This window comes from Salmo salar, chromosome 26, assembly GCF_965601325.2.
Source record: "Salmo salar chromosome 26, fSalSal1, whole genome shotgun sequence".
NCBI lineage: Eukaryota > Metazoa > Chordata > Actinopteri > Salmoniformes > Salmonidae > Salmo > Salmo salar.
Window position 1 is genome coordinate 3,312,385 of NC_138316.1, and position 72,089 is coordinate 3,384,473.

Consider the following 72,089-nt stretch of genomic DNA (forward strand, 5'->3'; position numbering starts at 1 on the left):
GGAAAGGTTCATTCAGTTATTCTTAATATCATTGTTCGAAATCAAAATAAAACATTAAAACCACGTAAAAATTGATTTGACTACATTGTAAAATTGATCGAAATAAGGTAGCCTATTTTTTAGCTAAAATGAATGCACATAAACGTACTAATAATCTCTTGCGTCATTCTTGAGGTTTCCTTTAGTACGTTTTCTAACTTCCTCGGGTGTCGCTAAATAGTTTTGAGGTTGTTTGGTTATCATTGTTCGCTTCAAGAGATAGTTCTACTGCTGACCTGCACCTTAGGCATATTTCACCTGCCCTATCTGAGCAAGTGACCATTGAGATGAAAGCCACCTCAGCACCAATAAGGTAGCAGAGGCTACAATATCCAATGGAATATGGTAGCCTATCTTGGGTCAAAGTCGATCATCTTTTTAGGTCATTATCTAAGTTCAAACTATGTGATACAAAATAATGTTTGCATCAGTGTGGCTTTCATACTGTATCACACCTGCCCCATGAAAGTATTTTGGCCAAATTTAAAATGCATAAGATCGTTTTATAGCTGACCCAACACAATATGCCTAATAAGTAGGCCTAGACTACCGTGATATTTGCTTACTGAACTGAGATGGAAGACAAAGTCCCTTCAACTAGTGTGTATTGTGTAAACCTACAGTAGATGGCAGGCTGACCCATTGTACTTTGAAATACAAATAACCCTCTGTATAGTTTCGTATTGGCATTATGTTGATGTGCATACAAATCATACAGAAGACTTCCAGTTTTGATAATCTCGCCATTTAGCACATACAAACATGTGGAGGAAAGGGATGATCCTCTCAGAAACGTAGCATGATGTTACAGGTTTTCTTATGTTAGATGTAAAACATCAAACAGACACGCTGAAAAAGGTCAAATAACATACCGTTACAACACCAACCCAGGGGTAGGCGGACAGGCAAGGGTTAAGATAAGATATCATCTTATCTTAGTTAAGATATTTCTCCATTGAAGAGATAGGAGGTTGCAATTCAAAGATTGCTCGTATGGGCTTCTGCATAAGTGATCTTACAACGGAACTAAAACCACTGAGTCTTGCCCCATATTTGTTATAAGTTAGTAAGTGATTGACCACTCATAGGCAGCATTGGAAATGTTAACAGGTTCATGTACACCTGGTCCCAGACAAAGGCATTTTGAAGATGTTAACTTCAATGATTTACTGGCATTTCATTAATATAGTTATCAATGTTTAGGAAAGGACTACAGTGACAACCAACATAATTATAAATTAGAATAATTGTTTTAAATGGAATGGAGTAAAGCCTTTTCACTTCACTCTAAGTAATAAATACAAAAAGCTAAGTGATATCAAACCCAATATCTGTCATTGTGCAAAAGCAGTTTATACATCAATTCAGTCAATTGTGGTTTCCTCTGTACAGTAATGTTAGAACAGCCATATCTACATACAGTCAATATTGAATCAGTACTTAAAATCCCTGCTATAGGGACAACAGGGGTGACTATTGACAGGTATTGTTTTGTTAGGCATCCCTGGATACTTCCCTATTTGAGCGGTGAATCTAATGGTTTGCTAGCTGTTGACTGTTGAGCTTTATTCTAGAGCGTGATGGGCTTAAAGAGAAGAAAAATATCTATAGTTTATAAGTGGTTTGACACAGTTGCTTGGATGCGAGGCTTGGCAGACAGAGGGGAATTCTTGTCAAGTGGTTGGCCGGGCAATATGGTAGACTCAATATGACAATTCCATGAGGCACACTAGGGAGAGGTCAAACCCTTTTTTCTGTAGAATACTCATTTGGCCATGTTGGTAGCTAATAAGCTATAAGTCAATGTATAGAAATCTCACAAACAGAATTCTTTGCATGTCAGTGTCAACAGTGTGAAATCATATGTGTTACAATTGTAGCGGCCCTATCACAACCCCCAGTGTCCTTGTCAAGAGGTTAGGACCTCTTGATGTAATGGCTAAGGTGTTTGACTGACAGTTGCAGGACACCCAGTTTCAAGTCCCAGTCAGGATACCCCCCCAAATACGCTTACCCAGGCAAACCCAGGCTTATGGGGGGAGATATTGAGCAATAATCTTCCACTTTTATTCACTATTAGTTCACATTTCTTATTCAGGGGATAGGGAACAATAGCAAAGCATGGCAAAGGTCTGCCAGAAGGCACAGAGCCCAACTAGCAACTTAGACTGAACGACACAGGTGTATTGCATCGATCTTTATGAATTATGAGCAGGTTTGAGACCCAATCGGGCTATGGCAGGATACATTGAGCAATTTTGCACAACAGGAGGTGTCCTCATAACCCCTATGGGGTATATTACACCACAATACCTTTGGTTGTTTTTTTAAATATTCTATAATCATTAAATGAGATATACTGTAGGTCTACACTGAACCGAAGGTAGCCTACTGACAATTTATACAGGATAGAAGGCATCTGACTATGACTTCCTTTTGTGAAGTCAGGGGGTATCACCGTTTTTCTGTCATAATTCAAGTCAGTCAATTTCACAATAGAATAGACTGTTAACCAGCTAGGCTGACACGCAGCCTACTACTCCCGTCAGTGACTGCGGTTGGCAATTTGAGAATTGACTTGAATGCTGATTTGAGGAGAGATCGACAAAGACAGGAGATTAGTGGATTTTTTAAAGGAAAAAATGGGACTATGACGGATTGTGAGGAGCTGTCCAATTGTTCAAACGCACCTGCTTTATCAGACAGACTAACAATTCCCTCCGTTCAAATCCAGGGACACTTCAGCAAGGAATCGAGGAAATATAGATTCAAAAGAAGCAAAACTTCTAAGGGTTTTGAGCCGTCGGTTCTCGCACTGTGTGGTATCGCTGAGAGGACGCCCCATAGAGGCATTTGAAATGAATTCAGCACTGGGCCAGGCGGTCAGCAACCCAAAGTCGAGTGATGTAACCGTTTCATGCGCCAAAGGCAAAGAGGAAAAAAAGGGAAAAAATCTAATCAGAGGCTGGAAAAGGGAGAGGGATGCTTTCAGGAGGAGGAAAGAGAAACATGATGGTCAAAGAAGTCCCGTCTTAAATTCTGTACCTGACCATTTGTGCACCCTCGGAAGCAAAGCGAATCCGTGTCATTGTGCAGGGGGCAGAATGGAAGACATTACCCAAAACGGTTTGGATTGTGGAATAACGGGCAGCGCTATTGTTGTGAGGAAGAATGACGACACTGTCACAACGGCAAAGAAACTGAGAACAGAAAAGGTAAGCTTAATGCACGTTTTAAAACATGCAGGCTACCAATCATTATCTTATTAGCTTAATTGCCGTGGAATATTTTTTTCATAAGAAATGTAGCCTAACAGGATTACTTGGCAGATGTTTTATGCATGAGTAAGGTAGCAGCCTAATAGAGATACAGTTCTATCATGGTAATCCTTTATGTGCACAGAATACACACAGCTGTTCAAGAATGCAGTTCCAAGGGCCCAGGCCAGAACATCCCCCCCAAAATATAGGCTAAGAATGACAAACGAATATATAATGTACAGTGATGTGGCTACAAAACACTACCACACTATTATTTACAATATATGATGTTATTTACAATATGGACAATGATTGAATAATTATTATAATGACAAGGTAGCCTAAGCACACAAGCAAGCATGCAAGCAGAGAGGTTTTGCATAGCTGTGACATATGAAAGGCTATAACCAGATGTAAACCAGGGGAATCACCATAATCTCAGACCCATCAGTTGTATCCTAACCTGATTAGTTTATCTTATTAGCATGTCCTCTATTTTGTTTATAATATAACTGAAACTCCACAGCAAAAGGAAGGGAAGTTTTTTCAGGTACTAATTTCTTATGCTTATCCTTTTACAGTTTCTGTAATTTATGGTTAATGTTAATGCTATTGGAGGCTGTTGCCCACCATTTATTGTTCTCAGGGAACAGTCCCACACTCTCCTAACATTTTACCTGAGTCTTTTGATTTTATTTATTTTAAATAGCTTAGTAGGGACACCACAAAGTCCCAACCTACATAGGCAGTTGTTTTTTTATAATGATTTAATCTAATTTGTTACAAGAGAAGACGCCTATCTTTCTTCATGACAGATGCCATCAGTAATCAGTGTTTTTCACTCAGCAGCAGGGGAAGTGGAGTGTGTGAACGGTAGCCATCTTTTCTCCCTGCTCTTGGCTATCAGCTCCTCACCGTGCTGCATATTAAAATCACACATAGCCTGTAACAATGAACGCTTGTGTTGCTTTTATGGTTACAAGACAAGGCATTTGTGATGTAGACAAGCCCTAGGTTTTTGACTCATCATTGTGGTCAATGTTTGAGACGTTTGCTGAGTGATTCTGTCTGAGGGAGGGAGGGAGGGAGGGAGGGTACAGGACTGTGGCATTGCATCTTGCAATCAAAGCAGGGGAGCATGCATCAGTCTTTGTTTTTGTCCCTTTATAGGTATCTGATCAGACATAAACAACCCTGTAGGAATGACTTCTCTTTCAAATGATGTTATATGCATACATTAACATTTAAAAATGACAACACATTTAGTCAGAAGTACAAACATGTTCAGCACTGCATACAAACCTAAATAGCAAAAACACATGAATGACAATCTTTTTGCAGTTACAACACAGAGCAATAGTATTGCTTGTTGTTCTTTTTATTTGTTTTTCAGGTCATGCACAAATGCTATTTTCACAGAATATTTCATTAAACTGCTGAAATGTCTACATCACTGTTATTCAAAGATACATATATTTTTTTGAAGATGAATTGTCAATAGCTGCTTGTATTTTATGAAATTACCAATAGGCTTTGGAAAACAACACTTTGTTTATTACCATCCATATGATGAAAATAGATATGAAATTATTTATGAATTAAAGGTCAGGATGCTTAAAAGCCCAGTGCAATCAACATTTAAAAAAAATCTGCATTTTGTATCATACTGTGCCTTGCAAAAGTATTCATCCCCCTTGGCGTTTTTCCTATTTTGTTGCATTACAACCTGTAATTTAAATGGATTTTTATTTGGATTTCATGTAATGGACACACATTTTAATAGGCCAAATTGGTGAAGTGAAATGAGAAAAATAACATAAAATAAAAAACGGAAAAGTGGTGCGTGCCCCCCCTTTGCTATGAAGCCCATAAATAAGATCTGGTGCAACCAATTACCTTCAGAAGTCACATAATTAGTTAAATAATGTTCACCTGTGTGAAATCTAAGTGTCACATGATCTGTCACATGATCTCGGTATATATACACCTGTTCTGAAAGGCCCCAGAGTCTGCAACACCACTACCACTACCAAGCAAGCGACACCATGAAGACCAAGGAGCTCTCCAAACAGGTCAGGGACAAAGTTGTGGAGAATTCCAGATCTTTCCATCAAAAACTGGAAAGAATATGGCACCACAACCTACCTGCCAAGAGAGAGTTGCCCACCAAATCTCATAGACCAGGCAAGGAGGGCATTAATCAGAGGGGTAACAAAGAGACTAAAGATAACCCTGAAGGAGTTGCAAAGCTCCACAGCAGAGATTGGAGTATCTGTCTATAGGACCACTTTAAGCCGTACACTCCACAGAGCTGGGCTTTATGGAAGAGTGGCCAGAAAAAAAGCAATTTCTTAAAGAACAAAATAAGCAAACACGTTTGGTGTTTGCCAAAAGGCATGTGGGAGACTCCCCAAACATATGGAAGAAGGCACTCTGGTCAGATGAGACTATAATTGAGCTTTTTCGCCATCAAGGAAAACACTATGTCTGGCGCAAACCCAACACCTCTCATCACCCCGAGAAAGAACATCATCCCCACAGTGAAGCATGGTGGTGGCAGCATCATGCTGTGGGGATGTTTTTCCATCGGCAGGGACTGGGAAACTTGTCAGAATTGAAGGAATGATGGATGGCGCTAAATACAGGGAAATTCTTGAGGGAAACCTGTTTCAGTCTTCCAGAGATTTGAGACTGGGACGGAGGTTCACCTTCCAGCAGGACATTGACCCTAAGCATACTGCTAAAGCAACACTCGAGTGGTTTAAGGGGAAACATTTAAATGTCTTGGAATGGCCTAGTCAAAGCCCAGACCTCAATCTAATTGAGAATCTGTGGTATGACTTAAAGATTGCTGTAAACCAGCGGGAACCCATCCAATTTGAAGGAGAAGGAGCCGTTTTGCCTTGAAGAATGGCCAAAAATCCCAGTGGCTAGATGTGCCAAGCCTATAGAGACATACCCCAAGAGACTTGAAGCTGTAATTGCTGCAAAAGGTGGCTCTACAAAGTATTGACTTTGGGGGGGTGAATAGTTATGCATGCTCAAGTTCATTTTAAATTTTCTTATTTCTTGTTTGTTTCACAACCAAAAATATTTAGCATCTTCAAAGTGGTAGGCATGTTGTGTAAATCAAATGATACAACCCCCCCCCCCCCCAAAAAAATCAATTTTAATTCCAGGTTGTAAGGCAACAAAGCTCTCTCCTAATAACAGCTAGTTTTAAGTCTGTCCGTCTCCCCCCACCCACCCCCCACTCAAACCACTCCAAGACACAGTCCTAGTAAAAATCTTGCTTGAGAAAATAGTTTTTTTGCTATTAAGCTATATAATTCTTATTGATTTTATTGATGGAAAACTATTACAGTAAGATACTTAATACACAGAAATGATTTGATATTGATATAAAAACGGCTGCTTTGGGCCTTTAAGTTGAAAAGTCAGAGGTGATATTTGACTCCTCCTCCTCCTCCTTTCCGTAGGTGGAGTCAATGTTTACAGTGCCTGCACCCCCGCCACCCGGCCCTCAAAGCCCAATGTCCAATGCCCTCTTCTCTTCACCCATCTCAAAGCAACTTCTGGTGAGGACCAGATCCATAGGAACCAACACACAAGATGGAGGGCCAGACATCGATTCATGTCGCCCTGGCCCTTGTCAGCCAGGCACCAGTGTCAACCTGGAGGGCATTGTGTGGCATGAGACTGAGGAAGGTGAGGATTCCATTCCTCCAGCTCTCCTACAATTTCAGCATTCCACCATGTGGTTCAGCATGTACATGATTGACCATGAATGAAAGGCTGTACAGTCGATTATATCAGTGGGCATAAAACAGTTTATTCCACGGTAATATTATTAACGGTTAGCCAGTATTAATAATTATCATCTGATCAAAGGTAGGCCTTAGCCATGCGGAGATGTAAACATAACAGTATTTACAGCAGCCCAAAACCGAGAGGCTTGATTTAATCTACTTCACTGAAGAAAGCAACATTGCTGGCTCACTTGAGGACTAGTGTCACTTATAAAACTGAATTTGGTCTTTGCACACGGCCAACAAAGTGATTTGTGAGCTAGAAGATGCATTTGTATTCAAGGCTGGTTTTAATTAAAGGATCTCTGCTGATGTAACAGTGTAACAGACCATGAGAGAATTCATCAGATGTGTGTTCTGTTTTTAAGAGGCCTATTATTCCTGTAAAACTCAGATTTGAAGAGAAAGGCTGTTGCCGTCTTATTAGGAAGCTCTGCCATGGGACCTCCCTAGTAAGACACCTTAGCGTTCGAGAGCTGCAGAGATGCCGAGTGCATATTGATTAGGCAAATGCTAATTGCAGACCACCATCTTAATGTCCCCGACTGTGAGCTAGATTTTGATGTATGCATATCAAAATGCAATTGAGGGGTTTGATTTTATTTTCAGCAATGTTGGTAAATGTATATTAATTGAAAAACACATGTTGTGAAAGAGAGCTATTTTGGGGGGGCTAGTGAAAAGACGGACATGATTTTGTTTGAAATACTGAACATTGCAAGGTCATTTTATTTTAGAGACAAATAATATATATCCACTCCAAACAACAGAACTCCAGTAGAAAAAGTATCCCGATTGGGTTTTAAACGGTTACATGTAATAAAGTATCAATCCATAAATAAATCCATATTAAAATAATCCTTTGTTTCAACTATATTGTACAAATATAACATTAGTGATTTATTGTATCCAGAGGATGAACAGTGTATATACAATGTGTGTTTTCTTTTTGGAAAAAGCAACTTTTGGAAAAATTGTATGGGGGTTTTACAGGTTTTTTTCATTAGGATAAATCAATCTTTTTGAATTGTATTCTATATACATTTTAGGGAAGGATTTAAGGACATTGAAAGTCGTTTGCAATTAAGTTGCCAATTAAGGATGGATGGATGGATTCTTATTGTCTGAGTTACACAGCCCGCCAGGGGTTAGCCTACATTATTTTATTTAACAAGGCAAGTCAGTTAAAAACACATTTTTATTTACAATGACGGCCTACCCCAGCCAAACCCTAACCCAGACGACGCTGGGCCAATTGTGAGCCGCCCTATGGGACCCCCAATCATGGCTGGTTGTGATACAGCCTGGAATCAAACCAAGGTCTGTAATGACGCCTCTAGCACTGAGATGCAGTGCCTTAGACTGCTGCACCACTCGGGAGCCCCCTAACCCTAATTGAATACGATTACATTCCTAAGTGTGGAAAAAATATTTAGAGAAACGTAACTTATGATTGGACAGACAAATATCATGGAAATGATTCACAAAATGACTCACTTTTGCACCAGCTGCGAAAACCATATGGAACGTTCCATCCACCTGGACAATGGATATAGCGCATCTTGGGGAAAAAAACGAGTGTGCTGGATATTGCATTTAGCAATAAAATACATTTTAAAGCACACCTAAAGTAAATGTTTGAAAGTTTGATAACAGCCATAATTCATGCACATGGAAAGGGACCCATGAGCATTCATTTCAGATTAAAAAAAATGCACATCTGAAAAATTGGCATTTATCGTGTTTTGGAAATAAACCCTTCAATTGTAGAGCTCATTAAAATTGTCACAGCAACAAGACATTTCAGTTTGCAGTTCACAGATTTTAGTGTTTACTTTCAAGAAAATTAGACTAGAATCCAAACTAGTTTATATGGCCATTTGCCAAGGAAAGATAAAGGTGTAATATGTTTTCATACAAAATCACTTCTGTAAAAGCATTTGAATATACTCGGTACAGTGAAATAATAATGTGCAATATCTATTTGATTCTCGATTATCTTGATTCTCGACTCTTGGTTGTCTTGGAGAAATCACAGAGGGCGATTGGGTTTTAAAATGTTATTCATTCTTTGTGTAAAAAAATAGTAAACTACATAATTCAACCTTATTGATGCTGTGGTAAGAACAAGGCTATATCCAACATTGTACTCTATTCCCTATATATAGTGTACTACATGGGCCCTGGTCAAAATAATTGCACAATATAGGGAATAGGGTGCCATTTGGGATGCCGACCAAGCCTCCATAAAAGCCACAAAAAGAGGATCCCATCTATCAGTGTGATGTCATTTCATCTGATAAAAAGTTATCACAATGCCATCATGGTAGTCAACTGGACCTCCATCCATGCCACAGTTCAAAGCACACCATTATAAAATGTCTTTAATGTAACATGCTCCTTTTTGCTTTTTGAATTGTAGGTGTCCTTGTAGTCAATGTAACATGGAGAAAAAGAACCTATGTGGGGACTCTTTTGGACTGTACCAAGCATGACTGGGCACCACCCAGGTAATAATAAATATTCATATTTTGTTGTATAGTATTGAAAGATAGTATATGAGTAGCCTATTTTGTTTTAGCCTTTTCTGTTGCCAAGAAAGCTGTCAGTGACTGTATTTGTTGCATGTCATTACCATTGTAAAAGTATTCAGTAATGAGTACTTATGTAATTTTTGATGGATTTGATTGATTGATTTTATTTCCGTGTCATACACCAATTTTGTATAGATTTTTTTGTATGGTTTACTATATATACACTAACGTTCAAAAGTTTGGGGTCACTTAGAAATGTCCTTGTTTTTGAAAGAAAAGCAATTTCTTTGTCCATTAAAATAATATCAAGTTTATCAGAAATACAGTGTAGACATGTTAATGTTGTAATTTACTATTACTATATGTGGATTCGATTACAGGCTCAAAATAGCCAGAAACAACAAACTTTCTTCTGAAACTCGTCAGTCTATTCTTGTTCTGAGATATGAAGGCTATTCCATGTGAGAAATTGCCAAGAACAGCGCAAACTGTCTCTGACCAGAATAGAAAGAGGAGTGGGAGGCCCCGGTGCACAACTGAACAAGAGGACAAGTACATTAGAGTGTCTAGTTTGAGAAACAGACGCCTCACAGGTCCTCAACTGGCAGCTTCATTAAATAGTACCCACAGAACACCAGTCTCAACGTCAACAGTGAAGAGGCGACTCTGGGATGCTGGCCTTCTAGGCAGAGTTCCTCTGTCCAGTGTCTGTGTTCTTTTGCCCATCTTAATATTTTCTTTTTATTGGTCAGTCTGAGATATGGCTTTTTCTTTGCAACTCTGCCTGGAAGGCCAGCATCCCAGAGTTGCCTCTTCACTGTTGACGTTAAGACAGGTGTTTTGCGGAACTATTTAATGAAGCTGCCAGTTGAGGGCTTGTGAGGGGTCTGTTTGATTCTGGTTAGAGACAGTTTGTGCTGTTCTGTGAAGGGAGTAGTACACAGCGTTGTACGAGATCTTCAGTTTATTGGCGATTTCTCGCATGGAATAGCTTTAATTTCTCAGAACAAATTCTTGTTCTGACGACTGACGAGTTTCAGAAGAAAGTTCTTTGTTTCTGGCTATTTTGAGCCCGTAATCGAACCCACAAATGCTGATGCTCCAGATACTCAACTAGTCTAAAGAAGTTTTATTGCTTCTTTAATCAGTACAACAGTTTTCAACTGTGCTAAAATAATTGCAAAAGGGTTTTATAATTATCAGTTAGCCTTTTTAAAATGATCAACTTGGATTAGCTAACACAACGTGCCATTGGAACACAGGAGTGATGGTTGCTGATAATGGGCCTCTGTACGCCTATGTAGATATTCCATTAAAAATCAACTGTTTCCAGCTACAATAGTCATTTACAACATTAACAATGTCTACACTGTATTTCTGATCAATTTGAAGTTATTTTAATGGACAAAAATGTTGCTTTTCTTTCAAAAACAAGGACATTTCTAAGTGACCCCAATCTTTTGAACGGTAGTGTATATATATATATATATATATATATATTTTCTTCTTCTAGATTTTGTGAGTCACCATCCAGTGACTCTGATCTGCCAGGTGGCCGTGGCCGTGGTAAAAGGATGCGACTGGCCATCCCGGATCGACCCTGTGTTGAACCTGGGCTCGCCAAGGTCCGAGGGCTGCCACATAAGAGTCGTGGTGGGGGCATTCACAGCAAGGGCCGAAGAGGGAGCCTTAATCTGATCAATAACTGCAGAACACCTCCCTTTTTCACAGTTGAGGAGATCAAGCCAAACTCCATCCCATCTGGGAAGAGGAAAAACAAACCACCGACTGATCTGGATTTGAGTTTAGTCGCAGAGGACATGAAAAATGGAAACGGGAAGAGGATCCGTGCCAAGTCCCGGAGTGCTCCTTCCACACCACAGGGAAAGTCGGATCCAACCTTTAACGATCCGGCGTGTACCTCTCCCATACTGATAGACTGCCCCCATCCGCACTGTAACAAGAAATACAAGCATATCAATGGGCTGCGGTACCACCAGACACATGCACACTTAGATGTGGACCGGAAGCCAGAGTTTGAGGCTGAGAGTGAGGACAGACTGTCTGACTGTGAGGAGTCCCTCAGTAACATGACTTTTGACTGCTCCGATATAACCAATAGCTCATCAAAGAAGCCCAGCCCTCTATATAAGGTTTCTACAATAGGGTCTCCAAAAAGCAGACGATTAATGTTCAATAGTGATCATAGTCCCATGGCAAATTCTAAAATGAGGAGGAATTCGTTGATCAAAGAGGGACTCATTGATGACTTGAGTAACTTGCCAATCATCTCGAACATGACTGTGGTACTGGAAAATTGCCTTGTTACTGATAGGAACTCCTCTGTGGAGATGCCTAAGCTTGAAGCCGAGGGTTTGATCGATAAGAAGGGAGTGTGTGATAAAGGGAAAAAGGTTAATGGGAAAGTTGAGAAGTGTTCATCTAAATCTAGGACCAACAGGCCTATAGCTCCTGCTCCCCCAAAGCTGATTGCAATCCCCAACACTCTGTTCTCCACTAACACAACAGAAGCCAACACACAGCAGTCTTCCCCATCAGTAGCTGTTGGTGTCACCACAACAAAGAACCTCTCACTTAAACCCATCAAGCCAAAGTTAAACATCATGGTAGAGCCAAGTCTGGTGAAAACAACCCTAGTCACTTGCAAGGAGACCAGGAACAAAGACAAACGAAGATTAAAAGACAAACACAATAAAGACACAAGGACCTCTAATGGCGATAGCATTCAACTAAAGATGGACGAGGGAAAGGTGGTGGGAAAAGAACCTTCTGGAAGCCTTCTGAAAGAGCACTTGAGCAAACAAGAAGTCATGAACAGTTTAACGGAGTCTCAAGAGAGTAGAATGGCCAGCATCAGAGCAGAGGCTGACAAAGTGTACACGTTCACTGACAACTCTCCTAGCCCTTCCATAGGTAGCTCTTCAAGACTGGACTGTGGCTCCCTTGAAAGTGGAGATGGCACCACCACCAAAACTAACAGCCCGGCATACTCAGACATATCGGATGCAGGTGATGATGGGGGTTCAGACTGCCGTTCAGACACTAGGTCCAAAAGTCCAAGGTCCATCTCAGCCTCTGAGATGAACTCAAACAACAATCCCAATCTAAATCCAAAGACTCCTCCAGCTGCATCTATTCCTGCAGGGCCTGTCAAAGACCCCCAGTCTCCTTTTTACCACGGATATGACCCCTACTATATTCAGAATTACATGCAGTCCGGCCAGTCAAACACAGCTGCTTTCCATAAGACCTCCACCCTTCAAGACAGTAAATGCAAAAAGGAGGACAATGAGGGGAGAAACACCCCGGAATTATTTGATTCGAAGAAGACTGATGTCATCAACTCAAGTTCGCAGTCCCAGCTTCAGATGGCGATGACACAAACACACACGGCTCTAGCCCAGTCCTTGTACTACGGCCAGTATGCACGAGGTCTTTACATGGATCAAAAACTCTTAATTGCATCCAAGTGCTGTGATCAGCAGCAAATCACCAAGCAGAGAGGAGGTCAAACAAACCGAGAACCAGATGAGATGAAACACATGATAACCTCGACATCTGTATTATCTAAGGGGACAGACTCTGTGAAAACATGCTGTGCCAAACCTGGGCTCTCGTTTGCAGAAATGGATGAGCGACCCCAGACTCTGACCACACAGCCACAAGGGAAGCCGATGCTTGTCAATATGACTGAAAACCAGGGACTTGTCAAAGACAGTGATGAAATGAAATCATCCATGAATCCAAATAATCAGACAGATCTGGACTCAAATGTATCATTTTCAAATGTAAGTTTTTCACTCTGTCTTTAGCAATTTGGATGTTGGTGTGTACGACTGTTGTGAAGGTCAGATTGTCAGATTGTTGCATTATGTAAACCTTTAGTCCAGGTAAAGGCTGTTTATGTAGTACTGTAGATGTACTTTTGCCTAATATTTTCAAGAAGACAGATTAGGAAGATAAGTTTTATTTTATCGGTCAAATCTAAGATGGCCATACTACTAAAGGACGTAACCCAATTTTAGATGTAAATGTAAACATTTAACATAAGTAGCTAAGTAAGGAATATTTGAAAAGAAAAGTTGGTTTTGATATAAATGTTGAATTTGCATTTGATGGATTGACTTGTCAATTCACAAACTGGGATTACTGGTATTCAATTAAATATTAAGAAAACCCATCACAAACAACACTTTTCCTCATCGATTTAGCATGCAGAAGTCCAATGCTGGTCCCGCCCAAATCAATCCAATAATGTGGAGCAGCAAAGTGAAGAGCTTAGCCAGAGCTCAGAGGAGTTAAATGCTGACATGTCTAAGGAGTGGGAGATGCCCTCTGAGCCAGTGACAAAGTTGGGAGTAGAGCTCAAAAAGGCCACGAACCAGAACGTCACCACATCAGACATAGAGGACTGTGATAGGCTAGAGGAGCAGCAGCCAATAGGGGTCATGTCTGAGGACTCACAGAGTGCCAGGGTGGCTGTATCACCAGCGATGAACCCCCAACAACAACCCTATATCCAGTACCAGCATTCCTACCAGTACCTACAGATGTGTGACCCCAGCAACAACTCTTACACGGTCAAGTCACCCACCCTGGTGCATAACTACCCACGTAAGTCTATATGGTTTGAGAAATTATGAGTACAATGGGCAATAGAAACTGAAATCGAGTTGTTTGCAGGAATTCTTTTGCTTCATCATATTTTGTGTATTTAAGATTTTGGATTATATCACGTGTTCAAGATTCATGCCAAGTTTGTGTCGTGTTGAAGAGATTGCTATTTGGCCCGACATTGTGAATTAATTTATTGAAGGGCTGTTTTCTAAATTGTGTTTTGTACTGTACATATTAGGTTTCCACTATCCTCTCTATGGGAAAACAGCAGGCAGGGAGGAGTCGGATTTGACTCAGAACAGCCGTAGTGTGAGCAGTAAGCCAGCCAGTGAGTCTACTGCCCTTGAGCTTCTGCAGCACCACAATATGCCATACCATGGCAAATCCCCTGCGGTGAGTGTCCATCAAGTATAGGCAGAATTGAGGCTGAAAAATATAAAGCAAAAGGGAATCCATGAAATGAACATGCATCAGTTTATGGCAGAAGAGAGAGGAAATTGAAATGAGCATCTGTGAGATACTAGCCCTATTGCAAGTGTGATCTGTGACATGCTGTTGAAATTATGATATTAGTGTGCAATACATACTGTATATATAGTACTACAAAGACATATTTGAGTAAAGAATCCCCCTTTTTGTCAATAGCCTGGTGAGAAAGGATCCCTTGAAGGAGAGAGAGAGACTGACCGGGAGAGGAACCATGTTCCCTTTGCCAGGCACCTTCACACTCATCATCATACACATCTTGGAATGAGCTACCCACTCATGTCTGGGCAGTACGACATTTTCCAAGGTAAACAAACGTTTCCTGAATTATTGAAATTTAAAGTGAAAAAAATATTTTACTTTGAAAATATTATATATTTCATTTCTAAAAACAAAAAGTATGTGATTGAGAGGAAGGCATGCTTATTATGTCTATCATATGTTGTTTTCTTTACCTATACTAAAACACAATAGTTCATTAGATAAAGCTAGATCTCTCATCTCTCTTTTGAAGGGATAAGCTCTAGAGCCCTGGTTTCCAGCCAGAAGGTGTTGGTACACTCATCTTCAACTGGTATGTCCTCTTAGTTTCCCAATCCATACCCTCTCTATGATAGGCCTATTGTTTGATCGTTTTGTCAAAAGAGAAAAGGATCAGTACTGAATAATGACGTGAGGTAGATTTAGCAAACTTTCTTTACTGTGAGAGGTAGGTATTGTATATAAAATCATTCTAAAATCAAATAAGATGTTCATGAACTCTGCTTCTACAGATAATGAAGGGAAGAAGTAAAACCATGTGACTGGCTCACATGAGGATAAGAAGATTTACAGGCATCAATTCCATGGTGTTATATTCATAGCCTCTATGGGAGGCAGAGACCAATTTCATTTGCGATTTAATCAATATTTTATAAGAGTCAGAATAGTGGTATTGTAATATTGGTGGAGATATGTATCAAGTAACAAGACTTAAGTATTTTGCATTTGGATGCCTGTCTGAAAACACACGTGACAAAACACATAGTGTCATAGAATCAGCCATAAATTGCCATGCTACAAAGTTTATATGCACATGTATCGTAATGTAAATCATATGGTTGAATGTACGGAAATTTGTATTATCCCAATGTTTTTTTCCGTTGGGAAACTGCAGTTGAAGTGCAAGAGTCTATAAAGTGGTCCTCCCAGTATTACTTAATTACATTTGTATACTGTACTTGACTGTAGCCACTTGTTGATTGTATTGTCTTGTGTGAGAGTAAATCTTCACATTTTACCAGTGCCATAGAACTGTGGTGTATATATTCTGTATAGTTACATGGCATAGTATTAAATGCTTATTATTTCTGTTTGTTTTAATTTCAATGCATTGTATTGTGATTTACATTACAGCACATTACTTGCATAGTTCCAGTGGTTGTTTTATTACTTGAATAGTGCTACAAACTCAGTTTACAAGTATTGACATCTCTAGAGAAACTCTTCAATGAAATTGCATGATCAGTGTAATTCACACAGTGTATCAAGTTACTTTGGAATCAATTAAACATGGAAACTGCTGTTGCTTTTTTATACTGTTTATGCCTTAATTCATATGTGTGGCAATCAGAATTAAAGGGTGTTTATATACACCTTATGTGTTCTGTCTATTTTTTCCTTAATAATGCCCATGCACTATACACTCTCTTCCAGGGCAGAATCTTCTACATACAGTGGGCGAAGAAAGTATTTGATCCCCTGCTAATTTTGTGCGTTTGCCCACTTACAAAGAAATGATCAGTCTATAATTTTAATGGTAGGTTTATTTGAACAGTGAGAAACAGAATAACAACAAAATAATCCAGAAAAACGCATATCAAAAATTGTATAAAATGATTTGCATTTTAATGAGGGAAATAAGTATTTGACCCCTCTGCAAAACATGACTTAGTACTTGGTGGCAAAACCCTTGTTGGCAATCACAGAGGTCAGACGTTTCTTGTAGTTGGCCAACAGTTTTGCACACATCTCAGGAGGGATTTTGTCCCACTCCTTTTGCAGATCTTCTCCAAGTCATTAAGGTTTCGAGGCTGACGTTTGGCAACTCGAACCTTCAGCTCCCTCCACAGATTTTCTATGGGATTAAGGTCTGGAGACTGGCTAGGCCACTCCAGGACCTTAATGTGCTTCTTCTTGAGCCACTCCTTTGTTGCCTTGGCCGTGTGTTTTGGGTCATTGTCATGCTGGAATACCCATCCACGACCCATTTTCAATGCCCTGGCTGAGGGAAGGAGGTTCTCACCCAAGATTTGACGGCACATGGCCCAGTCCATCCTCCCTTTGATGCGGTGAAGTTGTCCTGTCCCCTTTGCAGAAAAACACCCCCTTAGCATAATGTTTCCACCTCCATGTTTGACGGTGGAGATGGTGTCCTTGGGGTCATAGGTAGCATTCCTCCTCCAAACACGGCGAGTTGAGTTGATGCCAAAGAGCTCCATTTTGGTCTCATCTGACCACAACACTTTCACCCAGTTGTCCTCTGAATCATTCAGATGTTCATTGGCAAACTTCAGATGGGCATGTATATGTGCTTTCTTGAGCAGGGGGACCTTGCGGGCGCTGCAGGATTTCAGTCCTTCACGGCGTAGTGTTTTACCAATTGTTTTCTTGGGGACTATGGTCCCAGCTGCCTTGAGATCATTGACAAGATCCTCCCATGTAGTTCTGGGCTGATTCCTCACCATTCTCATGTTCATTGCAACTCCACGAGGTGAGATCTTGCATGGAGCCCCAGGCCGAGGGATATTGACAGTTCTTTTGTGTTTCTTCCATTTGCGAATAATCGCACCAAATGTTGTCACCTTCTCATTTTTTCAAGCAAAATGTTTGTCTAGCAATGATCAACCACCAATTTGACAGAGCTTGAAGAATTTAGAAAAGAATAATGGACAAATGTTGTACAATTCAGGTGTGGAAAGCTCTTAGAGACGTTTCAGGAGACGACCCAGACCGTGTCGATGTAACAAAAGTTTATTTCTAGAACAGGGGGCAGGCAAAACGACAGGTCAAGGGCAGGCAGAGGTCAGTAATCCAGATCAGAGTCCATAAGGTACAGAATGGCGGGCAGGCTCAGTGTCAGGGCAGGCAAAATGGTAAAAACAGGAACTAGATAGGAGCAAGGGGAAAAATGCTGGGGGAAAATGCTGGTAGGCTTGACGAACAAAACAAACTGGCAACAGACAAACATAGAACACAGGCATAAATACACTGGGGATAATGGGAGTGGTGCCTGGGAGAAGTTCGATCCCGCAGTCATGGGGTCGGTGCGGCGGAAGCGAAGTGGCCCGGGCTGTAAAGAACACCTCCCAGAGGTCCTGGTATTCCGCGGGAATGGCGGAAAGGTCCGGGGCAACTTCTGAGCACAAGGAAGATGTCCCGGGGCAGGCTGCGCTGACTTCAGGCAATGAGCGTGGCAGAACGGGCTCCAGCACATGCTGGCACTAGCAGACCAGTGAATAAAGGGGATTGTGTCGCTGGAGCCAAGAGAATCCCAATACCACAGGAACCTGAGGAGACTTAATAAGCAGGAATTAGAGCTTCTTGCTATGGTTCCCTAACACACGTAGGTTGATGGGGGTGGTATTGTGGGTGCACCGGCCTATAGAGCGCCTGTCCAGTGCTCTAACGTCCATGGGAATGGAGATGGGCTACCCAGTTCGGATGCCAGGGTAGCATCTATAAAGCTCTCATCAGCCCCAGAGTCGATGAGTGCCCATAGAGATTGACTGGTTCCCCCACAGCAAGATGGCATGAAAAGGGGTGCGAGTAAGGGGAGAGGAAAAGTTCTCCATATGGCCCACCAGAGTACTCGCTCCTACCGGTGAGCCTGGTCTTTCAGTGGACAGGTGGCCACAAAATGACCAGTAGTCCCGCTATACAGGCAACTCTTTTCGTGTGAAACCTGCATAGCCGTTCGGCTGGGGACAGCCTAGCTCTGCCTAGTTGCATCGGCTCGGGAAGAGGTGAGTTGGCAGACTTCGGAGACTCTCGGGGGAACTTGGGTAGCCTCGGATTCTCTCGGCAAGGGAGCTGTCGTGGACTTCAGGGATGTCTCGGAGGCGAGGTGGAAGCCTTGGGCGGGCAAGTGAAATCGAACCTCCTCTCCTTCCTTCACTCCCGTAGTCACCCATCGATCCGAATGGTCAAGTTGATGAGCGAGTCGAGATCCGTTGGTAGTTCCAGGGCTGCAAGCTTGTCCTTTACTTCCTCCGTGCAGGAACATGTCGTACAGCGCTTCCGAGTTCCAGGCAACCTCAGCTGCCAACGTGCGGAAATCCACCGCATATTCTGCCACATTGTGGGAGTCTTGCCGAAGCAACTTCCGGGCAGCCTCTCTCCTGGACAATGGAGCATTGAAAACTTTATTCACCTCCGCTACGAACTGAAGCATAGGGCCGACTGTTGTTCCCATACTGTCGTAGCCCAGGTGAGAGCCTTCCCGGACATCAGCGTGATGAAGTACGATATCTTAGAGCAGTCCGAGGGGAAGGAGAAGTGCTGCAACTCAATGATGAGGGAACATTGAGCGAGAAATGCCCGACAGGTGCCCGACTCTCCATTGAAGCTTTCCGGGGGAGGTAAGCGGGGTTCCCGGGAAATGGCCAGGGAGGCAGCGCTGCTAACAGCCGGATTACTGAGGGGCTGGGAAGTTACCATCGTGGTGGCAGAGGTCAATAATCCAGGGTGTTGTGACAAGGTACAAAACAGGAGGCAGGCTCAAGGCAGGCATAATGGTCAAAACCAGGAACTAGACCAAGACAGGCGCAAGGGGAAAACCGCAGGTAGGCTTGACGAACAAAACAAACTGGCAACAGACAAACATAGAACACAGGTATAAATACACTGGGGATAATGTGGAAGATGGGCGACACCTGGAGGGGGGTGGAGACAAGAACAAAGACAGGTGAAACAGATCAGGGTGTGACTCACAGAAAGACTCACAAGTGTAATCGCTGTCAAAGGTGATTCTACAAAGTCTTGATTCAGGGCTGTGAATACTTACGTAAATTATATATTTCTGTATTTCATTTTCAATAATTTAGCAAACATTTTATAAAACATATTTTCACTTTGTCATTATGGGGTATTGTGCGTAGATGGATGAGATGTTTTATTTATTTAATACATTTTTAATTCACGCTGTAACATGTCAAAATGTGGAATAAGTCAAGGGGTGTGAATACATTCTGAAGGCACTGTATAATGCAATTCTATTCATGGTGCAAAATGTATCTTCCAGACATAGGGTCTATGATTCAGAGGGATTGGCTTAAATGCGGAAGACACATTTCGGTTGAATGCATTCAGTTGTGCAACTGACTAGGTATCCCTTTTCCCTTTCCCTTACTACTGTTGGCTATTGTCATTATGTGTAACACAAGAGCAGTAACTTGGAACAGCATTGTGTAAACCTTTGGCCATGTAAAAACTATTTTGCAATTTTTGGCGGTTCAAAGTTAAGAATGGCTTAAAAAATGTATATATTTTTTGGCACCACCAAATAGATGTACAAGCCCATTTTTTAAATAAAAAAAACCTACAAAATGTATTTCTGGCACAGGCTTATGGAAACAAACTCGATATACACTGAGGATACTAAACATTAGGAACACTTTCCTGATATTGAGTTGTATGTGGAAACCTGGTCGTCGACTATCTCATTCCAAAATCATGGGCATTAATTGGGAGTTGCCCCCCCCCCCCCTTTGCTGCTATAACAGCCTCTACTCTTCTGGGAAGGCTTTCCACTAGATGTTGGAACATTGCTGCGGGGACTTGCTTCCATTCAGCCACAAGAGCATTAGTGAGTTGGCGTTCCAATTCATCCCAAAGGTGTTCGATGGGGTTGAGGTCAGGGCTTTGTGCAGGCCAGTCAATTTCTTCCACACAGATCTCGACAAAGCATTTCTGTATGGATTTCACTTTGTGAACGGGGGCATTGTCCTGCTGAAACAGGAAAGGACCTTCCCCAAACTGTTGCTATAAAGTTGGAAGCACAGTCTACAATGTCATTGTATGCTGTAGCATTAAGATTTTCCTTCACTGGAACTCAGGAGCGTAGCCCGAACCATGAAAAACAGCTCCAGACCATTATTCCTCCTCCACCAAACTTTACAGTTGGCACTATGCATTGGGGCAGATAGCGTTCTCCTGGCATCCGCCAAACCTAGATTCGTCCGTCGGACTGCCAGATGGTGAAGCGTGATTCATCACTCCAGAATACTCGTTTCCACTGCTCCAGAGTCCAATGACGGCAAGCTTTACAACACTCCAGCCGGTGCTTGACATTGCACATGGTAATCTTAGGCTTGTGTGTGTGGCTGCTCGTCCATGGAAACCCATTTCATGAGGCTCCCGACAAACAGTTATTGTGCTGACGTTGCTTCCAGAGGCCGTTTGGAACTCAGTAGTAAGTGTTGCAACCGAGGACAGACCTTTTTCATGAGTTATGTGCTTCAGCACTCGGCGGTCCTATTCTGTGAATTTGTGTGGCGTACCACTTCGTGGCTGAGCCATTGTTGCTCCTAGACGTTTCCATTTCACAATAACAGCACTTGATCGAGACAGCTCTAGAAGGGCAGAAATTTGTTGGAAACTTGTTGGAAAGGTGGCATCCTATGACGGTGCCACGTTGAAAGTCACTAAGCTCTTCAGTAAGGCCATTCTACTGCCAAAGTTTATCTATGGAGATTGCATGGCTGTGTGCTCAATTTTATACACCTGTCAGCAACCGGTGTGGCTGAAATAGCCAAATCCACTAATTTGAAGAGGTGTCCACATACCTTTGTATATATAGTGTATTTCTGCCTCTGTAGCCTTTGCTTTGCCAATACTCACACCTGCTGTCAAGGGGGAAAACAAATATTAGCAGGAGCAGGTATTCAAATGTCATGTGATTTGGACTTCATTGTACCTATAGTGACACGGCAAAGGTTAGTGTCCTCAAATTTTACAAAAGGACACTAATGCATTACACATGTACAGGATTTTTCCATCCAGTACCACATGGCAATATAATGTCATTCAACTCCTACCAATGATACATATAATTTCTCACTATGCATTTTCAAAAATCATTCTCCATTAACTGCTCTTTCATCTTTAGTCAATTTTACTCTGTCTCGTTCAGATTGAAGTCGTATTCCTCAACTGGACTCAGGCGACTGTCCTTTAAAAGGTCACGGATATCACAAAATGAGATATAGTTTTACATTTGTTCACTTTCCAAATATAACAGCCTAATTATTTTTTTTTATTATTATTTTTTTTTAAATAAATGTGTCATACTTGCTTCCGGCATAGGTAAAGAGTCACAGCCTTTGGTGAGGGGGATCTGAAGAGGCAGAAGGAGACTGCCTCTCATCTGAAGAGGCAGAAGGAGACCTCGGTCTGTCACATGACCTATCCCTGGAGCATGAAGGCTCAAGATTCTCTGCAATAAAAGATTGGACAACATCATGCCAGTTGTTTATACAAATTAGAGTACCTTTCTCAAATACAATGATCAAGAATAAGGAGTTGGCTTATGTTGTGGACAGTCGTCCTCACTGTCATTACTTGCTGGCTTGTCCTGCGTTTTAGCCATTATGCTTCTTGGTAGCAGTGGAACAGGTTTGCTGGTGCTTCAGGGCATATTTTGTTGGGGGATTGGGTAGACCTTTGCCTGAAAATGAAAATGCAATTGTAAAATAACATCCTGCCTTTTTCTAAACACGCATTTGTAATGTGTTTAAGTTTTATTGAAATCAAAGAAGACTTTAAAAAAGTCAGCCTAAACACCAATCTTTAAACCCAAATTCTACAACAAGCCAAAGTTAACCTCCCAAGCCCCTACCCCCTAGCCTGGAAATCCAGATGGATTTCAGCTCGGTTTCACATTTGTTTCACTACACTCTTATGGTTCTTTGGCTGTCCCCATCTGAGAACCCTTTGAAGAACCCTTCTTGGTTCCAGGTACAACCCCTTTGGTTCCAGGTCTTTTTTGTATTTATTCCTTGTCATCTGTACGAGTTAATAATAATACTACCATCACCAAAGATGAAAATAACAAATAAAATAAATGAAACTGCAGTGATACAGAGTTTAAGGCGGATATAAGATAAGATGTACTTTATTTTCGATTAACTTGCATAGAACAGAAATGTGTCTTTATGCTCACAACCCTACCCCCGAGACACACAGACACACACACCCAGAGAAGCTGGAAAAAAGGGGGTTAACCGCAGTGCAGCTCAGCAACCCTGGAGCAATTGTAGGGGGTTAGGTGCAATTGTAGGGGGTTAAGTTATTCCTTATTTTAAGCTTAAAAAGGATGAAGAGTGCAGAAGGGCCAACAGCTTGGAGAAGCTCAAAAGGATTTACATGCAAGCTTTGGATTGTTTGTTCTTCTCCATCTGACCGTGACATTTAAAAAAAAATTCTGGGTAGAGTTTACATTGAAGATACAGAAGTGATTTGACTGCAGCCTTTCTGTTTAAGTAAGAGCAGTGAGTACAGTCGTGGCCAAAAGTTTTGAGAATGACACAAATATACATTTTCACAAAGTCTGCTGCCTCAGTTTGTATGATGGCAATTTGCATATACTCCAGAATGTTATGAAGAGTGATCAGATGAATTGCAATTAATTGCAAAGTCCCTCTTTGCCATGCAAATGAACTGAATCCCCCAAAAACATTTCCACTGCATTTCAGCCCTGCCACAAAAGGACCAGCTGACATCATCATGTCAGTGATTCTCTTGTTAACACAGGTGTGAGTGTTGACGAGGACAAGGCTGGAGATCACACTGTCATGCTGATTGAGTTCAAATAACCGACTGGAAGCTTCAAAAGGAGGGTGGTGCTTGGAATCATTGTTCTTCCTCTGTCAACCATGGTTACCTGCAAATAAACACGTGCCGTCATCATTGCTTTGCACAAAAAGGGCTTCACAGGCAAGGATATTGCTGTCAGTAAGATTGCACCTAAATCAACCATTTATCGGATCATAAAGAACTTCAAGGAGAGCGGTTCAATTGTTGTGAAGAAGGTTTCAGGGCGCCCAAGAAAGTCCAGCAAGTGCCAGGACCTTCTCCTAAAGTTGATTCAGCTGCGGGATCAGGGCACCACCAGTACAGAGCTTGCTCAGGAATGGCAGCAGGCAGGTGTGAGTGCATCTGCACACATAGTGAGGCAAATACTTTTGGAGGATGGCCTGGTGTCAAGAAGGGCAGCAAAGAAGCCACTTCTCTCCAGGAAAAACATCAGGGACAGACTGATATTCTGCAAAAGGTACAAGGATTGGACTGCTGAGGACTGGGGTAAAGTCATTTTCTCTGATGAATCCCCTTTGCGATTGTTTGGGGAATCCGGAAAAAAGCTTGTCCGGAGAAGACAAGGTGAGCGCTACCATCAGTCCTGTGTCATGCCAACAGTAAAGCATCCTGAGACCATTCATGTGTGGGGTTGCTTCTCAGCCAAGGGAGTGGGCTCACTCACAATTTTGCCTAAGAACACAGCCATGAATAAAGAATGGTACCAACACATCCTCCGAGAGCAACTTCTCCCAACCATCCAGGAACAGTTTGGTGAAGAACAATGCCTTTTCCAGCATGATGGAGCACCTTGCCATAAGGCAAAAGTGATAACTAAGTGGCTCGGGGAACAAAACATCGATATTTTGGGTCCATGACCAGGAAACTCCCCAGACCTTAATCCCATTGAGAACTTGTGGTCAATCCTCAAGAGGCGGGTGGACGAATAAAACCCCACAAATTCTGACAAACTCCAAGCATTGATTATGCAAGAATGGGCTGCCATCAGTCAGGATGTGGCCAGAAGTTAATTGACAGCATGCCAGGGCGGATTGCAGAGATCTTGAAAAAGAAGGGTCAACACTGCAAATATTGACTCTTTGCATCAACTTCATGTAATTGTCAATAAAAGCCTTTGACACTTATGAAACGCTTGTAATTATACTTCAGTATTCCATAGTAACATCTGACAAAAATATCTAAAGACACTGAAGCAGCAAACTTTGTGTAAATTAATATTTGTCATTCTCAAAACTTTTGGCCACGACTGTAGTTGGTAGAATGTGTGTGAACACATGTTGAGGTGAGTTAAGAAAGTACTCTGCCTAGTAGTCATGGTCCATGTGTGTGCAGGTGAGAGCATAAAAGGTGTCTAATTGGTAGCCTGTGTGTTCTGGTGAGTACAGGAAGCACTCTGATTGATGGCTGGGGTACACAGTTGATTAAAGGAAAGGTTCTGATTGGTGGGAAAGGTGTACACAGGGGTGAGGGGCCATGTAGATGGTGGTCCTAAGAACAGCAGCAGGGTCAGCTCCACTCCACACTGACTGAGCACTGGGGGCATCATGCAGACAAAGATCAGCTTCACTGCGCTCCTCATCACTGCTCTGTGTGCAGAAGCCTCAGGTCGACTCAGAGTCTCAGACTGACCTGGCCTTCATCAGCAACCAGTAGGAAGTAAAGCAGCTCTCTCAGAGTGGGTAATGACAGAGGCGTCATGGCCCTAGGGGGCACAAGGGCACATTTTTGTCCGTTTTTTTTATTTGTTTTATTTTAAATGAACTACTGAACTTCATTTTTAAACCCACGCTTCATCATACGATCTGTCAGCTGTATTTTGCAAGTGGGCACACTGATGGGACCAGGCAAAGACCCCCTCTAAAAGTTATGCTTAGATAATCTATGCAGTGAAATATACTTTTATTTTTTTTTACAGAGAATTAGGTATAATGATTATGGTGATTCAGGTGTTTCGAAAATGCTAAATTCTCCGACTTACCTTTCCCCCCTCCAGATCACCCCCCCATCCCCCCATTAGGAAGGAAAGAAATTCCACTAGTTAACTTTTAACAAGACACACTTGTTCATTTAAATACATTCCAGGTGACTACCTCATGAAGCTGGTTGAGAGAATGCCAAGAGTGTGGCTACTTTGAAGAATATAAAATATAAAATATATTTCGATTTGTTTAACACATTTTTGGTTACTACATCATTCCATATGTGTTATATCATAGTTTTGATGTCTTCACTATTATTCTACAATGTAGAAAATAGTAAAAATAAAGATAAACCCTGGAATGAGTAGGTGTGTCCAAACTTTTGACTGGTACTGTATGCTTTGTTTAAACATCTATATTTGGCTGTCCATGGTACTGATTTTTGTCTGTGTGTGTGTGTGTGTGTGCATGCGTGTGTGTGCGCAAGTAAAACAATTTTTTTTGACTCACCCTACTTGTAGACTAGTTGAATGACAATGCCATCCTCCTCTTTTTAATGTTGGCTGTCACATCTGCTCCTGCTCCGCCCTCTGGTGTTCATCCGGTGTCTTCTTGATCTGCAATTACTCCCCCTGTACACTCTCTCTCCCTCTCCCTCTCTGTGTGATTGTGTGGTTGGAGACAGGTGTGCTGGAGTCAGAGCAGATCCCTACCAGCTGCAACTCGTTCCATAATAAAGACCTCTACACATACTCAGTCCTGCCACTTCCACTCTGCCAGATCATAATCTCTGATCAGTCAGTTCATGAGTCTAGCCATTTATGATTATTCAAGATCCTGTTACTCTACTGTACCTGTTTCCCTGCCTGACACCGTTTATCTTCTCATTGCAGTTACGTCTCTGTCTCCTGTTTCACATCTCACCACCCAACTACCTTGCTCTGGATTTTACTCACCACCACTACCTTGGATTCCCCTCAGGACCTGTTAACTCTGTCTACTCAGCTAACTCCAATCTCAGTCTCCACATCTGGTTTTTCTGTAACTCATCTGAGCTTCCCCGGATCTGCACTCCATACCTCCCTGTGTAACAATCAATATTTTGGTTCATTCATCCCTGTTTCCTCATTTGAGTCTGCTCTTGGGTTCCCCTGTGTCACTCTGCTTAACAGTACGATCTGGCGTGATGAACCCAGCAGACTCCACTACTCTTCACCAATTTCTTGTTGGTCAAGGCGCCCTTCTTGAGCAACATGACCAAGCCCTGAAAGCCCTGCTGGAGAACATCAAGGAGTTTTCATGGAGCCTGTCTGACCTACAGGTCTGACCCTCCGCCCAGAGTTCACAACCAGTCTCAAGTCCTTCTTCTCTGCCCTGTGAGACTTTTGTTCCAACTCCTGAGCGCTATAATGATAATCTTGGCACTTGCAGAGCCTTTCTTGTGCAATGTTCACTAGTATTTGAGCAACAGCCCTACTCTTATGCTAGTGAACGAGCCAAGATGTCTTTTTTAATTGGCTGCCTTCGGGGCGCAGCTCTTTCCTGGGCCACTGTGATGTGGGAGAGACAGTCGCCTATCTGCTTCTCCTATGGTGGATTCACAGATGAGATGAGGAAGGTCTTCGACCACTCGGTCTGTGGAAAGGATGCCGCTAAATTACTTCTGTCCCTTCGTCAAGGCTCTGAGTGTAGCTGAAATGGCATGTGAGTTCCGTACCCTTGCCGCAGAGAGCAGCTGGAATGACGAGGCCCTTCAGGGAGCATTCCGGAAGGCACTCCTTGAGACCCTCAATGACGAGTTGGTGTCCAGAGGAGCCTGATGGACTTGACAAACTAATTTCTCTCACTATCCACATAGACAACCATCTCCGTAAGCGTCGGAGGTAGGGTTGCATGTCCCATAACATCTGCTTCAGTCCCTTGCTCTTCTTCTCCGACTGCATCAGGTCTCCAGGCATGTTCTAATCCTGAACCCATGCAGCTCTGCCGGACCCGTCTATCTCCAGAGGAGAGGCAGTGCCGTCTCAGTACTAGGAGCTGTCTATATTGTGGCCAGGTTGGTCACCTGGTCTCCACTTGTTCCCTGTGTTCAGCAAAAGTGGGGGCTCAGCAGTAGTGGGTGATATACTATTGAGCCAAATCGCCTGCCCATCATCTCCCAGACCCCTGCTTGAGGCCAACCTTGTGTGGCAGAGCCAGGCTTTTCCTCTGCCTGCTCATTGATTCAGGCGCCGACGAGAGCTTTCTGGACCGAGGGGTCGTTAATCAGTTGGGTCTGGACACTGTTTCACTCGCTTCACCTCTGGATGCCAATGTTCTAAATGGAAAGCTATTCTTCCGTGTTTTGGAGAGAACTGTTCCTGTTATCCTGCATCTCTCTGGAAATCACCAGGATAAGATCAGTTTCCACATAATCAACTGTTATCACTCACCTCTGATTCTGGGTCATCCATGGTTAAAGCTACACAACCCACAGATTGACTGGTCCACCGGAAGGGTAATTACTTGGAGTACATTTTGTAATTCTAATTGTCTACAGTCTGTCCTTCCTCCTGCCTTGTCTGCACCCCAGTCCATTCCAGAACCCCCAGACCGGTCTTCTGTTCCTCCAGAATATCACGGTCTAGCTCCTGTATTCAGTAAGCACCACACCCGATCTCTGCCGCCTCATCGGCCGTACGACTGTGCTATCAAGCTTCTTCCTGGAGCTCCTTTCCCTAGGAGCTCCTTTCCCTAGTACCAGGTTGTTTAAGCTGGCTCTTGAGGAGTGGCGTCACTGGTTAGAGGGTTCAGTCCTTCCCTTCATTGTGTGGACGGATCACACAAATCTAGCCTACATCTAGACCACCAAACATCTGAACTCTCGGCAGACCAAGCGGGCCAACCAGGAGTTGGAAACTGCAATTCGTTGGGTGACTTCGGCTAACCCTTCCTCTTGGAGTGCCCAGCTACCCTGGGTGGAATATGCCCACAACACCCTCATCAATGCCTCATCAGGTATGTCTCCCTTTGAGTGTGTGCTCTGGGTTACCAACCTCCCTTGTTCCCTGCCCAAGAGGTCAAGGTAGCGGTGCACTCAATCCAGGACCACATGCACCGTTGTCGTCGCACCTGGAGGAGGGCCCGGGCTGCTCTTCTTCGTGCATCCGCCAGGACTCAATCCCAAGCTAACCGTCGCCGTGCTTCAGCCCCAGTCTACACCCCAGGCCAAAAGGTATGGCTTTCATCTAAGGACTTGCCCCTGAAAGTGGTTTTCAAAACTAGCTCCCCGAGTCATTGGCCCCTGTGAGATTAATCGTGTCAGAAACCCCTCTGCTTTTCATCTGAAACTCCCAGACTCAAAATTTACCCCACCTTCCATGTATCCCTTATTAAACCAGTTTGCTCTAGTCCCCTCCTGCAGCTGCTCCTAGAGATGCCACAGAAGGAGAAGAAATGGTCAGACAGGGCACTTCCTGTATGGAATCTTCTCAGGTTTTGGCCTGCCATATGAGTTCTGTTATACTCACAGACACCATTCAAACAGTTTTCGAAACTTTAGAGTGTTTTCTATCCAAATCTACTAATTATACGCATATTCTCGTTTCTGGGCAAGAGTAGTAACCAGTTTAAATCAGGTATGCTTTTTATCCGGCCGTGCAAATACTGCCCCCTAGCCCCAACAGGTTAATGTGAGCCTACTAGGCTGCATATTGAACTTCAATCGTCTCAGGCGTGTGGCACAATATATTCATTTATGGTTAGATCAGAATTGCCATCATATTCATTGGCCTGTACAGAGAATTAAGTCAAAACCACAAGTCCAAATCCCCATCCATGGCTTGGGAAAGGGACGATTTAGCAAGCTAGCTACTGCAGGACATCAACACAAATTGACAAATCAAAGTTATTTGATTGGTCTGAGGCCAAATCCAAACTGGCCTCCCTTACGGGGCGTTCTGCTGCACCAGAACAATCCACAGTTAATCTCAGCGCAACGCTGATTGGCAAATTATTTTATTTTCAAGGGACGCCAAATGCTTGCTGGCATGAATCAATAAAATGTTACAGCGGCAACATGTTATACTCTTTTAGTCCAGACGGCATCAGATACATGAGCACATATTGAGACAGAGGGGCGCTGTTTCCCTCACGCGGATGATTTCTCCTGTGAGATTCAGCCGTTTGTGAATTGAAGTAAAATTATTAAAACACAGAGGGATGAAATCAATTATTTTATAATTGCAATTTATTTATTGGTCAAATACTGTATTTGTGGATGCCTGGCTTCGCTTGACATCCATGAATACACGCCACTGGATATACACAATATGCACCAGCAGTAGACCATTCAAAATATACAAGGGAATTAGCTGCAGGATACCAGTAATACTAATAAAGTTACAAATGTAGGAAACAACTGGGAAGTTACTATAGATAACCAAGCATCGCTAAACAGCATAAACACCATAACAGTAAACCCACAACTGACTTCATGGATACACACACAATGCTCCGAGGGTAACCAGCAAACCTTGTCACGAGCCAAACTTGTGTCCTCTTCTCACAAGGTCGATACCATAGTCAACTATAGTACAACGTTTCTGAACTTTTACTGTACCAGTAACCGGTGAAACATAGTCGCTGGTCGATCCTCTTTTCAGTTCGCTGCAGCTAGCGACTGGAACGAGCTGCAACAAACACTCAAACTGGACCGTTTTATCTCAATCGCTTCATTCAAAGACTCAATCATGGACACTCTTACTGACAGTTGTGGATGCTTTGTGTGATGTATTGCTGTCTCTACCTTCTTGACCTTTGTGCTGTTGACTGTGCCCAATAATATTTGTATCATGTTTTGCGCTACTACCATGTTGTGTTGCAACCATGCTGTGTTGTCATGTGTTGCTGCATTGCTATGTTGTTGTCTTAGGTCTCTCTTTATGTAGTGTTGTCTCTCTTGTTGTGATGTGTTTTGACCTATATTTATACTGTATTTATTTATTTATTTTAATCCCAGGCCCCCGTCCCCGCAGGAGGCCCTTTGCCTTTTGGTAGGCCGTCATTGTAAATAAGTATTTGTTCTTAACTGACTTGCCTAATTAACTTCTTAGGGATAGGCCCCTTTCTTCTCCATTTCCTGTCTGAATGACGTGCCCAAAGTAAACTGCCTATAGCTCAGGCCCTGAAGCCAGGATATGCATATAATTGGTACCATTGGAAAGAAAACACTTTGAGGTTTGTGTTAAAATAATGTAGGAGAATATAACATAATAGATATGGTAGGAGAAAATCCAAAGTGTTAATTGCCATTACATATAGAGCCAAATTATTAATTAATAAAGGAACTGGGAGTACATCTCTCTGTTTTCTTCCTACAGTGGCTTGCGAAAGTATTTGATTTACACAACATGCCTACCACTTTGAAGATGCAAAATATTTTTTAGTGTGAAACAAACAAGAAGTGAGACAAAAAACTGAATTTGAGCATGCATAACTATTCACCCCCAAAAAAAGTCAATAATTTGTAGAGACACCTTTTGCCGCCGCAAAGTCTCTTGGGGTATGTCTCCATAAACTTGGCACATCTAGCCATTGGGATTTTTGCCCATCTGCAGAGATGGTTGTCCTTCTAGAAGGCAAAACTGCTCCAGCTCCTTCAAGTTGGATGGGCTCCACTGGTGTACAGCAATCTTCAAGTCATACCACAGATTCTCAATTGGATTGAGGTCTGGGCTTTGACTAGGACATTCTAAGACATTTAAATGTTTACCCTTAAACCACTCGAGTGTTGCTTTAGCAGTATGCTTAGGGTCATTGTCCTGCTGGAAGGTGAACCTCTGTCCCAGTCTCAAATCTCTGGAAGACCAACAGGATTCCCTCAATAAATTCCCTGTATTTACCGCCATCCATCATTCCTTCAATTCTGACCAGTTTCCTACTTCACCGTAGGGATGGTGCCAGGTTTCCTCCAGACGTGATGCTTGGCATTCAGGCCAAAGAGTACAATCTTGGTTTCATCAGACCAGACAATCTTGTTTCTCATGGTCTGAGAGTCCTTTAGGTGCCTTTTGGCAAACTCCAAGCAGGCTGTCATGTGCCTTTTACTGAGGAGTGGCTTCTGTCTGGTTACTCTACCATAAAGGCCTGATTGGTGGGGTGCTGCAGAGATGGTTGTCCTTCTAGAAGGTTCTCCCATCTCCACAGAGGAATTCTGGAGCTCTGTCAGAGCGACCATCGGGTTCTTGGCCCTTCTCCCCCAATTGCTCAGTTTGACCAGGCAGCCAGCTCTAGGAAGAGTCTTGATGGTTCCACTGTGTTTTTCGGGACTTCCAATGCTACAGAAATGTTTTGTTACACTTCCCCAGATCTGTGCCTTGACACACTCCTGTCTCAGACTATTCCTTCAACCTCATGGCTTGGAATTTGAGCTGACTTGCATTGTCACCTTTGGAACTTACAGTTGAAGTCGGAAGTTTACATTCACCTTAGCCAAATACATTTAAACTCAGTTTTTCACAATTCCTGACATTTAATCAGTAAAAATTCCCTGTTTTAGGTCAGTTAGGATCACCACTTTATTTAAAAAATGTGAAATGTCAGAAAAATAGTAGAGAGAATGATTTATTTCAGCTTTTATTTCTTTCATCACATTCCCAGTGGGTCAGAAGTTTACATACACTCAATTAGTATTTGGTAGCATTGCCTTCAAATTGTTTAACTTGGGTCAAACGTGTCAGGTAGCCTTCCTTGTTCCCACAATAAGTTGGGTGAATTTTGGCCCATTCCTCCTGACAGAGCTGGAGTAACTGAGTCAGGTTTGAAGGCCTACTTGCTCGCACATGCTTTTTCAGTTCTGCCCACACATTTTCTATAGGATTGAGGTCAGAGCTTTGTGATACCAGAGCTTTCTCCAATACCTTGAATTTGTTGTCCTTAAGCCATTTTGCCACAACTTTAGAAGTGTGTGTGGGGTCATTGTCCATTTGGAAGACCCATTTGTGACCAAGCTTTCACTTCCTGACTGATGCTTTGAGATGTTGCTTCAATATATCCACATCATTTCTTTCCTCATGATGCCATTTATTTTGTGAAGTGCACCAGTCCCTCCTGCAGCAAAGAACCCCCACAACATGATGCTGCCACCCCCGTGCTTCACGGTTGGGATGGTGTTCTTCGGCTTGCGAGCATCCCCCTTTTTCCTCCAAATATAATGGATGAACATGGTACCTTCAGGCGTTTGTAAATTGCTCCCAAGGATGTGGAGGTCTACATTTTTTTTCTGAGGTCTTGGCTGATTTCTTTTGATTTTCCCATGATGTCAAGCAAAGAGGCACTGTGTTTGAAGGTAGGCCTTGAAATACATCCACAGGTACACTTCCAATTGACTCAAATTATGTTAATTAGCCTATCGGAAGCTTCTAAAGCCATTTTCTAAGCTGTTTAAAGGCACAGTCAACTTAGTGTATGTAAACTTCTGACCCAGTGGAATTGTGATACAATGAATTATAAGTGAAATAATCTGCCTGTAAACAATTGTTGGAAAAATGACTTGTGTCATGCCCAAAGTAGATGTCCTAACCGACTTGCCACAGCTATAGTTTGTTAACAAGAAATTTGTGGAGTGGTTGATGACTCCAACCTGTGTATGTAAACTTCCGACATCAACTGTATATGTATGTATGTATGTATGTATGTATGTATGTATGTATGTATGTATGTATGTATGTATGTATGTATGTATGTATGTATGTATGTATGTATGTATATATATATTAACATCAAATCAATACAAAAGCACATGGGGAACAAAGTTATATATAAAGAATACACAAATGACATTTGGGTTAGGGCTAGGGGGTACAATATCACATTACACAAGGACCTTAATGGACATAAACACATTTATAATTCTAACAGCTGTTTTTGGCAGAGTATTCCATTGTCTTAAAATGTAGTTCAATTTCTTTTTGCAAAGTAATAACATGTGATGTTTTTTTGTCAATTTAATTTTGTGAATATGAAAGTTGGCCAAAAGAATAATGAAATGAATTACATAAAATTGTTTCAACTTATTTCTATCATAAGTAAAGAATCCAAGCAGCACATCTCTCCATAATAGTGTAAAATCTTCATAAATGTGTTCAATTATAAATTTACTGATGTCTTGCCACAGATTCCTGTCAGGGAAAAATTACATACTTACCTGATTTGTTTGCTATTAATGGTAAACGATTATATATTTAACTAAGAGTACGGCTGAGTTTCTATGGTGTCCACTCTAGCTTCCTGCAGATAGTCGGTGCGTTGAGGAAATGGGTTTTACTACAGGGCTATAAAACTTTACAGCCACATTCCATTCTGTGATCAGTGGTGCACTGGGGAGATGTATTCCATGGAAAGGATGTGGGGTGGTTGTAACTGGGATAGAGATGGCCTGGAACAAAGCGTCCTAGACATCCTGGCATCGTGGAAATTAATTCAGGGTTGGGGGTTAGAACAACACCATGTGCTGTTATCGACAGGATGAACCCAAAGTGGCTTATGATGCTTTTTGATCTGCCTGAGAGGGGTGGAACTAAATATTCTTAGTGTCCTATATAAGATGTCTGTTTTTCATTGTTAGGGAAGCTCTCGACAACACAACTTAGAGTGTGCGGTCGACGGTTTCATTATTGCAATAATTAATCGATGTTGAATAAAGATGATTGTTTGAATAATTGTCCAAGTCTTTCTCAGTACTGAAATTTCCACTAAATTCCTTATATGAATACAATGCAAAAAAATGATTGTTTCTGGGTGGTCATTACAAAAGGTACAATTGGAAATCATGTGTTTTTCTACTTCTTCATATAGCGGTTGACAGGATAATATTTATAAATCATTTTAAAAGAAACTTCCTTCTTTTTGTTAATAGGTAGATATGTGTGTGGAAACATCCACACTTTTTACAACAGACATACAAGTAACGATAAGTATTCAAAATTAGTTGACCTGCGTTACAGGTGCATAGTCAATATTGGACCTGACGTCAACTTCCCGCAAAATGCTGTGGAGCAGGATGACACACACTCTAAAGTGCAGTAATGCACAGCAACAAAAAAAATTACGTTTTTGTTTTTTCCAGAATTCAATTTTCTTGGTTTTGTTTTTTTCTGGTCTACCACAGTTTTTTTATATACTTTTTTAATTTGTTTAAGCAAGTCAGCCATATCAGCTATGTTTTTTTAAAAGGCAGTAAATGAGGCTGAATGAACTGTTTCACTGCCAGACAAGGCTCCGCTGATAGCCAGGTGTAAGTTTGTGGGCACTGTTATAGCGCAATTAATGTATTGTTTAGTTTTGTGTTGTGGCTTTGCTGGCATGCATTCCACTTTAGTTTTTTTTTTCACCAAGATCTACATGCTAAAATCGCCACTGCTTGGAATGTATGGGAATTGGCACCAATTTCATTAATATGATTAAAATACTATATGCCAATCCCTCAGCCATAGTTATCACGGGCAATATCTGCTCTGCACTGTCCAGAATCACTAGAAGCAGCAGACAAGGCAATCCAATTTTGCCACTGCTATTCTTATTATCCATGGAACCCCTGGCCCAGGCAATTTGTCAATCGAAGGAAATAACACACATTTCTCTCAAATGTACTAATCACTTCATCTCATTATACACAGACAATATTTGACTATAGCTAGACGATATATCTCAGTCGCTCCCAAACGCATTGAAGATCATAGATAAATTCAGCTTCATCTTAAGTTTGAAAATGAATCTAACCAAATCCGCCCTACTGCCTCTCAAGACCCGGACGGTGGACTCCTTCTCTATTTATGGAATCCCAATCGCTTCCCATTTTAAATATTTGGGAGTACATATACAGTACCAGTCAAAAGTTTGGACACACCTACACATTCCAGGGTTTTTCTTTATTTCTTTGCATTTTCTACATTGTAGAATAAAAGTGAAGACATCAAAACTATGAAATAACACACATGGAATGATGTACTAACCAAAAAAGTGTTAAACAAATCAAAATATATTTTATAATTAAGATTCTTCAAAGTAGCCACACTGCGTTGATGACAGCTTTTCACGCTCTTGGCATTCTCACAACCACCTTCATCTCATTTTATAGCTTAAATAAAAAAAAATATATAATCTCATCAATCTCCACACAATACCCCATAATTACAAAATGAAAACAGGTTTATTCAAAATAAAAAACAGAAATACCTAATTTACATAAGTATTCAGACCCTTTGCTATGAGACTCAAAATTGAGCTCAGGTGCATCCTGTTTCCATTGATCATTCTTGAGATTTTTATTCAACTTGATTTGAGTCCACTTGTGGTAAATTCAATTGATTGGAGATGATTTGGAAAGGCACACTCCTGTCTATTTAAGGTCCGACAGTTGACAGTGCATGTCAGAGCAAAAACCAAGCCATGAGATTGAAGGAATTGTCCATAGAGCTCCGAGACAGGATTGTGTTGAGGCACAGATCTGGGGAAGGGTAGCAAAGAATTCCTGCAGCATTGAAGGTCCACAAGAACACAGTGGCCTCCATCATTCTTGAACGGAAGAAGTTTGGAACCACCAAGACTCCTCCTAGAGCTGGCCACCCTGCACAACTGAGCAATCGGGAGAGAAGGGCGTTGGTCAGGGAGGTGACCAAGAACCCAATGGTCACTCTGACAGAGCTCCTCTTTGGAGATGGGAGAACCTTCCAGGACAACCATCTCTGCAGCACATGACAGCCCGCTTGGAGTTTGCCAAAAGGCACCTTAAGGACTCTCAGACAATGAGAAACAAGATTCTCTGGTCTGTTGAAACCAAGATTGAACTCTTTGGGCTGAATACCAAACGTCACATCTGGAGGAAACCTGGCACCATCCCTACGGTGAAGTATGGTGGTGGCGGCATCATGCTGTGGGGATGTTTTTCAGAGTGCAGGGACTGGGAGACTAGTCAGGATCGAGGGAAAGATGAATAGAGCAAAGTACAGAGAGATCCTTGATGAAAACCTGCTTCAAAGCGCTCTGGACGTCAGACTGGGGCAAAGGTTCACCTTCCAACAGGACAATAACCCTAAGCACACAGCCAGTCTACTAACCACCGATCCTGGCAAACCATCATTACGCACACCTGGCAGCTTTCATTACGCACAGCTGCGCCTCATCATTAGGCACATCTGGACTTCATCACTTCCCTGATTACTCCCCCTATATATAGCACTCTGTTGTTGTCACCCATCAGGCAGTATTGTTTATGTTTCTGTGTTATGTTCAGACGCTACTCTTGTTCCTGCATCAACTCTTTTTGATTTTATTAAACTCACTGACTGCACCTCCTTCCTGACTCCCTGCGTCTTTGTTACAGAATACTGCCTCACAGAATGGAAGCAGCAGCCAACCGAGACATCTCCAGATGGTCGGCGAACAGGGAGACCTACTTTGCCAACACCACGACCAGCTGGTGCTACTGGAGATGGCTATGGATGAGGTCCTCCGTGTTCTTCAACATCTTCCTCAAGGGGTGTCACCCCCAACGAGCGGAGGATCTTCTACTATGAGTCGCCCCAGCGAGTCAGCACCCCAGCCCATTCAGCAGTCTGCCCAGGTCAGCAATGCCCGTTTGTCCCTCCCGGACATATATGACAGGACTCCATCCAAATGCTGTGGTTTCCTCCTCCAGTGCTCCCTCTATTTTGCTCATCACATGGGAGCCCCCACCACCGAGAGGTCCAAGGTTACCTAAAGTTTTATACATTGTTGTCTCTTGGCGTCTTTACTAAATATAACTCTTATTTTAATTTGGGCCTCAGGATCTCGTCATGGTATCTCTTTCATTTTATTCATGCCAATTTGAATGAACAATGTGTTCATTGTCCGTAGCTTATGCCTGCATATCCCATAACCCCACCACCATGGGGCACTCTGTTCACAATGTTGACATTAGCAAACCGCTTGCCCACAAGACGCCATACATGCTGTCTGCCATCTGTCCGGTACAGTTGAAACCTGAATTCATCCATGAAGAGCACACTTCTCCTGTGTGGCAGTGTCCATTGAAGGTGAGCATTTGACCACTTTAGTCGGTTAAGACGCCAAACTGCAGTCAGGTCAATACCCTGGTGAAGACAACGAGCATGCAGATGAGCTTCCCTGATACGGTTTCTGACAGTTTGTGCAGAAATTCTTCTGGTTGTGCAAACACACAGTTTCATCAGTTGTCCGGGTGGCTGTTCTCAGATGATCCCGCAGATGAAGCCGGATGTGGAGATCCTGGGCTGGCGTGGTTACGCGTGGTCTACGGTTGTGAGGCTGGTTGGACGTACTGCCAAATTCTCTAAAACGATGTTGGAGGCTTATGGAAGAAAAATGAATATTCAGTTCTCTGGCAACAGCTCTGGTGGACATTCCTGCAGTCAGCATGCCAATTGCGCGATCCCTCAAAACTTGAGACATCTGTGGCATTGTGTTGTGTGACAAATCTGCACATTTTAGACGGGCCTTTTATTGTCCCCAGCACAAGGTGCAAGTGTGTAATGATCATGCTGTTTAATCAACTTCTTGATATGCCACACCTGTCAGGTGGATGGATTATCTGGGCAAAGGAGAAATGCTCACTAACAGGGACGTAAACAAATTTGTGCACAAAATTTGAGAGAAATAAGCTTTTTGCACGTATGGAGCATTTCTTGGATATTTTATTTCAGCTCATGAAACATGGGACCAACACTTTACATGTTGCATTTATATTATTGTATGTCATGAGTCATTATTCTCTTCACATATTTATTAATTTATTTTTGTACTTTTTACCCCTTTTTCGTGTTATCAAATTGGTAGTTACAGTCTTGTCCCATCGCTGCGACTCCCGTATGGACTCGGGAGAGGCGAAGGTCCAGAGCCATATGTCCTCCGAAACATGACCCTGCCATGCCGCACTGCTTGCTTAACCCGGAAGCCAGCCGCACCAATGTGTTGAAGGAAACAACATCCAACTGGTGACATTGTCACTGTGCATGCACCCGGCCCGCCACAGGAGTCACTAGAGCATGATGGGACAATGACTTCCTGGCCAGCCAAACCATCCCCTAACTCAGACGATGCTGGGCCAATTGTGTGCTGCCTCATGGGTCTCCCGGTCACAGCCGTCTGCGTCACAAGCCGGGATTTAACCCGGGTCTGTAGTGATGCCTCTGGCACTGAGATGCAGTGCCTTAGACCGCTGCGTCACTCGGGAGGACCATCTTCTTGACATATTAACTTAGATCACCTGACAATTATTGGACGCATGAAACCTGCCAGGAAGGACCCCTCTGTCACTGAAGTTGCCAAGATGATGAGGAATGTAGTGGGTGATGGCCTGGTGATTGACTGCAATAGCACCTGTATTTAGCTTTTTAACTAGGCAAGTTTTCAGTTAAGAACACATTCTTATTTACAATAACGGCCTAGAAACAGTGGGTTAACTGCTTGTTCAGGGGTAGAACGACAGATTTTTACCTTTTCAGCTCAGGGATTTGATCTAGCAACCTTTGATTACTGTCCCAATGCTCTAACCACTAGGCATACCTTGTTGATCTTGTGAACTTCACATGTGAATGCAGAGCCTCTCAGTCAGGAAATGTGTGCAAGTACCTAAACTTTGCAAACATGGTGTTGTCAGTCAGTGAATGAAACATGGCAAAAACTTGCTCAGTTGATAGTGGAGAAGAAATCAGACCTGCTTGATAGAAACAGTCTTAACTGTATTTTTGGACAAAGGTAGTACTGGTGTTGTCAATATGGAGAATGGTTATTGTTCATGTAACACCAGTAGCTTTGGGCAAAAGTGTGTCTGTCAAAATGTTTATCACACGATAACAGAGGAGCAAACTGAGCATGAGGTAGCTACATCAATCGAAGCTGAACCACCAAGCACTTATTTTTCAGCAACATCCCCACCGCTGCTACACACACTGACCACTGCTACAGATACTGACACACAGACCATGCTTGCTGAGCTTCACCAGTGGAGCACCTCTTCTCAGTACACGGAGACAGAGTTGTGCAACTCTGTAGAGAGAGCCTACATGATTGCCTTTGGTAAATTTCCCTCTTGCGCATCAGCCCGCAGAATCACACCTCCACATCCATACAGACAGAGAATACATGGACAAAACACAGCAGGGTAGTCAGAGAAAAAAGGCAGTCAAGAATGTTAACACTGACACAGCGTTTGTTGCAAGATCGAATCCCCGAGCTGACAAGGTAAAAATCTGTTGTTCTGCCCCTGAACAAGGCAGTTAACCCACTGTTCCTAGGTCGTCATTGAAATAAGAATTTGTTCTTAACTGGCTTGCCTAGTTAAATAAAGGTCAAATAAAACAAATTGTGTGAGGACTGTAAATCAAATGTCTATGCGTTTATTGATGTACATTATTGTTACTGGTGTAGAGAGTAGGCAGGAGGCAGTCGCAAGTTTAGAACTACTGAGTTTATTTAACCTGTTAGGGACAGACGTTCTGCTAGCGGAACGCCTCACCAATATCCAACGGTATAGCGTGGCGCGAAATACAAATACCTCAAAAATGCTATAACTTCAATTTCTCAAACATATTACTATTTTACACCATTTTAAAGACAAGACTCTCCTTAATCTAACCACATTGTCCGATTTCAAAAAGGCTTTTCAGCGAAAGCAAAACATTAGATTATGTCAGGAGAGTACCCTCCCAAAAATAATCACACAGCCATTTTCAAAGCAAGCATATATGTCACAAAAACGAAAACCACAGCTAAATGCAGCACTAACCTTTGATGATCTTCATCAGATGACACTCCTAGGACATTATGTTATACAATACATGCATGTTTTGTTCAATCCAGTTCATATTTATATCAAAAAACAGCTTTTTACATTAGCATGTGATGTTCAGAACTAGCATACCCACCAAAAACTTCCGGTGAATTTACTAAATTACTCACGATAAACATTGACAAAAAAACATAACAATTATTTTAAGAATTCTAGATACAGAACTCCTTTATGCAATCGCGGTGTCAGATTTTAAAATAGCTTTTCGGTGAAAGCACATTTTACAATATTCTGAGTACATAGCCCGGCCATCATGGCTAGCTAATTTGACACCCACCAAGTTTGGCCCTCACCAAACTCAGATTTACTATAAGAAAAATTGGATTACCTTTGCTGTTCTTCGTCAGAATGCACTCCCAGGACTTCTACTTCAACAACAAATGTTGTTTTGGTTCGAAATATTCCATAGTTATATCCAAATAGCTCCGTTTTGTTCGTGCGTTGAGGTCACTATCCGAAGGGTGACGCGCGGGCGCATTTTGTGACAAAAAAATTCAAAATATTCCATTACCGTACTTCGATGCATGTCAAACGCTGTTTAAAATACATTTTTATGCTATTTTTCTCGTAAAATAGCGATAATATTCCAACCGGGCGACGTTGTATTCATTCAAACACTGAAAGAAAAACATGGAGTCGTCTCGTGCCAATGGAAGCCTTAGAAAATGTCACGTTACAGCAGAGATGCTGTATTTTTTATAGAGATGCCCTAGAAGGAGAACAAATTGTCAGACAGGGCACTTCCTGTATAGAATCTTCTCAGGTTTTGGCCTGCCATATGAGTTCTGTTCTACTCACAGACACCATTCAAACAGTTTTAGAAACTTTAGAGTGTTTTCCATCCAAATATATGCATATTCTAGTTTCTGGGCAGGAGTAGTAACCAGATTAAATTGGGTACGTTTTTTTATCCGGCCGTGAAAATACTGCCCCCTATCCCAAACAGGTTTTAAGCACCATAGATCAAAGCGGGACGAAACCCAAACGCTGTTGTGCTCAAAATATATCTTCATAAACAAAAAGGCACAGGGTGAACCCAAAGTACAAAATATAAAGTACTCAGGAAATCGTAGGAGAGATTCCTCTCAGGAAAACAAGTAATATTTGCAATGACCGACAAAGACAAATGGAGTATATGTGATAGAGTGGGGATTGGAACCAGGTGTGTGTATTGATGACAAGACAAGTCCGTGGTTGACAAGGGAAGGGCGTTTGCCAGCAGTAGGTTCGGCAGCAGCTAGAAGGCCGGCAACGCCGAACACCTGAGCTGGACAGGAGGGAGAGCCAAAGCGAAGGCTGGTGTGACAATTATTAATTAAACTGTATACAGTATATTCCCTGAGCTATTGTCAAACTTGACTCATTAAAGACATCAGACAATTAGAAAGCTTATTTCAGTTTATTTTGTTCTGTAATATTTTCTCTCTTTCTGTCATGCACTGGTCCAACACATTGCTGAAATGGCTAAGCAGATTTCCTACCAGACCATGAGTGGCCAAATTGAATGGGAGGCTAGAACTGCGACCACGTCCTTCAGTGTTGCTCTGGAGGATAGAAAAATAACTTTATGTAAACATATGGTAGATATTTTTGTGAATGAGCAATAAGTGAAAGAGATTGCACAATGATAATGGATTATCAATGCTCACATGCCATGGCAGGCCAGTAATCCCAAGACAGGCCAGTAATGTTTGTGTTATTGTGTATTACTTTTGAGTAATCAGTTGTAGTGATACACTACAGTACTATCATTATATCTATTCCATTGCGTTATATACATAATAAACTTATTTGAACTGTTGCACCTCATCAAGCTCTACTATCCAGCTTGGCCCAAAGGGCATGCTGCTGGAAGCTCCTTTAAAATCTATTAATGTACTTGCCAACATCTCGATGTCCCTGCCTAGATCAGCAGCTCACCTGAAACCCCCCAAAAACTCTAAGTGATAAAGTGGCTTTAAATAAACATTTAGTTGTGTTTGTGTTATTGCAACCACCACAAAATACACAAATGGTGAGCTTCCCTGAATACATCAAACTTCTATTTCACAAATTTCATATTTCAGAGAAAATCCTTTAGAAAACCCTCTGTGATATTGGTGCAGAGTTTTTTTTAGGCCTGAGGGCTTTGCTGGGTGAATCCCTGCCTCACAAAGCTGCCTACAGAGCGCTGACATTTTACTCTTGGCCTGGCACAGGTAAGCAACAAGGCCATTTGCAGAGAGCTTCACAGGGTTCCCACACCTCCCTTTCCACTCCCCTACACTAACCTTGTACCTGACAAAGAAGCATTCATAATAAATACATAGGAAATTAAATTTGTTGAAGTAAATATGGTGTGCTTGCTAGTGTTAAGGTATGTATGGTTGTGAAATAGTAGTAGTAGTGGTAGTGACGGTAGTAATAATGGTAGTAGTAGCAATGGTAGTAATAGGGTTTTCATAGGCTATATGTTAGTTATAGTACCGTAATTTCCGGACTATTGAGCGCACCTGAATATAAGCCGCACCCACTGAATTAAAAAAATATATATATTTGGAACATAAATAAGCCGCACATGTCTATAAGCCGCAGGTGCCTACCGGTACATTGAAACAAATGAACTTTACACAGGCTTTAACGAAACACGGGTTGTAACAAAAATAAATAGGCTTTAACGAAACACGGCTTGTAACAAAAATAAATAGGCTTTAACGAAGCACGGCTTGTAACAAAAATAAATAGGCTTTAACGAAACACGGCTTGTAACAAAAAATACAAAATGAGCAGTAAACAGTAGCCTACCAAGAAAGTCATTGTTCACCATCTTCCTTCTCCTGTGCACTGAAACCATCTCCTTCGGTGTCGGAGTTGAATAGCCTCAGAATTGCTTCATCAGATATTGGATCGTTTTCATTGTCGCTCTCGTCACGTTCATCCGGAGGCAAATCCCCCGCTGAGCACTCTTCAACATGCAGCAGTCCAGCCTTTCGAAACCTGTTGATGATAGTGGATTTTTTGACAATGCTCCACGCTGTCTGGACCCACTGGCAGACTTGACCATAAGTTGCTCTTCGCATGCGGCCCATTTTAGTGAAGGATTTCTCCCCACTTGTCATCCAAGCCTCCCGCTGAACACGGAGCGCACCTTAAATGCACGATTTACACTGATGTCGAGTGGCTGCAAAAACTTTGTTGTGCCCCCAGGAATCAGGGTGACAAAATGACTACCGTAATCAGAATGATGGGAAGTTTGAGAGCGCTCGATTTAATCTAAACAGTAAACAAAAATAGTTGTTTGACCTTAACCCGTTCGGCAATTTCATTGATCTAATGAAAGCTTCATGCCGCCAAAAAACTGAGCACGTCACAGAATGTGTTTTTTTGGAGAAAAAAAATTGAAAGCGGGAAAAATCCATATATTAGCAGCGTCATTGTTTAAGCCGCGACGTTCAAAGCCTGGGAAAAAAGTTGCGGCTTATAGTCCGGAAATTACGGTAACTTATTTTGTGATGGTTTGTAGGTGTGCAGTTATTATAGTGGGCTAGTACAGTAGGCTAAAGTGAGTTCTAGGTATATCATAAGAAGCCATATACTGTGTTTTTAAGCTCTCAAAATGTTTTTGTCTGAACATTCTGAATGTTTTGTGGCAACGATTTCAGTTTTGAATGTTGAAGCCTGCCAACAAGCAACTTTTAGTTTATGAAGTAGGAATGGTAGCAAAAAGCTGTGTTGAAGCCATCTAAGTTGAGTCAGTCTTTACATGTCAATGTTGGGGTGGTGTTTGTAGCTGTGGTCAGCAGTTGTGTAGTTGTGGTCAGTAGTTGTGGTCAGTAGTTGTGTAGTTGTGGTCAGTAGTTGTGTTGAAGGTTCTTTAGCTCTATAATATCTACGTTGTCAGTAGTTGTATTCAGTAGTTGTGTGGTTGTGGTCAGAAGATGTAGTCAGAAATGTGGTCAGTAATTGTGTGGTTGTTGTCAGTAGTTGGGCAGTCAGTAGTTTTGTGGTTGTGGTCAGTAGATGTGCGGTTGTGGTCAGTACTTGTGGTCAGTAGTAGTGATCAGTAGTTGTATGGTTGTGGTTAGTAATTATGTCAGTAGTTGTGGTCAGTAGTTGTGTGGTTGTAGTCAGTAATTGTGGCCAGTAATTGTGTGGATGTGGTCAGTAGTTGTGGTCAGTAGTTGTGATCAGTAGGCCTGTGGCTGTGGTCAGTAGTTGTGGTCAGTAGTTGGGTGGTCAGTAGTTGTGTGTTTGTGGTCAGTAGTTGTGTGGTTCAGTAGTTATGTGGTCAGTAGCTGTGTGGTCAGTAGTGGTTAGTAGTTGTGGTCAGTATACAAGCACACTATTCCAGACCGGTCTGCACATTTTAAAGTTTGAATGGCATTTCTAGAAGACTAGAAGTAACAAGAATTGTTCCCATTTAAGTCTAAAGTCTATGGCACCTGAAATGCATTGGGATTCATTCAAATATGGATGTAGTGTGAAAAGTATAAGTAGTATCAAATTGTGTTTTTCAAGCAATAGTAACAAATCAAATCCAATTTTATTGGTCACACACATTGTTAGCAAATGTTAATGCGAGTGTAGCGAAATGCTTGTGCTTCTAGTTCCGACAGCGCAGTAATATCTAACAAGTAATCTAGCAATTCCCCAACAACTACCTAATATCAAATCAAATTTTATTAGTCCCATTCGCCGAATACAACAGGTGTTCACCTTACAGTGAAATGCTTACTTACGAGCCCCTAGCCAACAATGCACTTGAAAAAAGATGGATAAGAACAAGAAATAAAAGTAACAAGTCATTAAAGAGCAGCAGTAAAATAACAATAGCGAGACTATATACAGGGGGGTACCGGGACAGAGTCAATATGCTGGGGCACCGATTAGTTGAGGTAATATGTACATGTAGAGATGATAACAACAGAGTGTAGCAGCAAGGGGGGGGGGGGGGGGGGGGGGGGGAGCAATGCAAGTAGTCTGGGTAGCCATTTGATTAGGTGTTCAGGAGTCTTATGGCTTGTGGTTAGAAGCTGTTTAGAAGCCTCTTGGAACTAGACTTGGCGCTCCGGTACCGCTTGCCATGCGGTAGCAGAGAGAACAGTCTATGACTTGGGTGGCTGGAGTCTTTGACAATTTTTATGGCCTTCCTCTGACACTGCCTGATATAGGGGTCCTGGATGGCAGGAAGCTTGATCCGAGGAATGCACTGGGCCGGTCGCACTACCCTCTAAAGTGCATTGCGGTCGGAGGCCGAGCAGATGCTGGATGAATGCTTCACGGCAGACTGGAACCATTTAACTCCGTTTTGTTTGTAGCTACATCTTGTTTGGCCAGCGTTTGGTCAAGTCACTCCAGTTCACACTGACCGTGGCGTGTGCAGAAAGTAGCCCATAGGGCCCCCAGGATGCAACCAGTCAGGATGCTCTCGATGGTGCAGCTGTAAGAACCTTTTGAGGATCTGAGGACCCATGCCAAATCTTTTCAGTCTCCTGAGCAGGAATAGGTTTTGTCGTGCCCTCTTCACGACTATCTTGGTGTGCTTGGACCATGTTAGTTTATTGGTGATGTGGACACCAAGGAACTTGAGCGCTCAACCTGCTCCACTGCAGCCCCGTCGATGAGAATGAGGGCGTGCTCTGTCCTCTTTTTCCTGTAGTCCATAATCATCTCCTTTGTCTTGATCACGTTGAGGGAGAGGTTGTTGTCCTGACACCATACGGCCAGGTCTCTGACATCCTCCCTATATGCTGTTTCGTCATTGTCGGTGATCAGGCCTACCACTGTTGTGCCATCGGCAAACTTAATGATGGTGTTGGAGTCGTGCCTGGCTGTGCAATCATGAGTGAACAGGGAGTACAGGAGAGGACTGAGCACGCACCTCTGAGGGGCCCCCGTGTTGAGGATCAGCGTGGTGGATGTGTTGTTCCCTACCCTTACCACCTGGAGGTGGCCCGTCAGGAATTCCAGGATCCAGTTGCAGAGGGAGGTGTTTAGTCCCAGGGTCCTTAGCTTATTGATGAGCTTTGAGGGCACTATGGTGTTGAACTCCGAGCTGTAATCAATGAATAGCATTTTCACATTGGTGTTCCTTTTGTCCATGTGGGAAAGGTCAGTGTGGAGTGCAGTAGAGATTGCATCATCTGTGGATCTGTTGGGGCGGCATGCAAATTGGAGTGGGTCTAGGGTTTCTGGGGTAATGGTGTTGATGTGAGCCATGACCAGCTTTTCAAAGCACTTCATGGCTACAGACGTGTGTGCTAAGGGTCGGTAGTCATTTAGGCAGGTTACCTTAGTGTTCTTGGGCACAGGCAATATGGTGGTCTGCTTAAAACATGTTGGTACTACAGACTCAGACAGGGAGAAGTTGAAAATGTAATTCAAGACACTTGCCAGTTGGTCTGTGCATGCTCGCATTACACGTCCTGGTAATCCATCTGGCCCTGTGGCCTTGTGAATGTTGACCTGTTTAAAGGTCTTACTCACATCGGCTGCGGAAAGCGTGATCACAGTCTTCCGGAACAGCTGGTGCTCTCATGCATATTTCTGTGTACTTGCTTCGAAGCTAGCATAGAAGTAGTTTAGCTCGTCTGGTAGGCTCGTGTCTCTGGGCAGCTCTCAGCTGTGCTTCCCTTTGTAGTCTGTAATGGTTTGCTAGCCCTGCCACATTCGACGAGCGTCAGAGTAGTACGATTCCATCTTAGTCCTGTATTGGCACTTTGCCTGTTTGATGGTTCGTCGGAAGGGCATAGTGGGATTTCTTATAAGCTTCCGGTTTAGTCCCGCTCCTTGAAAGCGGCAGCTCTAGCCTTAAGCTCAGTGCGGATGTTGCCTGTAATCCATGGCTTCTGGTTGGGGTATATACATACAGTCAATGTGTGGACGACGTCATCGATGCACTTATTGATGAAGCCAATGACTGATGTGGTGTACTCCTCAATGCCATCGGAGGAATCCCGGAACATATTCCAGTCTGTGCTAGCAAAACAGTCTTGTAGCTTAGCATCTTCTTCAGCTGACCACTTTTACACACAAATGTAAATGAGATGGAATAAGAATATGTATATATAAAAATATGGATGAGCGATGGCCGAGCGGCATAGGCAAGATGCAATAGATGGTATAAGATACAGTGTATACAGTTGAAGTCGGAAGTTTACATACACTTAGGTTGGAGTCATTAAAACTTGTTTTTCAACCACTATATTTTTGGCAAGTCGGTTAGGATATCTACTTTGTGCATGACGCAAATCATTTTTCCAACAATTGTTTACAGACAGATTATTTCACTTACAATTCACTGTATCACAATTCCAGTGTGTCAGAAGTTTACATACACTAAGTTGACTGTGCCTTTAAACAGCTTGGAAAATTCCAGAAAATGATGTCATGGCTTTAGAAGCTTCCGGTAGGCTAATTGACATAATTTGAGACCTCAGAAAAACTTTGTAGAGCTCCACAAGTCTGTTTCAACCTTGGGAGCAATTTCAAAATGCCTGAAGGTACCACTTTCATCTGTACAAACAATAGTACGCAAGTATAAACACCATGGGAACACACAGCCATCATACCGCTCAGGAAGGAAACACTTTCTGTCTCCTAGAGATGAACGTACTTTGGTGCGAAAAGTGCAAATCAATCCCAGAACAACAGCAAGGACCTTGTGAAGATGCTGGAGGAAACAGGTACAAAAGTATCTATATCCACAGTTAAACGAGTCCTATATCGACATAAACTGAAAGGCCGCTCAGCAAGGAAGATGCCACTGCTCCAAAACCACCATAAAAAAGACAGACTACGGTTTGCAACTGCACATGGGGACAAAGATCGTAATTTTTGGAGAAATGTCCTCTTGTCTGATGCAACAAAAATAGAACTGTTTGGCCATAATGACCATCGTAATGTTTGGAGGAAAAAGGGGGAGGCTTGCAAGCCAAAGAACACCATCCCAACTGTGAAGCACGGGGGTGTCAGCATCATGTTGTGGGGGTGCTTTGCTGCAGGAGGGACTGGAGCACCTTACAAAATAGATGGCATCACGAGGCAGGACAATTATGTGGATATATTGAATCTCAAGACATCAGTCAGGAAGTTAAAGCTTGGTCGCAAATGGGTCTTCCAAATGGACAATGACCCCAAGCATACTTCATGACCCCAAGTTGTGGCAAAATGGCTTAAGGACAACAAAGTCAAGGTATTGCAGTGGCCATCACAAAGCCCTGACCTCAATCCCATAGAACATTTTGGGCAGAACTGAAAAAGTGTGTGTGAGCAAGGAGGCCTACAAACCTGACTCAGTTACTCCAGCTCTGTCAGGAGGAATGGGACACAATTCACCTAACTTATTGTGGAAAGCTTGTGGAAGGGTACCCGAAACGTTTGACCCAAGTCAAACAATTTAAAGGCAATGCTACCAAATACTAGTTGAGTGTATGTAAACTTCTGACCCACTGGGAATGTGATGAAAGCTGAAATAAATCATTCTCTCTACTATTATTCTGACATTTCACATACTTAAAATAATGTGGTGATCCTAACTGACCTAAGACAGGGAGTTTTTACTAGGATTAAATATCAGGAATTGTGAAAACTGAGTTTAAATGTATTTGGCTAAGGTGTATGTAAACTTCCGTCTTCAACTGTACATATGAGATGAGTAATGTAAGATTTGTAAACATTATTATAGTGGCATTGTTTAAAGTGACTAGTGTTCCATTTATTAAAGTAGCCATTTGAGTCTCTATGTAGGCATCAGCCTCTCAGAGTTAATGATTGCTGTTTAGCAGTCTGATGGCCTTGAGATAAATCTGTTTTTCAGTCTCTCGGTCCCAGCTTTGATGCACCTGTACTGACCTCGGCTTTTGGATGGTAGCGGGGTGAACAGGCAGTGGCTCGGGTGGTTGTTGTCCTTGATGATCTTTTTGGCCTTCCTGTGACATCGGGTGCTGTAGGTGTCCTGGAGGGCAGGCAGTTTGCCCCTGGTGATGCGTTGTGTGGACCGCACCACCGTCTGGAGAGCCTTGCAGTTGAGGGCGGTGCAGTTGTCGTACCAGCCGGTGATACAGGCCAACAGAATGCTTTCAATTGTGCATCTGTAAAAGTTTGTCAGGATTTTAGGTGACAAGTCAAATTTCTTCTGTCTCCTGAGGTTGAAGAGGCGCTGTTGCGCCTTCTTCACCACACTGTCTGTGTGGGTGGACCATTTCAGTTTGTCTGTGATGTGTACGCCAACTTAAAACTTTCCACCTTCTCCATTTCTGTCCCTTCGATGTGGACACAGGCGTGCACCCTCCGCTGTTTCCTGAAGTCCACGATAATCTCCTTTGTTTTGTTGACGTTGAGTGAGGTTGTTTTCCTGACACCACACTCCTAGTGCCCTCACCTCCTCCCTGTAGGCTGTCTCGTCGTTGTTGGTAATCAAGCCCACTACTGCTGTGTCGTCTGCAAACTTGATGATTGAGTTGGACGCGTGCATGATGCAGCATGGGTGAACAGGGAGTACAGGAGGGGGCTGAGCACACACCCTTGTGGGGCTCCAGTGTTGAGGGTCAGCGAAGTGGAGATGTTGTTTCCTACCTTTCCTACCTTCACCACCTGAGGGTGGCCTGTCAGAAAGTCCAGGACCCAGTTGCACAGGGCAGGGTCAAGACCCAGGGCCTCCAGCTTAATGATGAGCTTGGAGTGTAATATGGTGTTGAATGCTGAGCTGTAGTCAATGAACAGCATTCTTACATAGGTATTCCTCTAGTCCAGATGGGATAGGGCAGTGTGCAGCATGATGGCGATTGCATCGTCTGTGGACCTGTTGGGCGGTATGCAAACTGAAGTGGATCTAGGGTGGCAGGTAAGGTGGAGGTGGTATGATCCTTGACTAGTCTCTCAAAGCACTTCATGATGACAGAAATGAGTGCTGCGGGGCGATCGTCATTTAGTTCAGTTATCTTTGCCTTCTTGGGTACAGGAACAATGATGGCCATCTTGAAGCATGTGGGAACAGCAGACTGGGGTAGGGAGCGATTGAATAGTAGTAGCCTACAATAAGGAAAAAGTCCAGGAAAAAATACACTATATCTAGTCCTTGGCCTATATCCTAATCTGACTTTGGTGCAGGTCATGTTGTTCTTCACATTATCTTCTCTGGTAAACACACACTACATCAAATCAAATATATGTTTATTTGTCACATGCACAGGATACAGAAGGTGTAAATGGTACAGTGAAATGGTTACTTGCATAGTAGCAATATCAAAAACAGAAAGTGTCCAGATACATTTTTTTTTATAAATATTTAATAATTATTAGATGACGCTTACCTGACACACTTGTCTAAATTGATTGGTCATGTGAAGGACATGTAGCAAGCTAGCTAGCTAAGCAATGAACCAGAAAAATCCCAACTCATACTACTACCAATACAAACATTGTCATGGCTGTAGTATGATTCTGCAGGTAACTAATGAGTTAACCAACTAGGTTCAATGTTAGCTAGCTAACATTAGGCTATAACTAGCAATACCATTGGATTACTGATTGGAATAATATTACAACACAGATCATACATGTAACGTTACCTAGCAAGCCAGGAAGCTAACGTTCGCTAGCTAGCTAACAGTACGCTTTAACCTGCAATGAAAATTACTTTCTGACTTATAATTTCTGAAAATGTAGCTAGACTCTTACCCGTATACATGGATGAATGCTTCACGGCAGACTGGAACCATTTAACTCCGTTTTGTTTGTAGCTATATCTTGTTTGGTCAGCGTTTGGTCAAGTCACTCCAGTTCACACTGACTGTGGCGTGTGCAGAAAGTAGCCCATAGGGCCCCCTGAGTCACACAGCGGTCTGTAGGCATCCCTACAGATCTGGGTTCGATCCCGGACTGTCGCAGCCGGCTGCGACGGGAAGACTCATGAGGCGGTGCACAATTGGCCCAGTGTCGTCTGGGTTAGGAGAAGGTTTGGCCGGCCGGGATGTTCTTGTCCCATCGCACTCTAGTGACTCCTGTGGCAGGCCAGGCACATGCACGCTGACATGGTCGCCAGTTCGCCTCCAACACATTGGTGCAGCTGGCTTCCGGGTTAAGCGAGCAGTGTGTTAAGAAGCAGTGCGGCTTGGCAGGGTCGTGTTTCGGAGGACGCATGGTTCTCGACCTTCGCCTCTCCCGAGTCCGTACGGAGTTGCAGCAATGGGACATGACTGTAACTACCAATTGGGGAGAAAAGGGTGTAAAAAAACAAAAAACATTATAAATTGAAAGTAGCCCATCACTTTTTCCAACTGATCTGTCGATAGCGCCTGCTAAATTCAGGGCATCAAGGTTGTTGAGAAAAGTAGCAACACTTTTGTAGTTCTCGATGGCTAATGTTATATCTTTCAAAAACGACGTGGTAGAAAGGACTATCAACACATTCTGAGCAGCTCACATTATAGACAGAAGCATGCTACATGGCAGACCAATACAAACTCATCTCCTGGCATGTCCAGCCTATCCATTATCTCAGCCAATCATGGCTAGCGGGATGGTTCCTGCCTTTTTCCATGGCTAAACCAACTAGGCTTGTATTGTAACAATTGTATTTGTGTTTACGGATGGAATACAAGTTTGTTAATAAGGACATGGAAGTGCACGTTCCACAAGGCATTTCTGCCCAAAAAAACCATTTTGATATAAAATGTATGTTTACGTTCAAATACCTCTCCTATGGAGTAGTGAAGTGCGACATATGCTGAAACGAGTCACAAATGGCATTGAAAATCTCTAAATATTGATTTTTCAGGGGGTGCTGCAGCAGCCTCAGCATCCCTACTACCAGCGGCTATGTATACAGCCTATAGCATACCTATCTATACCCAGTGGCGACCCGTAATTTTGACCTCCATATTTTTAGGTTAAAAAAAGGGGGGGGCTTGCCTGTTTTGCTTGTTATTTTGGCAATAATACCTGTCACATATCAGTTTGCATACCCAAAAAATTATTGAGTTAATAAAGCCGCATACAAACATGGTCTCTTTTTTGCTTTCTTGAGTAAGCAGCTCCAAAATGCATGTGTTTCAGCATAGCTCAGTGCTTTCTGTGGTGGTGGGGCTAGCCAACAGAAAATACAGAATGTTGCGCCTGATTGGCTTAGTTTTCTGTCATGATTGGCTCTGTTTTCTGTCACTCATGGGACAGTATGTCACTGTAACAGTGTAGGTTCCGTCCCTCTCTTCGCCAAAACCTGGGCTCGAACCAGGGACCCTTGCACACATTAACAACTGACACCCCACGAAGCATCGTTACCCATCGCGCCACAAAAGCCGCGGCCCTAGCAACGCAAGGGGAAACCCTACTTCGTGTCTCAGAGCGAGTGACGTCACTGATTGAAACGCTATTAGCGCGCACCACCGCTAACTAACTAGCCATTTCACATCGGTTACATCACCACCAATTTTTAGGTTGAAGCTCGAAAAATGTTGCCCCTTGGGTTCTGCCAGAGTTATATTAGAAGTGTCCATCCAAGAAGGCTTTTGGAGCTTTCATCGTCTGCTTATATGTAAGAACGGCCCGTGTTCTGACTTCTGTTGCTGTACACTTCAAAAGTTCTGAACAAATTGTTATACTGATTACGTGGCGGCAGGTAGCCAAGCGGTTAGAGCGTTGGGCCAGTAACCGAAAGGTTGCTCGATCGAATCCCCGGGCTGTTTTGCCCTTTAAGTACCCACTGTTCCCCGGTCGCCGAAGACGTGGATCTCGATTAAGGCAGCTACCCGCACCTCTCTTATTCAGATTTCAGTTGAATGCATTCAGTTGTACGAAAGGTATCGCCCTTTCGTCCGTCTCTCGCTCATTAATGACTGAAACGAAATTACCATAATTACCAAATGCCATAGTTTGTACATCTCAATTGTAAGTAGGAACCACATTTCTACATCTCAATTGTAAGTAGGAACCACATTTGTTTAAGCAAGTCAGCCATATTAGCTAAGTTTTTTAAGGCATTAAAATGAGGCGGAATGAACTGTAGCAGTGGTAAGGTGTTGGGGCAGCTTTATGTAGGCACCGTTTGTCACCGTTATAGTGCAATTAATGTATTTGTTTAGTGTTGTGGCTTTGCTGGCATGCATCCCATTTTTGTTTGCCCCACCAAGATGTACATACTAAAATCGCCACTGCCAAAATCTCAATTTATTCTTGAGGTAAATCTATTTCGTACCACCAGCGGGATTCCCTTCAGCCTCAACAGGCTGGTGAAGCGAGCCAATCAGAAGAGGGTTTACCAGCGCTGTAAACTGACCAATCAGCGAAGCGGAGTAGCAGAAAATTCTGTGGGAAGTTTTAGTTTCAACTAATTTATGCCCGATGTCCACAAGTTCAATATATCCGTCCTTGATGCACATGTGCCTCGCAAGGCTGCAGAAAGGTTTGCAGCATTGATACGGTCATTTTCGCTGTATTCGACCAAAGCGTCGATAACCACCGGGATCTCCATGCTAAAAATGTTGCATGGAGACACATTGCCAATATGATTGGATTACCTGGTTAGTTGAATGTGAAATAATTAGCTGGAAAGTGGAAGATAGGTGCTGGCAATTAGCTAAACGATCTAGCAAAGTGTTTGGCTTTGTAGTTAGCTGGCTTGACTGTTTTATGAACGTCTGTTTGTAACAATGCACGAGTTGAAAATACAGAATTCTTGCGGTATACAGAACGCACCGCAGCATCACCAACCCAGCGTTGCGGACTGCTTCATTAACAATAAGACTTCCGCCGGAAGACAAATAGTTTGAGCAACTTCTGGATGAGACTTTATGCGATTCTGCAAATGTAACGAAACGGAGGAGGACCTACCTGAATGTGTCCGATATAAACTCTCGTTTTCGTTCCAAAACGTTTTCCGTTTGGAGTAAACGGTTGCTACAGACGAAACGTTTTGCAACATAATCGGCGTAATGAATACACCCGAGGTCTCATTCGACACTTCCGATTTTGAACGAAAGGGGTGGCGGCAATTAATAACAACAAAGCGGGGTGTGCAACGGGCAGACAGACTCTCCCTGGTGAAACATATTTCTGACAGCCATTGCTAGATACGTCTAGCAAGACAACCAGAAACACTTTATTAAAAAAATAAAGCTAGCTAGCCCGTCTAACTTACACAAATGCCATTATGTCATCGAAGTCCGACCAACTTCTCATCGTGGTGTCCATTCTTCAAGGTAACGTTTGGTCAAAGTCAATCCGTCTTGTGTTTTCTTTATTTACTAGGCTAGTTATCTAACATTAGTACGAAAATATTTACTAAGCGTATGTATTGTAGCTAACGTCAGCCCAAAGATACTGGTAGCTAGCTAGCTAGCTCATTTTCTCACTTTTATTTCTGCAACGTTAACGTAGCTAACTAACGTTAGCTAGTTAGCTATCTTGTAACTAGTTAGCGAGTACATTACGGTGATGGTTAGTTAACGTCAGCTAGTTAGCTAGTTAGCTATCTTGTAACTAGTTAGCGAGTACATTACGGTGATGGTTAGTTAACGTCAGCTAGTTAACTGTTAAATCTAGCTAGCTGATAAGCTTCTTATTGAAATGGTTGGTTAGATGGCTAGCCATGGTGTACATTTAGCTAAGCACATTATTATATGCCACAGAGGCTACAAGCATGTCTGTTTGAAATATATTTTGCTCGACCCAGGTCGTCAATTCCCAAAGAGCCAGCGCCACAACCTTATAGTACATGCAAAGTTTGATGGAGAGCAGTTGGCTACAGACCCTGTTGATCACAAGGAGCAGCCTCAGTTCTGCACAGAGTTGGCCTGGGAACTTGATCGCAGGACCCTGCACCAACACAGGTCATTCATAACTACATACCTTCTCTCTAGATACTATTGATGCCCCGTTACTTAATTTTACTTTCATGATGGTTCATTTCCCTGCAGTTATGCACTTTGATTGCTGATGCGCTAGGCTACTACTAGTACACATGCATGCAACTGAAGATTGTAATGTCAATGTTCTGTACCCCCAGACTCCAGCGCACACCCATCAAACTACAGTGCTATGCTGTTGATACAACCACATCTGTGAAAGAGTGTGTTGGATATATTATTCTTGATTTAAGATCTGTGCAAGAAATCAAACAGGTGAGCTCCTCCGGTGTTCTCTGAATATTGCTATTCAAGATGTTAGCTATCAATGTGATACCGGCTTTTTGTTAATTACGTTTCATATGTTGAAGATAAATTGTATCTGTCACATGCTTCGTCAAAAACAGGTGTAGACTAACAGTGAAATGCCTACTTATGGGTCCTTTTCCAACTATGCAGAGTTGAATAAATAGAAATAGTGTCATGAGGACTAAATACACAGACAATAACGAGTAAATGTAACATGGCTGTATACAGGGAGTACCAGTACCGAGTCGATGTGTAGGGGTAAAAGGTAGTGGTAGGTATGGGGTAAGTGAGTAGGCAACATGATCGATAATAGACAGGAGCAGCGTATGTGGTGTGTGTATGGCGTCAGTATGCATATGTATTGGGATGTGAGTGTGTGGGTAGAGTCCAGTGTGTTCCTAGTCAGTGCAAAAGACGGTAAGTCCAGGTAGCCATTTGATTAGCTATTTAGCAGTCTTGTTTAGTAGTCTTATGGCTTGAGGCTAGAAGCTTTTCAGGGTCCTGTTGGTTCCAGACTTTGTGCACTGGTACAGCTTGTCATGCGGTTGCTTGGGTGACTGGAGTCTTGGACAATTTTTTTGGGGGGGCCTTCATCTGACACCAACCACCTGGTGTAGAGGTCCTGGATGGTACCCTCTATAGTAGAGGTCGACTGATTAATTAATCGGAATGGCCGATTTCAAGTTTTCATAACAATCGGTAATCAGCATTTTTGGACGCCGATTACATTGCATTCCACGAGGAGACTGCGTGGCAGGCTGACTACCTGTTATGCAAGTGCAGCAAGGAGCCAAGATAAGGTGCTAGCTAGCATTAAACTTATCTTATAAAAAACTATCTTAACATAATCACTAGTTAACTACACATGGTTGATGATATTACTAGTTTATCTAGCTTGTCCTGCGTTGCATATAATCGATTCGGTGCCTGTTAATTTATCATTGAATCACAGCCTACTTCGCCAAACGGGTGATTTAACAAGCGCATTTGTGAAAAAGCACTGTCGTTGCACCAATGTGTACCTAACCATAAACATCGATGCATTTCTTAAAATCAATACACAAGTATATATTTTTAAACCTGCATATTTAGTTAATATTGCCTGCTAACATTAATTTCTTTTAACTAGGGAAATTGTCACTTCTCTGCGTTCTGTGCAAGCAGAGTCAGGGTATATGCAGCAGTTTGGGCCGCCTGGCTCGTTGCGAACTGTGTGAAGACCATTTCTTCCTAACAAAGACCGTAATTAATTTGCCAGATTTGTACATAATTATGACATAACATTGAAGGTTGTGCAATGTAACAGCAATATTTAGACTTAGGGATGCCACCCATTAGATAAAATACGGAACGGTTCCGTATTTCACTGAAAGAATAAACGTTTTGTTTTCGAAATGATCGTTTCCGGATTTGACCATATTAATGACCCAAGGCTTGTATTTCTGTGTGTTATTATATTTAAGGATGATTTGATCGAGCAGTCTGACTGAGCGGTGGTAGGCAGCAGCAGGCTCATAAGCGTTCATTCAAACAGCACTTTCCTGCATTTGCCAGCAGCTCTTCGCTGTGCTTCAAGCATTGCGCTGTTTATGACTTCAAGCCTATCAACTCCCAAGATTAGGCTGGCAATACTAAATACTAATCTTATGTCTGAAGAATGTACAAAGTTAGCTTGAACACTTGAAAGTCTATATTTTGACAGAATGTCACATAACATACTGTATGTGGATTGTGTAAATTCTGTCTTTTTATACATGCATACAGTGCATTCAGAAAGTATTCGGACCCCTTGACTTTTTCCCACATTTTGTTACATTACAACCTTATTCTAAAAATGTTTTTCCCCCCTTTTCAATCTACACATAATACCCCATAATGACAAAGCAAAAACAGGTTTTTAGAAATTGTAGCAAATTTATAAAGAAATAGGAAATATCATATTTACATAAGTATTCAGACCCTTTACTCAGTACTTTGTTGAAGCAGCTTTGGCAGTGATTACAGCCTAGAGTCTTCTTTGGTATGACGCTACAAGCTTGGCACACCTGTATTTGGGGAGTTTCTCCCATTTTTCTCTGCAGATCCTCTCAAGCTCTATCAGGTTGGATGGGGAGCGTCGCTACACAGCTATTCTCAGGTCTCTCCAGAGATGTTCGATCGAGTTCAAGTCCGGGCTTTGGCTGGGCCACTCAAGGACATTGAGACTTGTCCCGAAGCCACTCCTGTGTTGTCTTGGCTGTGTGCTTCGGGTCGTTGTCCTGTTGGGAGGTGAACCTATGGCCCCGTCTGAGGTCCTGAGTACTCTGGAGCAGGTTTTCATCAAGGATTTCTCTACTTTGCTCTGTTCATCTTTCCCTTAATCCTGACTGGTCTCCCAGTCCCTGCCACTGAAAAACATCCCCACAGCATGATGCTGCCGCCACCATGCTTCACCATCGGGATGGTGTCAGCTTTCCTCCAGACATGACGCTTGGCATTCAGGCCAAATAGTTCAATCTTTGTTTCATCAGACCAGAGAATCTTGTTTCTCATGGACAGAGTCCTTTAGGTGCCTTTTGGCAAACTCCAAGCGGGCTGTCATGTGCCTTTTACTGTTTGGCCACTCTACCATAGAGGCCTGATTTAGTGGAGTGGTGCAGATATGGTTGTCCTTCTGGAAGGTTCTCCTATCTCCACAGAGGAACTCTTGAGCTCTGTCAGAGTGACCATTGGGTTCTTGGTTACCTCCCTGACCAAGGCCCTTCTCCCTTAATTGCTCAGAGCAAACTTTTTCCATTTATGGATGATGGAGGTCACTTTGTTCTTGGGGACCTTCAATTCTGCCAAAACAATTTTGGTACCCTTCCCCAGATCTGTGCCTCGACACAATCCTTTCTCTGAGTTCTACGGACAATTCCTTCGACCTCATGGCTTGGTTTGTGCTCTAACATGCACTGCCAACTGTGGGACCTTTTTATATAGAGCGGTGTGTGCCTTTCCAAATCATGTCCAATTAATTGATTACACCACAGGTGGACTTCAAGGAAGTTGTTGAAACCTCTCAAGGATGATCAATGGAAACAGGATGCACCTGAGCTCAATTTCGTGTCTCATAGCAAATAGTCTGAATACTTGTGTAAAGATTTACATTTTCAAAATTGTTTCAACCTGTTTTCGCTTTGTCATAATCGGGTATTGTGTGTAGATTGCTGAGAATTGTTTTATTTAATACATTACAGCCTTATTCTAAAATGTGGAAAAAGTTAAGGGGTCTGAATACTTTGCCGACTGCATTGTGTGTGTGTGTGTGCGATATACAGTACCAGTAGAACATTTTAAAATATGTACTATTTTCTACATTGTACAATAATAGTGAAGACATAAACTATGAAATAACACGCATGGAATTGTGTAGTAACCCAAAACGTCAATGTTTTATATTCTTTGCCCTTTGCCTTGAGGACAGCTTTGCACACTCTTGGCATTTTCTCAACCAGCTTCATGAGGTAGTCACCTGGAATGCATTTCAATTAACAGGTGTGCCTTGTTAATTTGTGGAATTTCTTTCCTCAATGCGTTTTGAGTCAATCAGTTGTGACAAGGTAGGAGTGGTATGCAGAAGAAAAAACCATGAAGCGCTATGATGAAACTGGCTCTGAGGACAGCCACAGGAAAGGAAGACCCACAGTTCATTAGAGTTAACTGCACTTCAAATTGCAGCCCAAGTAAATGCTTGACAGAGTTCAAGTAACAGACACATGTCAACATCAACTGTTCAGAGGAGACTGCATGAGTCAGGCCTTCATGGTTGAATTGCTGCAGAGAAACCACTACTAAAGGACACCAATATGAAGAGACTTGCTTGGGCCAAGAAACACAAGCAATGGACATTAGACCGGTTGAAATCTGTCCGTTGGCCTGGAGTCCAAATTTGAGATTTTTGGTTCCAACCGCCGTATCTTTGTGACGCAAGTAGGTGAACAGATTATATCCGTTTGTGTGGTTCCCACCTTGAAGCATGGAAATGTGGTTGTCCTTTGCTGGTGACACTGGTTTATTTAGAGTTTAAGGCACACTTAACCAGCATGGCTACCACAGTATTCTGCAGCGATACGCCATCTCTTCTGGTTTGTGCTTAGTGGGACATTCGTTTGTTTTTCAACATGACAATGACCCAAAACACCTCCAGGCTGTGTAAGGGCTTTTTGACCAAGAAGGAGAGTGATGGAGTGCTGCATCAGATGACCTGGCCTCCACAATCACCAATTTCAGATGGTTTGGATTGAGTTGTACCGCAGAGTGAAGGAAAAGCAGCCAACAATTGCTCAGCATATTTGGGAACTCCTTCAAGACTGTTGGAAAAGCATTCCAGGTGAAGCTGGTTGAGAGAATGCCAAGAGTGCAAAGCTGTCATCAAGGCAAAGGGTGGCTACTTTGAAGAATCTAAAATATAAACACTTTTTCGGTTACTATGCGATTCCATATGTGTTATTTCATAGTTTTGATGTATTCACTATTATTCTACAATGTGTCCAAACTTTTGACTGGTACTGTGTGTCTATCTGTATGTTTTTTATGTTTTTTTATTTTTTTTGTGCCAGCACAATTTCACCAAGTCAAATTCCTGAACATACAAATGTATTTGACGAATAAAGGGGATTCTGATGAGACTTGTTTCATTTTGTCACCAGGCTCCTAAATGGTATCCCTTACTAAGCAGCAAATACACCAAGTTGAAGCCAGCCATTCTGCTCACCATTGTACTGGAGAATGACACCAAACAAACAGAGCTGTCAATAGAACGATTCAAGGCCAAAAAAGCACCACCAAGACGAGGTGAGGAGTGTCTTCATAGGATGTGTCCCAAATGACACCCGTTTTCCTACATGGTGCTCTCTGGTCAAAGGACTCTCATCAAAAGAAGTGCACTGTATAGGGAATTGGGTGCCATTTGGGATGCACAAATACGGTGCCTTGCAAAAGTATTCACCCCCTTGGCATTTTTCCTATTTTGTTGCCTTACAACCTGGAATTAAAATAGATTTTTTGGGGGGGTTGTAATCATTTGATTTACACAACATACCTACCACTTTGAAGATGTAAAATATTTGTTGTGAAACAAACAAGAAATAAGAAAAAAAACAGAACTTGCATAACTATTCACCCCCCATCCCCCAAAAAAGTCAATACTTTGTAGAACCACCTTTTGCAGCAATTACAGCTGCAAGTCTCTTGGGGTATGTCTCTATAAGCCTGGCATATCTAGCCACTGCGATTTTTGCCCATTCTTCAAGGCAAATCTGTTCCAGCTCCTTGAAGTAGGATGGGTTCTGCTGGTGTTCAGCAATCTTTAAGTCATACCACAGATTCTCAATTGGATTGAGGTCTGGGCTTTAACTATGCAGTTCCAAGACATTTAAATGTTTCCCCTTAAACCACTCAAGTGTTGCTTTAGCAATATGCTTAGGGTCAATGTCCTACTGGAAGGTGAACCTCTCTCCCAGTCTCAAATCTCTGGAAGACTGAAACAGGTTTCCATCAAGAATTTCCCTGTATTTAGTGCCATCCTTCAATTCTGACCAATTTCCCAGTCCCTGCCGATGGAAAACATCCCCACAACATGATGCTGCCACCACCATGCTTCACTGTGGGGATGGTGTTCTTAGGGTTATGAGAGGTGTTGGGTTTGCACCAGACATACCATTTTCCTTCATGGCCAAAAAGCTCAATTTTAGACTCATCTGATTAGATCATTCTTCCATATGTTTGAGAAGTCTCCCACATTCCTTTTTGGCGAACGCCAAACGTGTTTGCTTATTTTTTTCTTTAAGCAATGTTTTTTTTTCTGGTCACTATTCCGTAAAGCCCAGCTCTGTGGAGTATACGGCTTAAAGTGTTCCTTTGGACAGATAGTCCAATCTCCGCTGTGGAGCTTTGCAGCTCCTTCAGGGTTATCTTTGGTCTCTTTGTTGTCTCTCTGATTAATGCCCTCCTTGCCTGGTCTGTGAGTTTTAGTGAGCGACCCTCTCTTGGCAGGTTTGTTGTCATATTCTTGAAAAAAAATTAAATAATGGATTTAAGGGTGCTCCGTGGGATGTTCAAAGATTTTGATTTTTTTTATAACCCTACCCTGACCTGTTTGGAGAGCTCCTTTGTCTTCATGGTGCCGCTTGCTTGGTGGTACCCCTTGCTTACTGGTGTTGCAGACTGGGGCCTTTCAGAACGTGTGTGTGTGTGTGTGTGTGTATGTATGTATGTATGTGTGTGTATATATAAAATCTACTGAGATCATGTGACACTTAGATTGCACACAGGTGGACTTTTATTTAACTAATTATGTGACTTCTGAAGGTAATTGGTTACACCAGATCTTATTTTGGGGCTTCATAGCAAGGAGGGTGAATACATATGCACGCACCACTTTTAATATTTATTTATACATTTTTTTTAAACAAGTTTTTTCCATTTCACACAAAATAGTCCAAATTTGTGAGGTATGTCCATTACATGAATTCCAAATAAAAATCAATTTAAATTACAGGTTGTAATGCAACAAAATAGGAAAAACGCCAAGGGGGATGAATACTTTTGCAAGACAATGTAGATAAGTTATAATATATTACTTGAACACGTTTGGGAGATTTGGCTATATTTGGTGTTTTAACAACTGTCACCTGTTTTTGTAGGTTCTCCTGTGTTGAGTAACCTTTTGCCAGAGAAACTAGAGGCTGTTCTAAAAGAGGATGAAGGATATCACCAGATTGGACATCAAGATTATTGCACTGACTTGTTTGTTTTGTCTGTTACTGTGGCCTTTGCTACCAAGCTTGAACAGGTAAAGAGCTTCTTCACAAGCATTGTGTAAACATATATGTAGTAATTACTTTTCAATAGCTAGGTTTCCATCCAATTGGCAATAGATTTTCATGCAAATATTCTATAATCTGCATAAAAACAGTATGCACATTTTCCCACCAGAGATGTTTCCATCAAATGTTCTTGTTGCTGTACGTGATGGTGTAGTGCACATAAAAATACTTTTTGTGGCTAAATTCCCATGTATCAAATAGAAATACAAGTTAAATAGGTTTCCATCACATTTAACTACTGAAGGTTTCTCACAAAAATTTTTGCTTTATAGACCGAGTGTGCCCACTCTGGTATTGGCATGTGCGTTCTAGCCACTAGTGCTATCTGCATGCTGTTGGCTATAGCACATGTATAGCATACATGATGATATTTATTATTATTATATATTGACAAAGAGCAAGATAATTTCTTTGGTCAAACGGCAGCAAAGCATCGATGATCGTGTCACCAGAATAAGATCCTCGATATTTATTGGAAAGTAGCATCATAACTTATTTAATCTGTAGCCTAATAAACTGCATTGTTTCCCCGAGTCATAGTGGGAAGACCACACAGGTCGTCATGTGACTCCAAGTTTACTTCGATATGATGGTTATGTCAATATTTGCGCATAAACTTTTCCACCTGCATGTCTTGCAAAAATAATTTTGCTGACACAAAAAGATCACACCATGTCTAGCATATTTTGTTTTGTCGACATTTGAAAAGTTTCCATCAGGCCGGTCATAAATTGTTTGACATGTGCTTTACTTGCATAAAGGTTTCGCGGAAACCTGGTTAATATAAACTTCCTTTTAATCTGTCTGTCTGCATATTTCAAGACATGCCATAAGGCGCTGTAGTGAGATACCCAATGGGCTGGACGATTCTATTCTCATCACCAATGTTCCCTCAAATCTTTTGGGGCACTGAGCAAATTTGTCTTATGAGCGGAATCTTGAGAATTTTGTGCAACTTCCGGCGCATGTTTAGAGTAAACACTGAGGTTGAACCCTTACAGTTTTAGACAGTAGCCAATATGCTTTGTAATGTATGATGCGAGAAACCACTTTTACAAAATAACATTGAATTATTATTACCATTCAGAGAGGTTGACTATGTTGGCTACCCCTCTGCCTATTTGCAAATTCAAGCCTGTCTCAAAGTGCAACACTGCCTCTTTTTAAGATATAAGATTTTTATCTGACTGGCTTTACAAAGACAGCTTGAAATGAAGCGTACATGCTTTGTGCTCTTGTAGGAAGCAGTAATGTAACGGTTGTCGTACGTAGTGGACCAAGGCGCAGCGGGTTGAGTGCTCATAATGACTTTTATTGAACACAAATTAAACAAGAAAACAATCAGGATTGCAGGCTAAAACACACAGCTATGCAACCACAACTTCCCACAAAGGGACAGGTAAAAGAGGGCTACCTAAGTATGACTCTCAATCAGCAACAACGATGTACAGCTGTTCCTGATTGAGAGCCATACCAGGCCAACACAAAGAAATACACAACATAGAAAACCATAGAAATACAAAACAAGAACATTACCCAAAAACCCCGGAACACATAAATCAAACACCCCTCTTACATAAATACATATCCCATTAAACCCCGAACCACATAAAACAAATACCCCCTGCCACGTCCTGACCAAACTACAATAACCAATAACCCCTTATACTGGTCAGGACGTGACAAGTAACTCCCCGTTGCTGACATATACTTATCTATAACTTGGCTAAGAACTCACTAACTAGCAAAGAATATCCACAAATGTGCACACCCAGATCTTAACTGATCTGAAAAGCGCATTCACTCGCAGATGATTGAAAGATCACTTTTGGGCTACCCCCGCCAGAGGAATTCTACTCCGTTGCTCTCTGGCTCTGCCTACAACAAAATCACGAACTAAATCCTGCAAAGTTATATTTGTTTTGGTTTATTGCATTGAAAATGGGCTGATTTATAATGTTGATTCGATCAAAGAAAGTGTTGATCTATGTAGTGAAACTAATGGGATGTAGTTCAATTTCTTGCGTCTCTGCAAAGCATGGCATTTTTTTTTCGCGGTGGCTTAGAGGGAACATTGCGCATCACTCATCTTGAAAAAATATACTATATGCTAAAAACTTGGAAATCAATCAATGCAGGCACTAGGGATGGTGGTGTGAGCATGCTGGTCTGGGCAGATGAGATTAAGTCGTAGTTTGTGTGTCTAAGTTGTTCGCATATGCAGTACCTTCAGAAAATATTTATACCTCTTGACTTATTCCATATTTTGTTGTTACTCCCTGAATTCAAAATTCGTTAAATATATTTTTTTCCTCACCCATCTACCCCATAATGACAAAGTGAAACATGAATATGAAACACAGAAACATCTATTTTACATAAGTATTCACACCCCTGAGTCAATAGTTTGTAGAAGCACCTTTGGGGTAAGTCTCTAAAAGCTTTCCACATCTGGATTGTGCAACGTTAGCACAATTATTATTTTCAAAATTCTTCAAGCTCAGTCAAATTGGTTGTTGATCATTGCTAGACAACCATTTTTTAGGTCTTGCCATAGAATTCCAAGTAGATTTAAGTCAAAACGGTAACTTGGCCACTCAGGAACATTCACTGTCTTCTTGGTAAGAAACTCCAGTGTAGATTTGGGCCTTGTGTTTTAGAACAATGTGGCAGTGTGGCGAGCCTTATTCTGGTCAGAATATGATAATTAGGGCCCTCACGGAATCCAGGCATTAAAACGAAATTCATTGATATTACATTTTTTATTGACCTTAAAGGAAAGACCCTCCCAAAAACAATGTTTTGGTATTTGTCATTAGTCCATTGTTGACATGGTCCCAAAATGTTTTGCTTGTTGGAAATCAAAAAATGCATCATAAGGCGGTGATTTCTGTATTTTGAAAGTTACATACTTTTGTATGAATCATGTATGTGGACACCCCTTCAAATTAGTGTATTCGGCTATTTCGGCCACACCCGTTGCTGACAGGTATGTAAAATCGAGCACACCGCCATGCAATCTCCATAGAGAAACATCGACAGTAGAATGGCCTTACCGAAGAACTCATAGGATGCCACCTTTCCAACAAGTCAGTTCGTCAAATTTCTGTCTTGCTAGCGCTTCCCCGGTCAACTGTAAGTGCTGTTATTGTGAAGGGGAAACGTGTAGGAGCAACAACTGCTCAGCCGAGAAGTGGTACGCCAGAGAAGCTCACAGAATGGGACTGTAGCTCATAAAAAATCGTCTGTCCTCGGTTGCAACACTCACTATCGAGTTCCAAACTGACTCTGGAAGCAATGTCAGCACAATAACTGTTTTTCGGGAGCCTTATGAAATGGGTTTCTATGGCCGAGCAGCCGCATACATGCCTAAGATCATCATGAGCAATGCTAAGCGTCGGCTGGAGTGGTGTATCACTCTCTGGAGTGATGGAGTGATGAATCACGCTTAACCGTCGTCTGGCAGTCTGACAGACAAATCTGGGTTTGTTGGATGCCAGGAGAACTAGAGGTCGACCGATAATGATTTTTCGATACCGATTATTGGAGGACCAAAAAAGCTGATGCCGATTTAAAATAAAAAAAAATGTGTATTTTTTTCCCCCGTTTTTATTTAATTTATTTACTTTTATTGGGTTTTTTTTTTATTGGGTTTTTTATATATATTTTTTTATATATATATATTTTTTGTAATAATGACAATTACAACAATACTGAATTAACACTTATTTTAACTTAATATAATACATGAATAAAATCAATTTAGCCTCAAATAAATAATGAAACATGTTCAATTTGGTTTAAATAATGCAAAAACAAAGGGTTGGAGAAGAAAGTAAAAGTGCCATGTAAAAAAGCTAACGTTTAACCTCTCTAGGGTCGGCGGGACGAAATCGTCCCACCTACGTAACAGCCAGTGGAATCCTGTGGCGCGTTATTCAAATACCTTAGAAATGCTATTACTTCAATTTCTCAAACATATGACTATTTTACACCATTTTAAAGACAAGACTCTCGTTAATCTAACCACACTGTCCGATTTCAAAAAGGCTTTACAACGAAAGCAAAACATTAGATTATGTCAGCAGAGTACCCAGCCAGAAATAATCAGACACCCATTTTTCAAGCTAGCATATAATGTCACATAAATCCAAACCACAGCTAAATGCAGCACTAACCTTTGATGATCTTCATCAGATGACACACCTAGGACATTATGTTATACAATACATGCATGTTTTGTTCAATCAAGTTCATATTTATATCAAAAACCAGCTTTTTACATTAGCATGTGACATTCAGAACTAGCATACCCCGCGCAAACTTCCGGTGAATTTACTAAAAATTTACTAAATTACTCACGATAAACGTTCACAAAAAGCATAACAATTATTTTAAGAATTATAGATACAGAACTCCTCTATGCACTCGATATGTCCGATTTTAAAATAGCTTTTCGGTGAAAGCACATTTTGCAATATTCTCAGTAGATAGCCCGGCATCACAGGGCTAGCTATTTAGACACCCAGCAAGTTTAGCACTCACCAAAGTCAGATTTACTATAAGAAAAATGTTATTACCTTTGGTGTTCTTCGTCAGAATGCACTCCCAGGACTTCTACTTCAATAACAAATGTTGGTTTGCGTCAAAATAATCCATAGTTATATCCAAACAGCGGCGTTTTGTTCGTGCATTCAAGACACTATCCGAATGGTAAAGAAGGGTGATGAGCACGACGCATTTCGTGACAAAAAATTCTAAATATTCCATTACCGTACTTCAAAGCATGTCAACCGCTGTTTAAAATCAATTTTTATGCCATTTTTCTCGTAAAAAAGCGATAATATTCTGACCGGGAATCTGCGTTTAGGTAAAAAGACGAAAGAAAATAAAGCATGGGGTCGACTCGTGCACGCGCCTAAGCCCATTGTCCTCTGATCGGCCACTTGCCAAAAGCGCAAATGTGTTTCAGCCTGGGGCTGCCTCGATATCATTCAGCTTTTTCCCGGGCTTCTGAGAGCCTATGGGAGCCGTAGGAAGTGTCACGTTACAGCAAAGATCCTCAGTCTTCAATAAAAAGAGCCAAGATGAAGAAGAACTTGTCAGACAGGCCACTTCCTGTTCAGAATCTTCTCAGGTTTTTGCCTGCCATATGAGTTCTGTTATACTCACAGACACCATTCAAACAGTTTTAGAAAGTTTAGGGTGTTTTCTATCCAAAGCCAATAATTATATGCATATTCTAGTTTCTGGGCAGTAGTAATAACCAGATTAAATCGGGTACGTTTTTTATCCGGCTGTGTAAATACTGCCCCCTACCCCCAACAGGTTAAGTTCCTTGCTCAGAACATGAAAACATTTGAAAGCTGGTGGTTCCTTTTAACATGAGTCTTCAATATTCCCAGGTAAGAAGTTTTAGGTTGTAGTTATTATAGGACTATTTCTCTCTACGATTTGTATTTCATATACCTTTGACTATTGGATGTTCTTATAGGCACTTTAGTATTGCCAGTGCAACAGTATAGCTTCCGTCCCTCTCCTCGCTCCTACCTGGGCTCGAACCAGGAACACATCGACAACAGCCACCCTCGAAGCATCGTTACCCATGTAGAGCAAAGGGAACAACCACTCCCAAGTCTCAGAGCGAGTGATGTTTGAAATGCTATTAGCGCGCACCCGCTAACTAGCTAGCCATTTGACATCGGTTACACCAGCCTAATCGTGGGAGTTGACAGGCTTGAAGTCATAAACAGCGCAATGCATTGCGAAGGGCTGCTGGCAAAACGCACGAAAGTGCTGTTTGAATGAATGCTAACGAGCCTGCTAGTGCCTACCATCGCTCTGTCAGACTGCTCTATCAAATCATATACTTAATTATAACATAGCACACAAACACGAGCCTTAGGTCATTAATATGGTCAAATCCGGAAACTATCACATTTATTCTTTCAGTGAAATACGGAACCGTTCCGTATTTTATCTAACGGGTGGCATCCATAAGTCTAAATATTCCTGTTACATTGCACAACCTTCAATGTTATGTCATAATTACGTAAAATTCTGGCAAATTAGTTCGCAACGAGCCAGGCGGCCCAAACTGTTGCATATACCCTGACTCTGCGTGCAATGAACGGAAGAGAAGTGGCACAGTTTCACCTGGTTAATATTGCCTGCTAACCTGGATTTCTTTTACCTAAATATGCAGGTTTAAAAATATATACTTCTGTGTATTGATTTTAAGAAAGGCATTGATGTTTATGGATAGGTACAGTCGTGCAACGATTGTGCTTTTTTTTCGCAAATGCGCTTTTGTTAAATCATCCCCCGTTTGGCGAAGTCGGATGTCTTTGTTAGGAAGAAATAGTATTCACACAGTTCGCAACGAGCCAGACGGCCCAAACTGCTGCATATACCCTGACTCTGTTGCAGAGGTGACACATTTTCCCTAGTTAAAAGAAATTCATGTTAGCAGGCAATATTAACTAAATATGCAGGTTTAAAAATATATACTTGTGTATTGATTTTAAGAAAGACATTGATGTGTATGGTTAGGTACAAGTTCGAGCAACGACAGTCCTTTTTCACGAATGCGCACCGCATTGATTATATGCAACGCAGGACAGGCTAGATTACTACACATGGTTGATGATATTACTAGTTTAACTAGTGATTTATGATTGATTGTTTTTTATAAGATAAGTTTAATGCTAGCTAGCAACTTACCTTGGCTTCTTACTGCATTTGCGTAACAGGCAGGCTCCTCGTGGAGTGCAATGTAAAGCAGGTGGTTAGAGCGTTGGACTAGTTAACCGTAAGGTTGCAAGATTGAATCCCCAAGCTGACAAGGTAAAAATCTGTCAATCTGCCTCTGAACAAGGCAGTTAATCGACCGTTCCTAGGCCGTCATTAACTGACTTGCCTAGTTAAAAAATATTTATATAAAATGTAAAAAAAAAAATCGGCAAATCGGTGGCCAAAAATACCGATTACTGATTGTTATGAAAACTCGAAATCGTCCCGAATTAATCGGCCATTCCGATTAATCGGCCAACCTCTAAGGAGAACGCTACCTGCCCCAATAAATAGTGCCAACTGTAAAGTTCGGTGGAGGAGGAATAATGGTCTGGGGTGGTTTTTCATGGTTTGGGCTAGGCCCCTTAGTTACAGTGAAGGGAAATCTTAACGCTACAGCAAACAGTGACATTCTAATCTAGATGATTCTGTGCTTCCAACTTTGGGGCAGGCCCTTTCCTGTTTCAGCATGACAATATGCTGAAACATAGTGGGGGGGGGGGGGGGCAGGCCCGCCCCCCATGCACAAAGCGAGGTTAATACAGAAATGCTTTGTCAATCAGTGTGGAAGAACTTGACTGGCCTGCACAGAGCCCTGACCTCAACCCCATCTAACACCTTTGGGATGAATTGGAATGCTGACTGCGAGTCAGGCCTAATCCTTCAACATTTGTGCCCGACCTCCCTAATGCACCTGTGACTGAATGGAAGCAAGTCCCTGCAGCAATGTTCCAACATGTAGTGGAAAGCCTTCCCAGATGAGTGGAGGCTGTTTTATTTATAGCAGCAAACGGGGAACCAACTCCATATTAATGCCCATGATTTTGGAATGAGATGTTCGACGAGCAGGTGTTCACATACGCTACATGACGAAAGTTTCTTAACATGATTACTGACAAACAAAACATTTTCGGACTATATCAGCAATGGACTAATTAAACAAGTACCAGAATATGGGTGGAGTTTTCCTTTTTAATAGGGAATCAACTAAATGTATTTAATGTATTAATTTGCCCAAGTTTGTCATAAGACATTAAACAGAATGTATCAGTGATTTGTACTTCCTGCAACTTTTTGAAGAGGTGACGAGAATGCCCCTGTCTTTGTGCGTGTGTCTAATGAAAACAGTGCTAATGAAAACAGTCTTCCTTTCCCAAAGACCTTTTCAATTAAACGTTAACTACAAAGTTGCCTATGCTTGCCTGGCACAATTTTATGATTATTTTCATCAATCCGATGGGTATTTGTTTAGCAAATTTTACTATCATGTGGGCTACAAGCACTGCTAAACAGCAGCCTCTTGCTAGGTGTGAATTAAAAGGTAACTACACCCAAATATCAAAATTTCTCAGATTTCTTCCAGACCTCAAAAGCGGTCTACTGATGTGGTTTAAGTATTGTTGTGCATTTGGAACATCCATTTTAGTTTTTCTATAATAATAAAAAAAAATTAAGTGGATTTTGAAAGCGAAAACATAAAACAAATGGTTAAATGGAAACCTTATTTTTCAAGATAATGTGGGCTATGTGCTTTTTTTCTGTTTTAACCTCTTGAGCTGACGGCCTTGGAGCGATTTTTGCGTACGTCAATGCCTCGATAAAGTATAAAGAGGGCCATGAAGACTAGACTAGGCTTTCGAGTGGTGCCGCGGTCTAAGGCACTGCATCTGTGCTAGAAGCATCACTACAGACCCTGGTTTGATCCCGGGCTGTATCACAACCGGCCGTGATCGGAAGTCCCATAGGGTGGCCACAATTTGCCCAGCGTCGTCCGGGTTGGGGGGGGGGAGGGTTTGGCTGGGGTAGGCCGTCATTGTAAAATAAGACTTGCCTAGTTAAATAAATAAAAATAGGCCACCACCTTCTGCTACTCTATATACTTGTGGAAAACACTGAGAATTCAAAGAATACCGCAATGTACACTAATGCTGAAAATATTAACATAAACATTAGTCAAACTTGACCCCAGAATTTGAATATAAATTCAAAACAATAAGTCATGACTTTACGAAGGATTACCTGCTGCATTCAAACATTACCAACCTACTGCACTAGACTAAACTTGACTTGCGTCATCTGTTATCACTTGGTATTAAGGGATACACATGGTAATGCTTTCACTGATTGTATATAAAGGAAGATAGTTCCTAAATAATAGTGCTTGCTTTGTTATCCAACTGATCTTGTCCTTTGTCATCCTGTGAACACCGTTCATTGCTGCTCGCAGATAGATTTAAATATGTATTCTGAAGCTCATGCCGGTATTGCAGGTGTGCATTGACAGTGATTTGTTTGCTTGTGTATTTCAGTTGATTCCCAGTACGATGAAGCTGGTCGGTGAAGGGTCTGAGTTTTTCTTCTATTATACCCTGCTGGGTAATGACATCACCAGTGAACCTTTCCAAAACCTGATTAGCCCCAGCTTTGAGCCAGAGAGGGCCTCGGTCCGAATCCGCAGCAGTGATCCAGTTCTACTGGCCTTTCTCAGCCTGCAGCCCAGTCTTCAGGTGCTGTGCTATCTGTCATGCTCTCACATGCTAACGCAACGCAAATAGTTGCTTTGCTGGAGTGTCAACAAAGTCTGGTGTCATTATCATTTGATTTTTAATCAGATATAACATGACTCCCATAAAATGGTGACAGAAATATTGCAAAAAAGTTTCCTTCTTGCCATCAATGGAATCCGTTACACAGAGACACTAGTGTTTCATAATCGTATGTTTTGTCACAGGTCCACCTCTGCTGTGGGAACCACTCCCTTGGCAGCACAGAGGTCTCCCTGGCTGGCCTGGCTAAGAGCAGTGTGGACCTGGAGAAGCAGGTGGCCACAGTGGAGGGGGCCTTCATCCTCCAGCCTCCTAACCGAGCCAAGCAAAGCTTGCCTCCTGTCCCCATGGATCTGCAGCCCACTGTGGGGGTGTCCGTCACACTC

At 42.2% G+C, this 72,089-nt stretch overlaps 2 protein-coding genes across 4 annotated transcripts in view; both read left to right on the forward strand.

Annotated features, from left to right (window-relative positions):
- The first annotated feature begins 2,511 nt into the window (after positions 1–2,511).
- znf608 (zinc finger protein 608) lies at positions 2,512–16,400 on the forward strand. The gene is made up of 9 exons (XM_014174900.3): positions 2,512–3,254; positions 6,779–7,007; positions 9,531–9,618; positions 11,156–13,451; positions 13,875–14,277; positions 14,519–14,673; positions 14,926–15,073; positions 15,281–15,340; positions 15,540–16,400. Exons 1-9 carry the CDS (start codon positions 2,898–2,900, stop codon positions 15,557–15,559), a joined length of 3,756 nt encoding a protein of 1,251 aa, XP_014030375.3. The 5' UTR covers positions 2,512–2,897; the 3' UTR covers positions 15,560–16,400.
- Positions 16,401–54,119: 37,719 nt separating this feature from the next.
- The window catches only part of cep120 (centrosomal protein 120), a 64,008-nt gene continuing 46,038 nt past the window's right edge, over positions 54,120–72,089 (forward strand). For 2 of the 3 annotated variants that reach the window (XM_014174901.3, XM_014174903.3), the window contains exons 1-7: positions 54,120–54,563; positions 55,037–55,193; positions 55,370–55,484; positions 60,188–60,332; positions 62,183–62,331; positions 71,467–71,664; positions 71,889–72,089. The exon at positions 71,889–72,089 is cut by the window's right edge and continues 24 nt beyond it. In XM_014174901.3, the coding sequence (XP_014030376.3) occupies positions 54,515–54,563; positions 55,037–55,193; positions 55,370–55,484; positions 60,188–60,332; positions 62,183–62,331; positions 71,467–71,664; positions 71,889–72,089 (1,014 nt within the window). In that variant the 5' untranslated portion in view covers positions 54,120–54,514. The remainder of the gene's footprint in view (positions 54,564–55,036; positions 55,194–55,369; positions 55,485–60,187; positions 60,333–62,182; positions 62,332–71,466; positions 71,665–71,888) is intronic. The other variant, XM_014174904.3, reaches the window with a different exon arrangement.

Excerpts from the sequence above, each read along its gene's own strand:
- znf608 (XM_014174900.3), top strand. The coding sequence starts at position 2,898 with ATGAATTCAGCACTGGGCCAGGCGGTCAGCAACCCAAAGTCGAGTGAT. Across the intron at positions 14,278-14,518 it reads CCTGGTGCATAACTACCCAC|GTTTCCACTATCCTCTCTAT; the intron begins GTAAGTCTATAT and ends TGTACATATTAG. Across the intron at positions 14,674-14,925 it reads ACCATGGCAAATCCCCTGCG|CCTGGTGAGAAAGGATCCCT; the intron begins GTGAGTGTCCAT and ends TTTTGTCAATAG.